Raw genomic sequence first — 62,373 nt, forward strand, 5'->3', positions numbered from 1 at the left:
TTTATAAATAACTGCATATTTGGACTGGTTATATTTTACAGGGATATGCCATCATCCTTCAAGGGGATTCATGGAAGAACTGTCTATGTGCTTGAAGCAAAGATGTCCAGGAGCTGGCGGTGGCCTACCAAAGTACAACAGGAGTTCAGATTTGTTTCAAAGTCCCTTTCACACATTGGGCAGGTCATGGTATGTGGGTTACTACAATAAAAACATGTTATGAATTTCATACATTTTAATGAAAAATATTTTGGATAACAAGATACTAGACTTAAGCGTCAGGTGGCTTAAATTGAAATAAAAATTAAAGGGTTTAGCGGAAAGGCAGCAATAAAGAGTTAAGTGTGAAAACAATTTTATACAGAATGTGTCTGAACAATGATTAGTGAAGTCTGGCATGGAGAAATTTCAAACATAACGGCGATTTACTATACTTAAATAGTCTGTAAAATGGAGGAGGCAGGCAAAAGGATCTTCTGTAATCTGAGATATTATATTATGAAAATTGCAACATGTTGAGAAACAGAAGAAACCACAAACCAGTTGTTTGAATAAACAGGAAATGGATTGGGTTCCGCTAAAAGGAGTGGCGCTGGGAGTGAGGAGAGTGGTGCGGTGTATTGATTCCTTTGATTGTATGGCCCATTAGAGAAGACAGAGAGCATACAGTGCTGCTCATCATCATCTTAAAGCTAGCAAGATGCCAGTATTTCTTCTGAAGTTTGAATTTCAGCTGTATGAGGCACTGAGTTGATATGAAATGTTTGTTTTTATGATCTGTTCTAGTGTCCCCAGTCTGGTTCAGTGGAAAAAGAGATGGGGGTTTTCTCCAAAGGACAAGTTCAAATGTCTGCTACTGTTAACACAAAGGTGTGCTCTCCAGGTAAAGTCAGTCTTACAAGGAACACAACCAAGTGTCGATGTAAGACATAAAATACTATGTATTGTCAGTATATACTAGATACTGTACAGCTTTGTAGATTGTATATATGCATATGCTTTATTGACAAGTTTGCAAAACCTTCTTACTGTGAATATGTGTTAAATATATCTTTGTGTGTGGTGACATTTTTCCAGAAAAAAAGGGTGCATATTAAGATGTTATGATTTGTTTTTGATAGGTGACACTTTATCTGTTGTTGCCAAAATCTGCAACTCCTCTTCCAAAAAAATGAAGCCCAAATTCAGTTTACAGCAGAAAACAGTGTACCGTGCCAGTGGTTCCACTAACCCCAGTGAAAAAAGTCTTTGCAAAATGGTTGGGGAGACTATCGCCGTGAATTCAGAGGAAACTGTGTCCTGCCAACTGGAGATTCCTGATGATGTCACCCACAGTCTCCATAATTGTGAATTAATCTCAGTTGAACATTTCCTCAAGGTAAGTAGCAATGAAATAGTGATGTTACATCAACTCAGTAAGATTTTTGTTTGCAACTATTGGCATTTAAGAAGTTGTAACAGATGATTCTTTTGATAGATCACATGCTTCAATGATCATGAACAACATAACAGCACCAAAGCTTATAAAACTAAAGTATAACATGATGTATACACATATAATACCAGAAATAATCATGTTTATCAGACTGCATGGTTACAGAAAGCAACACTGAGTAGCTTTTCCACCTAAAGATAGCAGCTTTGAAGTCGATCTAATAGTAACTAACTTACATTTGGGACAATGGTCTCTTTTACATTCCCACACAGCACCCTGGGAACCTGCTTTCAGCAGTATATAACTTGGCCACAGAGCTGTGGTTTTCTTGCGAAGTGTGTGTGGTTCAACAGTACTTCTTCAAACACCAGCTGCCAGCTAAAAAGAAACCAGTTCGCTCTTTTTGCTATCTCTGTACATGTCGATTTACAAGTAAGCCTTGTTAGTTTAAAACCTTACAAACCTATCTCAGCTAGCATGTAATAAATTACCCTCCTCAATTTGGCCATTAAGCCACAGCTTATAAACACAATGGCAACAGTTAATTTAAATACACCCCTACTCCACATGCAAACAGGGCTGTAGATGCTAGAACATGCTAGTTATATTTGCTTAAAATCTAGCAATATTCCTGTACCTTGCCAGTCGACATCGCTCTTTGGCCTCTCACAAATGCAAGTTGCCTATTAAGGGGAAGGCATACCAGCACTATGTGTATTTTATAATAGTGGTGTTGCCCTTCAGTGGGCGCCAAAGTGCACCGAAGAAACTTGCTACATGATGTGGTTTTAGTAGTTCCATAAATGGCAGTTTGTTTTAAATCCTCTCTGTGTCCAGGTCTGCTGTTTAAGGTTATATATTTTCCTGATTAGTTGCACACATGCTTCACTATCCTTCCTTCCCTAGTGTAGTCTGTTTGTTCCCTTCTCTCACTACCAGTTCATCTTTCCTCCTTCAGTGAGTGTTCCAACCTTAAGTCCTTTTTTAATAGTGTTTATCAGACTATTCTTTTATTTCTTGACTGAGACCTTGCCTTAAGTTTTTAGATACTTTTGCCTGTGTTTGGACTGCTTTTCTGTCTGACGAACCTTTCCTGTAAGTAAAGACTTTTTATTCAAAACACTCTTGTATTAAGTCCTTTGACTAATGGTACCAGTGTCTTTGACACTCTGATGAAGACAGATTTTACTTCTTCATTTGTTTGTGTTTCCCAGGTGTATTTGGACATCAGTTTTGCTACTGACCCAGAGGTGGTGTTCCCACTGGTCATCGTTCCTCCTAGCTTTGTCCCCCCTCAGCCTGGGGAGGCTGTGGGGCCTTACTGTGCTGCAGGGGCCCCAATTAACAATGACTTCCCTCCCCCTGCCTTCCCTATGTGACCTTATCCTGTGTCCTCAGGTTTAGGCGCTTATGCTGTAGCATAAGGTGGTTACGATGAGCACCAATGCATGCTATTATGACAATGCCAGTAACTAGTTAGTACTTCTCACTCAGCTTACAGACACGCTCAGCATGTCAGAGTGTTGTACCGTCTATATTCACGCGTCTGTGCTCATTAATACCCAGCACTAGATCCAACTCAATACGCAAACATAAGACGGATAAATAGAGTTCTGTATTAATCCTGGTGGGAAATTTTACTGTTGTAGCAGTATTGAAGAAAAGATAAAAGCAACATAATATAGCCTACAACACTTAGCAACAATTATTATGGACCCATAACATGAATAACAAGTTTTACTGTACATAAAAAATGGCTGTGATAACCTGTGGCCACATCAGGCTGCTTCATATGCTTTTCCACTGCAGCTTTGTGCAGCTTTAAACCCAGATACTGCTCCATCTCTGCTTCAACAATAGTATTTGTAAAACATTTGGTGTTACAAATGTGTAACTGTGCTCTATATTTGTACTACTGTTTAACATTTTTACAGTTATGCTCTGGATAAAAATGACCTGTCTTATTAATTTCACTGTAAGTGAGAACATTTTCAGGTTTTATTAAACTTTTTTTTCATTTGGTTCCTTGCTTTTATTGCAGATGTTTATTTAATAATTGCAATGCCCTTTAACTGAACTATTTTTTTTCTATAAGCAAGCTTTAAGTTGCTCAAGGTGCAAACCAAAGGGTATGGTTGTCAGTTGTTCTTAAATGTTTTACAGAGAGCAAGTTACTTAAAGCATTGCATGCAAAAAGGGAACTGTGTTTAATATTACTGAAATAAAACTAAATTATGTTAGAAAATACAGTTTGCATAATGCTACGTCCACTGAATGTTTATTTTGATCAAAGCCTTTCACATGCTTTGTGTTGCATCATGATACTGAAAAACATCATGTGACCATGCAGGCCCCAAAAGCTGTCCCATTCCTCACAGTAACGATTGGACAATCCTATTCAGCTCAGAACACTGTTTTCTTCTTATAACAGATTTATGCTCTTTAAATCTAATTGGTAGTCCATGGAGTTGTGGCACAGGTTGTCAACACATTTTCTTGCCTGCATACCACAGGGATAAACAGAGTAATAAAAGACAGTAAAAGAAAACAGTAAACAAATGAGAGTAGAAGTAGCAATGGGAATGAGTGGAAGCATTCAAAGCAAGTTACTCTTAACATTTAAGGGACTGATTAAATCACTGAAGCATAACAGAACATGTCTACGGAAATCCACACTTGGGTAGTTACGCATGCCCTAAGGCACACATGTCCAAACTCTGGCCTAGGGGGCAATCATGGCACCTCGGACAGATTTGAAACGACCCTCAGCTTGTTGTTCAAAATGTCCTACATGTGGCTCCGCACATTATTGGCCAATAAAGCCAGATCATTTTAAAATTTTTCCTCAGGATGGCAGGATAATCGCGCTGTTAGTCGATGTCTATCCGGTAGGAACCACGCAGGCAGAACTAATGTGTTTTCATCAACAACACACAGACAACGCACAAGCAAACGAATGGTAACCTAACAGCATATATTTTCTGCTAGGTAGCAGCCATGGCCACAGCAGAGTAGGGGTATTTAAGCAATATGCCGAAGATAATCACAGCTGTGATTAAATAGAGTAGAGTACAACAGCGCTCCCTCTCTGTGATATTGCTTTTATACAGCGGCTCAACAAGTGTCATTTAGTAGTAAACAGTAATACGACAACAGATTATGATTTGTTTACTCAGTTAATTATTTTTTGGCTCCGCCGACACAAATACTTCCGCTCCCGCTTAAAGTGACAGCTGTTGCCTAGCAACACAAAACTTTTTCCTGCAAATTAGCTTGGAACTCAGTTAGGTCTACATGTTATGCGCAGGGCAGCTGCGTAGTATCATGTACATTTATCTGTGTGTTTCCAGTGAAACAGAGTCATTTAACTGTAGTAGACTGTTGTATGTGTGTTTCTCTTGACTTACTGCAGTGTCCGCCTTTCGAACTCGCGCTGACAGACACTTCCTGAGGAAATTGTGGCCCCTGTCGCCAGTGAACGGAGAGGGCAGGTGAGGGAGGTCTTGCCAGGCCAGTGTCTGTCTAACATCCCGTGTCCATTTTGAAAGGCTCATCATCTCCGCGCCACACTTTTACAACTTAATTGTGCAGTCTTGAAGCACCGCGCGCCGTTAGCCAGCTAGCTATACTGCGGCAGCTAAGCTAGAAACAATAGTGAGGGTAAGGGCCGCTCCACAGGTCCACAGAAAAGCCTTCTCAGCGGCTTGTTTAAGTACACCGCCAACACCAATGTAACCGAGCGTACTGGTTTCGCCTAACTGGATAACTAATAAAACAATAAACGGGACGAAAGAACCTGTAGCAGCCCCATCTGCAACTGCTGCCATTTTGTTTCACTTAACCAAAACTCCCGCACAACAAGCCCCGAAAAGAGTGGAAGTTTTCCCCATTACTTTTTTCCTGCCATACGGCAACTCCAGAGGGACACACTATAGGCCTCCAGAGCGTTAACGTAGGCCCAATTAACGGTTAAGAACAACCGTAAAGCGGAGTGATACATAAAGAGTTAGAAGTCTCAGTGCTATTGTACTGTAAATCAGCACTCTGGAATACCACTCCACCAATTGCTTGATGGGAACTAACTGTTGGTTAAACGAAAATACAAATACACTTTAGTAGGCTTATCACAACTTAATGTTTTTATGATAGTGTTTTTGAGAATCAATAAAGTTTAAACTGCTGACTTCCAGACAGCAGGCATATGTTGTCAGTCATATGACTGCCATTCCACCATAAGACACAATAGGCTAGGCCTTGCATGTTACAGGGGCTGCAATAAATGCAGATCCTGCTGTTCTGGTTGCAGTAAAAACAAGATAAACTTTTTTTACTCAAATTTTTATAAATATGGTGGAGTGGGCTTTAAGCCAGTTTTTCTTAAAATTAAATTAAAATGGGCTTCCACAATACATCACCTTCCTTGTAGTATTGAAATATGTCTTGATATATTGAATCGTAACCTGTGTGGTCTAATGTATCATATCGCTAGATTTTTGCCAATAAAGAGCCCTACAGCAAAAAAAAGTCTTCAGTTGGCAGCGAATTCTTCTTCACTGAAAGGTGAAACTGTTGTGTTTGTCTCATTTGTATTTTTTTAAGTAACCCGCATGATGCTCGAAGCAGCTGACCCCTAAAATATTTTCATTTTATCTTATCCAGACCCCATTCAAAAAGTTTGGACATGCCTGCCCTTAAGAGTTATGGGGAGGAATGTATGGGTCCTCCATTCATCTATCCAGCTCAGTGATGGATGCAAAGAGGGAGGTTGCAAGAAGTTTTGTTCCCACCCACTTGCACTTGCCTCTGTTGCTGAATAGATGTTTTGTCACAGGAGACTGTCTGTGCCTGTCATCGCCATCATGGGAATAAGACTGCCGTGTGTTTATTTTCTTGTCTTCGTCATTTTACAAGGTAAAAAAGTTATATTTGTTTGAGTTAGTGAGCAGACATAACTGCACTTTGTCACGCAGTCGATCGTTTGATTTCCAAATGGCTCAAATTGAGAACACGGTGATTTAAAGGCAAAGAAAACGGATACCAACGTTAACTTTTTCCACGTTTTCTGCGTTAGCTGTAACTTAACAAATTGTTGCGATAGACAGCTATTCTTCGTATCTCAAAGTTAGTGCAAAGACACTTTCCAAGTCTAAGCTAGCGTTAGGTAACTAGCGTTACACTGTTGACGCTAATTTAAGTTAAATAACACATTTAACTCGTTTTACCTAACTTTAACTTATGTCCCCTTAATTGTTTAACCAAAATAGTGTAGTTAGCTAACGTTATCTGCTGAAAGCGGAGTTTACGCTAACGTTACATAAACAGCGTAAATTACGTTGAGAAAAATGTGTTAAGAGATAGAAAAAAGGCGTCTTTTTCTGTGTCAGTTGTATGCCGAATAGAGCTAAGTATTACAAGACACCAACTTTTTAAACCATTGAGATAATATTTTGAAACACATGTTTGCCAGGAACAATTAAATATTAAATTGCCATCTCTTTAATGGGATTTGGGTTTACATGCTCTTCTTTTGGGATGATTTTCTCATTGCCTTTAGTTCACACTCGTTTAGTATTTGACAGCTGGCATTTTACATAGCCTACTTGATAAATTACCTCCGTGTTTTTTTGCCAGTCAACATCCCTAAGGTGACTTCCCTGGTTTGCAGAATATAACATCACATACATTTTGCCAAATGATAATATACATTAAACTCTGATCTTCTGACTTGCATGATTTTCTTCCCCCAAATTTACAAAAAAATTACAAAATAGTAATTGAAATAATTTTACAACTTTTGACTTAGCTCCCTCCCCAAATAACAGCAAATAATATATATATTTATGATTAAGAGTTAAAACTCAAGCTTGGACTATGCCTTTTTTCTGTCTCCATCACAGAGGTGCCTGGCATTAAGATTCAGAACAAGCTGCTGGGTAAATGTCTGCAGGCACAGGAAGGAACTACAGGAGGAAGAGTATCTCTGGGTGAATGCAGACCATATTCAGCTTTCCAAGAATGGCATTGGCTATCACACAGCCAGGCTCTGAGAAATCACCATACTGGGGAGTGTTTAACTGCACCAGGAGAGCAGTATGAAGGTGTCCACCTGCAGCCCTGCCTCTTTCGAGCTGAAAGTGATGAGACTGATGCTGAAGTGGCAGTGGTAAATATGGGCAGAGATACAGGCAGCCAGGTATGGTCCTGTTCCAAGAGAGGTCACCTGACTTTAGTAGGGAGGGGTCTGCACCTGAGTGCCACTCAAGAATCCACTTTGATCTTCCTTTCAAGGGAACATAAGCAGGTAAGAATATTTTAGAAAGGGAACAGGAAAGGTCCTTAATCAATTAAGTTCAAAACTATCTAAACATGAGGGAGGAAATGAATTTTGTAGACCTAGTAAGAGTTAGTCTATACCTTATCTTGTGTTTCTTTGCAAGCCTGGCAGCAGGTGGCGGACACTTGACAACCAGACACTGTGCAATGGGAGAGACAACAAACACAACCACCACCAACCTCACCACAATCTGGGGAAGTCGTTGGAACGTGGAATTTTTCCAAGTGCCATCTCTAATACACACAAACAGTCTGTACCACGTAAGGACCTAAAAGTACCTCACAAGCAGTAGTTAATGCTGTCTTCCTACAGTGTGTCTTATTAAAGAAAAATACACTTCCTTAAAAAGGCAGACAGTGACTTTGCCAGTTTAACGCCCCACAAATTTACAAATTTACAAATTTACTGGCAATTCCATATGTAAATACCTGACATCACTGCTGGCCATTTTTCAGTCATATCATGAGTTTTGAGATAATATGCTGACATTCCAGACAGCTAGTGGTGTCAGGTCATGCCACTGCAATATAAATGTTTATTTGCAGAAAATGCATCATGTTATTCTTTATTATTTATTCTAATATTACTGTAGATTATTTGGAGAGAAAAAAAAGTAGATTATTGCTTTATAGTACTGCCTTTTGCAAGCACTTGCCATTTTCGAAACTCTTCTGGGTGGTAGTCATGGAACAGGCCCATGGATCTAAACATTGACATAAAAAAAAAACATTACTTTGACAAGCTATGGTGTCAGAAAATCAAACTAAGAACATGATCAAGTGAGCATTGCCATCATAAAACAAATAAATTAGGTCATCTCTCTTTCATTGAAAAGGTTGCTATTCAGCAGCTGATCTTTTTTGAGTGCACTGATAAGAAGCTTTTACAGGATGTCACTCTTCCCATTCATTGTAATGGTTAACCTTGGTCAGCCACATTTCAGAGCCTTTATAATATGAATTTTGGACAATGATTGGGATTAAAATTAAATGTGTGCAAAGTATAGCCTGAGGGCTGAAACATGTAAAAGTAGGGAAAAAACCACATATTGTTAGCTCATTAGGATAGTTTTTGTGTTTCAAAAGTCCATAAGCTATATTTAATATTTGCTGGATCTTGATGTATTCTGCTGTGGGCTGCAGATTGTATTACAACATGCCTGCTTTTAGCCTGGTGATCCAATTTAGTCAAGTGCAGTTTCTAATCAATATTTTCCACATCCTGGAATGCAGCCAGCTACTCCATGAAACAGCATCATCACAATACTGATTCATGTTGTCTTTACACGGGGCTGGGCCTGCATGAAGTGATTTCTGTCTCACTGCTAGAGATGGACAAAAACAACTATTGTTTCCTTTATCAAAAGAGAGAAGAAATTAAACCTATGATCAGTTTTGGTCATAGTTCAGTTGTTGTTAACATGTTTCTTTTTTTCTCCCACAGCCTTCCCAGTTGAAGGTATAATGACCATCAATGTCACAGAAACATACACTGGAATGGATGGGCCTCTTTCCTTCCTGAACACCACCTCTGCAGACCCCACCATGGTTTTCTTCAGTATGGACTATGGTATGTTTGGTCAACTATCATCGCATTGAATGTATCCTTTATACGTCCAGTTTTATCAGTGGAAGTGTTTGACACCACAATACTTCATGTAGACTAACATCGATGCAGTGCGCAAATCTCCCTTATTCAGTATAGATGTAGTTAGTTTTCCACCACTAGGTGGAGATGGATGATTGTAAAACTGAGCAAAGTTTATGGTGGGTGTGTTGCAATGTTTGCAAAGGAGTTTCAGTGGGCTTTTATTTTCAGCTTCAGAGTCTGACAGAAATACAAATGCTTGAACAAGAATTGTAACTTAGAAAGAGGTAAATATGAGTTCAAATGCGGGTTGTCTAAAAAGAATCATGTGTTGCTTGTGTGTGTGTGCATGTGTATAAAGGGATGGGCTGGAAGATAACCATGCTTGTGCTGAGCTCTTTGGCCCTGGTCCTGGGGACTGTGATTCTTATTCTCCAAGTGTACTCCAATAGGTTAGTGATACACACACACACACACACACATACACACAAAATACACTACAGTACATATTTTGTTTATTTGGATTTACTATGGAAAAGATAAGTGGATTAATCAAGCAGGTGACCAACATAACATAAATATATTTGCATTTTGCTCATAAAATAATCATTTATATGTTAAAATACACGAAATTTTATTAGTAACAGCTTCTGTAAAACTAGTATTTGCTATTTCTGTCTGTTTGTCATTGTAAATTAGTGACATTGAGATTTTTGTCTGAAAAAAAGCAATCTTAAGACATCACTTTAGTCTCTGATAATGTAAGATGGGCATTTGACAACATTTTGCATTTCAGAGTAGTTCATTAATTTAAACACAAGAATGTGAATTAAAGCAGACAGTGGACAAGTGCATACTGAAAAGACAACAAGTCTACCTAACCTGATTTGTATACGTTGGAGACCCACATCCATTAACCACAGCCAATAGAAATCTGTTTAAATCAACAACAACAACAACAAGTTATTTAACCTTCATTAAAAAAAAAAAAAAAAAAAAAAAGCTGGATGAAGAGACAGTGCGATGTCACCAAACCATATTAGAGGAGAAGACTTCAAAAAGCTATGGTACAAAACAAAATGTAGTAACTTTTCCACCCACTTTTTCTCTCTTGCTTTGTCAGAAGGAAGAAGGTGGTGTGTGTGCTGAAGTCGTACACACCGAGGCCAGAGGTGAGTGTTCCTGGGTCCCCGGTGCCCAGCGAAAGGGCCCCGCTGACAGAGCATGCCATGCGCCTCCCACACTCCTCCCCAACTTTACAGCGAGGAGAAATCCTCATTCAGTGGAAAGATGGCACTGTTACTCCACTGTACGAGGCCTGAAGGTTGTACTGTTAAAGTATGTTTGGACATGGGTGTGTTTGTGCAAACACACATGGTTTCCTGTGCTGAGCTATGCATGTACGTTATCTTCTGAATATCTTCTGAAAGGGAGAAAAAAAAAAAGAAAAACAGAAGCGAAATAAGGTGAAGTTTCTGTTGTCTGTTTCAGGCAGTTGGTGCCAAAATGACATTAAGCAAACTGTTGGTGTACTGAATTGTGAGTTCATGGATCAATAACGGAGTAAGTTTTCAAAAAAATATTGAGTCCAGTTGACTTCTGGTATTTGAGGTTTTGGGTTGGCTTGATAGATGAAAGGACTGTAAAATGAATGTTTAAGTATTCAGCCATTGTTTGTAGGCTTACTTTAAGTACAATTCAAGGGCTTAACAAAGTAACCAATGGCTTAGGACTTCAGTTGAATAAAAGACTTACCTTAGTTTGCCTAGGCCTAAACTATATGGAGATATGATTATCTTATCCCAGTTTGATGTCAGACATTGTTTTGTTTTGCTCAGGTGTCCCTTTACATATTTTGATTTTGAAGAACTTAAAAGGTCGGCAGTTTTTTGACACAGTGTTTATCTGTCATTTAACATTGTGCCTAATAATATATCCAGACACACCTTGGCTCTTTAGGCTCACACCCTTGATATTGGGATTAATAGTGGGACTGTACTGAATAGTTTGAGGCTTTAGTCATAACATTGCAAAGAGATTCAAAAATAAGACACGCACATCCCGTAGTGGGTGATGGATCCAAGATAAACCAAAATGTGAAAAGATAGAGGTCTGCACACTGGGGAGCTCCCCTCAAAGGATTTTATTCTGCAAAATAAGTAATGTTTCGAGTCAAAACACTTTTCCTCCATAAATCTGAGGATGAGCGTTTTGGCTCCTTTAAGGGGAGCTTTTTTTGCATGGCTTTTAATTCTGTTTGCAGATAAAGATTAGGCTACACTAATAATATTAGTATTATACTATTTGTTAAATTAGAGTTCAGTTGTGGCTGCGTAACATTGTTTCGGACTCATGTGATCCAGATATCTCCAGTAAGTCCAGAGCATTGTCAAGTACAAAAGTTAAAACAATCACCAACTCTAGTGTGGTCGAAAATAAACCCTTATTCACTGAGTTATTATGTAAATTGTGCTGTTTTCCTCTGCAGTCTCTCTGCCATTGCAGCTCATTACAATCCTGTAAAGTCGGCTGTCTGTCAGCTCAGCTGCCTGTTCCACCAGCAGAGACTGACCTCTGGGTTGTGCTGCATTTTTTATGTCATTGAAAACCAAACTAGTTGGATAAGTCAATAACCTGGTATACATAATACCGTGATATCGCCCAAGCCTGCGTAGGACCTTTCACTTTTGGAGCCTCTCACTCTTAAAAGGTCTCTGTGAAATTTGTATAACATTGTTGAAAGTGACCAAACAAGTTTTTGATTTGAGATTGTTTTGTCAAATATAATTGACTTTTTGCATTTGTATGTGGCAATCTAATAGACCACTAACATACTGTAAATGTGTTAGTTTTTTAACAAAAAAGTATTTTTATACTGTGAACTAGATAATAAATCTGAATATACATACAAGTTACTTGCACTGTTTTTATGACTACATAGTGACATGTTGTATTATTCAAAGTTTCTTCAACCCTTTTTCATAGTTTAAAGTTGTCCCGAGTTAGGGAGAAATGTAATGGTTGCTGACAAAAGCACCATTTATACTTCAGACACTTTGCACTTAACAGATATGTTAAGTTGATGATGATGATGGTGATGAGGCTTTCAGGGAACATGGCATTCCCTGTGGCATGGAAACTTCCCAGCAGGAGGAGTCTGTTTACAACAGAAAACCAAAGGCTGTTTTACTGTTTTTTGGGAGAGGCCTGGGTGTTGTTGGGTAGGTTCATTTAATCTCTCCGTCATTTTAACAATAATGAGCAGATCTGTGTTTGGACAAAACATTGCCAGAAGGAAAAAACGTTAGCGTCGTACATGTAAACCTGCGGCTTTGTCAGAAGTACATTTGAGACCAGTACCTTTGCCTCTGTTATGTGTGCTCTCAATGGACATTTTTGTACATTGGTCCTAGAGCTGACACCCCGTCTCCTCTGCTGGTAGTGTTTATACTAATGAGAGGGCACTAAGTTTAATGGACAGCGCAGCACCCTGAAAATGACATGGCATCCCACACCCTTCCAAACCACATCCACATGCCTGAAGAAAAAACCCCAGGATATTTTATTTCGTTATTTTTGCTTTTGCAAAGGAATTATTGAGATTTCACAGTTATTGAAGAAAAAAAATGCGATGATCTGCAAACATTTTTCAACACATAGTATATATTCAATTGAATACAGTCTAAAGACAAGATATTTGATGTTCAAACAGATACACTTTTTTGTTTGTTTTTTTTGTAAATATACACATGTATACACAGGTTCCAAAAAAGCTGTGACAAGGACATGTTTAGCACTGTGGTGTATCACATTTTCTTTAGAGCTGCCACACAGACATGCAGTCCTTATTTGGTTTTCCTTTATGTTTTGGCTCTGCACTCCATTACATTGAATATGAGATAAATCTATGCCTATGATTGTGAAGTACTGATTTTAGCATTACTATAACTGAGTGTTGAGTGTTTACATACATATTGGGTGAACAGTGTATGAACTATAACCCTATTGTTATCCTCTTCCACTGCACTGGAAAATACAGTGCTTATTCAACGTGATACCCTTAAAGCTGAAAGTCAGCACTTTGACCTTGTCAATAGTTGGGTTTCCCTTCAAATGTAGTGAAATTTTAAACACATTTCAGAAAATTGGCAAAAGAGAATGTGAATTCTTGTACTTTTCAATCTATTGCTGTTATGTAAGTATTGGGAGTTGGTTCTTCGACATTAGAAAAGGTGGGGCTAATTCTTCAGTCAAGTGCTACTGCAGAAGAAGGTGCAACAGGATTAGAAGAGGAACAGGAAAACAATGGATGTATAATAACAAAGACCACACATAACAATGGAAAAAGGGAGTTTTCAACAACTAATATTACAGCTGTGTGCTGTCATGTGCTTATGACAGAGTTTGTAATGGCCTATAAAGTGACGATATGTCATGATTGTGCATCATCATTCATTGAATCTGTGTCTATTGCACAAGTTGGATTTAACTTCAATTGATACACCATGTTTTCTATCTGCCAAATGGTTTTTTTTGCAAAATGTTGTTGTTTCCACACAGGTTTTATGTTTTAGGATTGTCCATCCATTTGTTGGTACATCCGTTTGTCTATATGTCCGTACATCCATACTTCTATGTGTCTATGTGGGTACATATGTACATATACGTCCATAGGTCCTATTTTCATGAAGGACTAAAGACTGCCGTTAGGGAATTTCTTAAAATTTGGCACAAACATGTACTTGGACACAAAAATGAACTGATTAGAATTTGGTGATTGAAGGTTAAAGGTCAATGTCACTGTGACCTCACAAATCATGTATTTGACCATAACTCAAGAATTCATATGCTAATTATGGCAAAATTCACAGAAATGTCTTATATCATATATATTGATAAAATGCTGACATTTTATATTGAATAGGTCAAAAGTCAGCTTCACCATGACAATGTTCAGCAAAACAGTTTTCTGGCAATTACCCAACATCATAACTCATAAATAGGAGGCGAGACATTTCGTCAGATACTGAATTGTTGACAAATCTTGGGTGCCCGCTTTGAAACTGTGCTGACCATATAGATTTACTTGACTGGTGTGTGGAGGCACACACAATAGTTTGTAATTCTATGTCATTCTAGTTTTATGTGGAAATGAAAAATTTGCATAAAAAAAGTAGTTGAAAACACACCCAATCTTTCATTTGAAATCCAGTGCGCTGGAGCCAAGACAAAAGTAAATGTGTCATTGTCCAAATACTGAGAGGCTGCACTTTATGTGCACAGACGTGTCTTCCTGCAGGTGAGGCAGAGGAGGGTGGGAGTGACACTTGTATGAATAAGAGGTGTGTGTGAGAGCACTTGCTCAGCACTCTCAACAGCTGGCAGGTCCCATATCTGGTTTCACAATCTCCCTAAAATGGTTTCTTTACATCAGTCAATTTGTAAAACCATTATAATCACCTTTTCTTTAAAAAAAAAAAAAGAAGATGTTTGTACTTGTTCCTGTTTTTTGTTATGTTTTACTTATGAGGTGATCTCCTTATTGTTTTGGGACCTATAGAAAGTGGAAAAACTCTAGTGTATAGTCCTGTTAGGAGAACACAGTTTCTCAGAGCATGGACACTTAAAGTAACCACAGTTATTGTGGTGCTCATCCCTAAACATCACAGTTATACCACATGAAACAGTCCTTGGATGAAGCAGAATTCATGGGGCCTCCTTGACCTTCACATGACCTTTCGAAAAAGTAGATTTGTTTTTCTATTTAAATGTCTATCAGCTAGTGAGCGACAGTAAAAATCCTGTTGCATTGTGAAGTGGTGTGGGTGACATTTTAGCATGAGACTGGGATGAAAGGGAAAAGACAAGAGGAAGGAACAGAGGCAACAACAAACAGATGTGTTCTAAGGACCAAAGCTTTATAAGCATCCTCTATTTCCTCCTTAGCAATGAACAATGGATACTCTCCAATTTAATCCAAATTCCACAAAGAGACATGCTAACATCTTGTTAGCATGTGTCTGTTATTTTTGTTAAAACTGTCTTCATCACAGCCATTGACTGATACTCACTGTTTTCAATGTTGTCACTTTTTATTTTTTATTTTTCTTTAAATGTAACCAGTTGCTGTCTGACTGCAACTGACTCAGTGAATGTGACAAGGAAGCAGTCCATACAACAGATTTAGTAAAAGAAATTCAATTTTTTTTTTAATTAAGACATACAAAAAGAACAAACCAACCAAACCAAAATCACAATGCAGAGTGGATGTCTGCTGGAGAAAGGGAGAGAACGAGTCAACACCTGGGCTTATAGCCGGGAAGGCCCAGGTGAGCGTAATATTGCTAACGAGCTGTTTCCAGGCTGCCTGATGAGGCTGGCCTCCAACAGCCTCCAAGACTGTTGGAGGGGCGTAACAATAAGAAGAAAAAGCAAAGTCTGCACATTAGATTAGTGCGTTTCTTTTCATTTCTAAGATCTAGACTGAGTTGTGAACAGGCTTTGTTTTGAAGTGAAAGCAGTGGGCGAATGCCTCTTTTCTACATATGGAAAGGTTTGCAGAGTTGCTTGTGGCTGAAATATGCCTGCCTGATCTGACCCTGGCAGCAGTTGCATAATGCATTCAAGAATTATTGCAGCTTATATCAAGTACTGAAAATGTGATTAATATTGATACATTTTTGTGTGCTTCATTGGACCAAAGTTCACAAAACCATTTTTGTACCATCTTCAAAGCAAGTATGGTATGGAGGATTTATTCACTGCCCTACAGGTTGTAGTTTACTGTAAATCTGGCTATCATAGTCACTCTGTTGAATTTTCCAAGAGTGATAGTAACTGGATAGGAATCCCCGAGTTCTTCAAAATCGGTGTATTAAACGTGTTGATGTAGCTGTGTCTTTTTTGGAATTCCTGCTGCTTCACAGTAAAAACTGCTGTTATCACACATGGCCTGCATATGGTACCAACTCTCCCCTTAGGTGTTTCATACTATGTTTAACAAAACAGGCCATTAGTGTCCCAGCCTGAACCAGACACTCCATACAGCCGTATGAGATACATTTTATTGCTCTGTAAAATATACAGAAAAAGTTGTTTGAACTTATCAGGGCAATTTGCTGCTTAAACAAAATCTTATTTCATTCTTTTTTATAACAGACATTGTAATAAAAAGTTAAAGACTGCTGGTGTTTCCCACATATCCATCGACTTGTTTTTCCTGTGAAAGTGTGTTATACAACCCTAAAATATAGCCAGGCCCAAAAGCTTTGATGAGACTCTGGCATGAGCAACCAGGCCTTGGGGATATAATGGAGATTTTACAGGTATACCCGGGACCAGATCCCGTGAAAAGGAATATTCCTGGTATGTGAGTTACTATATTGAGGGTATAACACAGGTTTAGCATGAAAGCATTCTGTTTTGGGAAGGAGGGGTCTTTTCTTTATAGCATGCCTTGAAGGGATCCAGGCATGCTTCTTACTGCAAGATGTTATGTTAGAAGCTTTTGTGCTTTGCATCTGTGATTCCTATGAATTTTCGTGTCTTTGTTTTTGTGGTTAACCAGAGGACCTGCTGAAACAAGCAGCGCTTTCCTGTGTCATGGCTAGTTACACCTGGTTGGCTTATTTCTGGCAAATTTTTGGCAACATTTGACATCTACAGAAATTTCTTCACCAGTAACTGCTATGCAGTAGAAATAATCGGTATGCAAATCCCATTTTGTGTGGCTAATAAGACTTTATAAATATGGCAAAGACTAGCTGCAACATCTGGAGCCAGGTGAATCTGATGGACTTAAATATGATAATTCAAGAACATAAGGGGCAGAAAATTTGCTGCAACAATATCTCACTTATGAAGCCATAATACATCAGCCCTGATCTATAGAATTCCTTTAGAGCCTCGGGCAGCATACTGTATCTTTCAAGGCAGCTCAAGATAGAAAACACATGTCCCCATAAGGCTTTGGAGTGCTGCTTGGATCAGACCTTAACTGGCAGTTTTGCATGTTTTAGTCCATTAACTGCAGATTGTGTGTACCTTACATTACTACTGACAAGCTTCCAAAGGGCATCAAGGCATTTTGTTAATTTCATTACAATGGCTTTTAGTTTCACTGCCATCACCTTGCACAAACTTGAAACTCTTATTTCATTGCGTATTGTGAGGAATGGTTTCAAATAGTCTTATGTGTTAAAAGATGCTTTGGTGTTATCAGATGACAGAAATCTGGCCTTTATTACATCATGATGAATATAATGATGTTCTGCTGCTGACTTGCTTAAAGTTGCATTAGAGGAGTCATACCACTCTCTTATCTGTGCATTATGGAGCTAGTCAGCATTCAATTAGCTTAGCCTAACATAAAGACTGGAAGCAGGGGTAAGTAGATGGCTGACTTTCTTCAGATTTTGAAAATACACCAACACGTCAGCAAGAAATATCTACAGCGCGTAGCCCTCCTTTTGCCTCCTGGCTCCACCTCCATACTTAACGCACAGACAAGAGTGTGTCGCATCTCATCTAACTTAAACAAGAGCAGTTACGTGTATTCCCCAAAACATCAATATATTTTGTTTAATGTGGCAGCATTTATAAACGCATCACATAATTTAGCTGCAGACATGATGTGGGTCTGTTTAGATGTTGGTGTGGTCCTTTCTGTCTGGGCTGCATTGCATGTTACATCTTTCATTCTCCAGTGCTGCCAGCTGCCAACCTACATATAAAGTATCAAGTTGCTCACATAATAAGATGACTAATTCCAAATTTGGACTTAAAGGAACATACAAGTAAACTGCAAACTAAAACCTGCAACAACATTTTTTAGCCACTTGGGGGCAGCGGAACCAAGCTGTGAATACAACATTGACATATTATCACCTTTGTTGGCAATTTGGAGTCATGCTTTGGCGACATAGCAAATCTAACTCTAATGGTCACTCTCCTTCTAGTTCTATTTTTGGTGTCCACCTATTCCTGAGAAAAACATCTGGCTATTTAGTTACTAAATGGTGTACTTTGTTCACCAGCTTGTTGCTTACTTTATCTGCTGTGTCATGCTGGGCAGATAGTTAGACAATTTTTTGAGCAACAATTTTGCTTGTATTAATAACTGTAAGGTAGTTTTTGGTCTGTGTTTAAGGCCTAATCGTTTACTACAAGGAATGATTTATGCTTTGATCATTTCTGTAAATCATTTCCATAAATTTAGAGGCAAACTCTTGACGATAACACAACTTGTTTTTTGATTCAGTACAATTTACTTAGTCTCCATTTGTCATCAAGATGAAAGCTGTACAAACCTGTCTGTTTCAGCAACATGCCACATGAGTGTTTCACAGTGACGACAGTTGGTAATCTCTCCCACACATGCAAATTGACCTGCTAAGACCTGTTGGAAGTAGTTGTACAAAACTATTGATTCATAATGGCCTGCCAGAATCCAAACTGCAGGAACAGATTTGCCCTTGGTCTGACTCTCCTGAAATTCCCCCGAAGAGGAAGAAGAAAAAAAAAAAGAAAAAGAAAAAGAGTAAACGTATTAAGCTGAATAAAGACCAAGCGTGGTTCCATGTGTCCATATATATATATATTTTTATATAAATGACAAATAGGCAAGAGTTTCTACCAAAATGGTCCCTTGGCATGAAGGCCTAAGCCTGATATGATTTGATTTATGCGCTGAAGGACGGAGGCCCAGTTCTGGTCTGTGGATACTGAAGTATGCCTGGAAATAAAGTGAAGCCTTGAAATAGCAGTGTAAAATACTGCTTTGCACTGCATAATGACGGAGCAGGTCTTGTTTTGGGAGCATAAAATTGTTGTTGAACAAAAAAGCTGAGTGAATGGAGCGATCACGGTGTAGTCTTGTTTCCTGCTTAACATTGCTGGTACACTCTTTCAGCTTTCAACTGTATCGTAAAAACACTGTAAGTAGTTTGAATTAAAACTTTTAAGACTGCTGAGAAGAGAATTGGGGCACATCTTATCCCCCACACCCCATCTGACCCACTGTTGGCCTGAATATTTGTTTACAGTGTGGTTTAACTCTCTATATGGATTGTGTTGTGGTGTAATCTGATTACCCCCCGCCCCCGCTCTAAAACTGAGAAGCACTACTGACAGAAAACAATAATGAACAGGAAAAAGAATGTAACACAATCCACAGTTATGCATCAATCAAAACAGAACTTTATTGTATCAATACAAAAGCATTTGCCCTCAACCTACATACAATCCACCAAGGTGCTCAAAGTCCAGCACAAGACACAAAAACAATAATAGACATAAACTAAATAACAACTATAAGAGAGATAGTTAATATTGTGCTGTACATTGTCATTATTCAACATATATCTGATATTTTCAAGCATTAAACTAAACGGCTACAATGACTCTTCTGTTAATTTTTAGTTCATACAAAGGGTAAATGTTTAAGTTTGAGAGCTGATGACATATTACAAATTTTTTTACTGGTTAAGACTTTAGCAGGACAAAGAGAGTGTCTATAAAAAGACAGCAGCTTTAACATAGCTGCTTTTAGATAGCCATGGTAATGAGAGGAATGTTGTGGGAAGGATTTTGCTTCACCACCATGTGTCAGCTCTAAACAGAGTCGACGTAGTCTACATATATGGCATCATTTCACTCACTGTACTTAAAATGTACAATATTCTTAAATATTTGGTTTTTAGGTTGGAGTTTAAAATTTTAATTTCCCCAACAATTTCCCTGATTCAAATGTTAACAGTGAAAGGTTCTGGACTGCATAGTAATTGGCAGGGAAAGATGTACATTTGATTAAATACATCCACTATGTAAAATTATATAAAAAAGTTATATAAAACTACACTGGTGTTAAGCATACAATACTGTTCAAACTGGAGACACTAAAATCCAAACGTTGATCTCCTAAAAGAATTAATGTAATTCTGTGTTTCTGAAGTTGTGTTTCTCGCCTCCACGCTCACACACAATCGTTCCTCTAAAATATAATACAATTATATGATAATGTAAAGACAGTGACCCGTTTTTCACAAACACACAACTATCTTGGGAGATTCCTCAACAGCTGTAAAGATGGTTTGGAGAAAACAGTTGTGGCTGGAAGGAAAAATGCTGGTGTGTGTCGGTATTTACAGAGTGTGCACATATGTGTGTGTGGCTCTCTAACACACTCAGTGCATTTCTTTGGAAGTGTCTTTGGGTTTGTCGTTGGCGGCGACATTGGTGAGTCTGACATTCTCCTCCTCACTGCTTTTGTTGTCACGCACTTCTCCCTCCGTGTGGAAGCCAACCATCAGCTGGTAGATTATCACACCGATGAGGGCACCAAGGAATGGGGCAAAAACGGGCACCAGGAACCAGCCCTTTCTAACCCTGAGGAGTGACAAATAAAAAAAAATGTTTTTCTTTACAAGGTCAATAGTGAGCACTATGGGAGTGTTACAAAAGAGAACTCACATAAACTATTGAGAAAGAAAATGCTTTAAAAAATGTGTGTACTTACGTGAAAACGTCGCTGCCCCACCCAGCCATGGCAGTGAACAGACGGGGACCGAGGTCTCTGGCAGGATTGACAGCATAGCCAGAGTTAAAGCCCATGGACAGTCCAATGGCCAGAACCACAAATCCCACAGTGAAGGCCTCCAGCCCTTGGGGGATGGGGTTGTTGTATGGATCCACAATAGCCAGGATACACACAATCAGCGCTGCTGTGCCGATTATCTATGTTGGAGACAGGTACATTTGAGACAAAATTATGACTTGGATACCTGAGTTGTATCATCTGTTTATGTACAGTTAAAATATAGTGTACAATTGCTGTTTCTACATTTCAAATGGGTACCTGATCAAAGAAGCCATTGACTAGGGTGAGATGTTTTCCAGGGTAGGTAGCAAAGATGCCAGCTGTGGCTTTAGGCCCAGTCACATTGAAACATCCAGGATGGTCCCACAGGGCATCTAAAGAGATACAAAAAAAACAAAATATAGCATAAATTATCTTTTGTTTAGACATGTTTAAACGACTGGCAATATTAAATGAATCAAATCAAATCAAATTTGGTTCCACGCCTGGAGTCATCTCTTACCATAGTACATGCCGAAAATGATGGCGGCACCGAAAAAAGCACCAATCGTCTGAAAGAGGAAGTACATGGGGAACTTTCTCCAGCGCTCTCTTCCGAGCAAGCACAGGGCAAAGGTCACTGCAGGGTTCAGATGGCCACCTGATAATGTACATGAGGACAGTATGTCAGTACATGTTATGGACAGTGAAAAAATACCCTGACTCCAGATTTATCAATACAAGGTACAAAACTGCTAATGTGTTCCTGCAAATTGAATTTGTCTAAGCCATAATAAAAACCTACAATGAAACCAAACAGGTCAGATATTGTAATTCTCAATAAAATACTTTGCGTACCTGATATCTGGCCACAGATCAGGATGCCAAGCATGGCAGCGAAGCCGAAGGCAAAGTTGACTGTGAGGAACATGCCATGGGAACCACCGCTCAACACCAGCTGGGCCACAGCACCACAGCCAAACATCTGGGGAGAGAGAAGAAAAGCAAGTTTACACTGGGTCCTATTAACTTCTTGTGCATGTAACAACTTGAAATTTGTTTCTGTTGTAGAGACAACAATTAATCCAGCGATGATGCTGTGGTGTTTGCTGTGTGTGATATTCAAGTGTGATTACAAAAAGCAGAAAATACAGAAAATGCATATTTTTCAGGGCTTTTGAATAATCAAGTTTTGTGCATCAACTATATTCAGTATCTTTGTGCAAAAAACATGAACACTGTACTTTGTTAGCCAACCAAGGTCAAGGTTAAACTGAGGGGTGAAATGAGGCAGTGTGATCATTATCAGTGAAACCAGTGGAACAAAGACCCCTTTAATGAGCTCTATTGTGTTTGTAATGGCACACAGGAGAACAGATACTGTATGTAGAGGTCAAGGTTGACCATGATTGGGGCAGAACTGTCGCTGCTGCTGTCCAACTGATTTATCTAGGAAGGGAAAAAAACCGAGTTCTGTTTCCACTTTGGATGAAGAAAATGAGGAAAACATATGTGTTCATGGGCAACGTGACTGATTCTGTCAAAAGAAGAAGGATTTACAGAATGTGTTGCCTTTAGATGTAGGTGCACTACTGCTAAGCAGGTGCCTTACAGTTTATTCTGCATACTGTGTGGTTATGTGTGTGTATGCCCTCTTTATATGTGTTTGGTAAAAGGAATATGTGTGGTCCATGCCGAGGCTACTGCTCTTTAAGCCCCCTGATGAGGATGATTTTCAGTCCGACCACAGGACTCAGATGTTGAGGTTAGCTTGAGGGAACCACACTCAGAGGGACTGGCGCCTGAGGGGAGTTCATCATCACTGGGCTCAGTCTAAACTCTTTTCCACCCCTGATGAAGCCAGCCATTACTGGAAAAAAAACACTACATAAATTGGCCCCATGTTAGGATTGTGCTTAGTTTTGTTTTTGGAATGGGTATGAATTTCTCCTTGATGTTATGCCACAATGGACTTGTGAGATGTGACAATAAAAACTCAAAAGCTCAGGACTTCTCACTTCACTTCAGTTTTTCTTAATGTCAGAGGCATCCGATTGCAAATGATGGTCCATTAACTGGCGCCAACTTCCTCACATTCCACTAGAAAGGTCTTATTTAAATCCGACACTGAATCTGAGAGCAGTATTATTCCTCACTCTAAAGTTCTCATATTCACCAGTGACTGTGTGTTCACTCTGATAAAGCATTCCAGCAAGTTGCTCTGTTGTTGTCATATAGTTAACTTCATGCCACCACCTCCTTAACCAGCTGGCTGATTCAGCTGGCCATGCATCCATGCAGCTACTTACAGCTTTTAGCACAGTTGGGGAACTTATTAAATGAGAAAAAACAACGCAGCAGTCAGCCAACTGCAGCACATTTGGCAATTGTTTAGGAGCTGAAGGCGAAAAAAAATCTGATGGCCTGGAACCAGTAAATCACTACCTGTGTGATCTTTTCAAATCAGGATGGAGAACCTCAGAAGCCCCCCTGCAGCAACTCAGAGCAGGGAAAAGTATTTTAAAGTGAAGCCTGAAGTGCACGTTGTGAAAGTGCAGTGAGGGGTTAACAAAACAGTTACAGTAGGATGACCGAAGACAGTGGCTGCCTATGTGGACATCTTTCCAAAGCCACTTTAGATTGACTGACCTGATACTATACATCCCACTTTTGGAGTGTGAACAACAGACATCCAGACACATTACACTGACATCAGCCCATGGCCAGAAAGTACACTAAATCATCATTATTTTCCTCAGCATGAATCGAGTCCTGAAATATTCTGTTTAAGGATCCTAACAAGTTAGGAGCTGGTGACACATGCCAAGAGTGCCAAAATCAATGCATACAAAGAGTTCAACACACCCACGCACACCCTCACGTGTCGCCTATCCTGCCAGTTCATCCTAGGTCATTCCTTGAAAGAAGCGCTCTTTGTTTAATTTGCCACTTGTGGAAAGTGTGTTAACAGACTTACATCTAGAGAGAAGATGGCAAACAAAGATAACAGCACCAGAGAGAGAGACTCTGTGTTCGATGATAGCGGAAGGAATATAATGTCAGTCAAATGCATGATGCGATACCTATTGTTCTGTAAATGATCCTCCCATTGCTGCCATCGACATGTGTCACCTGTTAAAGGACTGTGCCACACCTTTCTGTCCCATCTGTAGTCACTTGCTTATTTCACTTAATGCACTTAATTATCTGACTAACAACTGATAATAAATATTTTCAGTCCCTGGCTATTATGTAAGTAGTAGATAGTAGTTTTCCACTGCATATTGGTCTTTATACATTTTTGGTGTTTATATGAGCTGCTTGAAATTCTGAAAAAAGTCTAACAGAGGAAAATATGAATTATTTTTTTCCTACACTGACTGGATTTTTGGATTAGAATAAAATGTTTACTTCAGTTAAAAGCAGCATGCTTCTAGGCTTTCATAAATGTTGCTATTAATCACTGGAAATGAGTCTGTAAACTCAGCACAGTCACACTGCAAATGTTAAACCATTACAAGTGCCTTTAAGTTGCTCACTAAGCTGGTTGTTATACTAGTATTAACTGTAAAACTTATTTTGCATCAAATGCCAACCATCTGCCAAGAAAGGGGTGATAAAAGAATACTTTTTATAGAAGTAGCCTTTGTTTGTTTATCAGCATAGATGGCCCAATGCCTTTTGTTCATTTTACTCAATGAACAAAAGAAGTGTCTGTTTTTCTGCTTTATGTTCATTTGAACCTGAGGCAGCTTTTATGACCAGGGCATAATTGGAAGACGAGCTACTTTTTCAGATTTCCTCTTTGTGTGTTGGAATGCATCAGTCTGTGGTAAAAGGCGACTAACATAAGACTGTTTAAATGTGTGTAGTTTGTGTGTTTAGTTTCATACCTTTTACACTGAGTTAGTGTTCAGCTCTGACATTACCATGCATGTTCTCATGCACACACACACCTAACACACTGCAAAGTGATAATAGGATGTCATGAGGTCGTGTCTCCGGGATCCTGGAGCTCAGCTTCCAAGCAAATATTGTTGTGTTATCTTAAACATGTGTTGTTCCACAGAACATGAAGTCCTGATCAACCTGTCGCTTACCTGTTTGTTCTGAACTCAGTTTATCAAATGCCTTCATCTAATACAAAGAGTGTCATTTTGCTAGCCTTGAAGTCTATTAATGGCTCATAAATTGCATGTAGTTTCTGTTGCAGTCATTCATCACGCTTTAAACATTGCAATACAGAAATGATAGCGCACAAATGCTGTCATATAGAGTGTCATTGATCATATTGCAACATCAAAAGAATATTAATATTGAATGGTGCGGGTACTTAGAGAAAAGAAAACACTGAAAGGGGACAGAGTTCAACTGCTCAATATAGAGCCTTTTTTACAGTATGAACGTTGTGACCTTTTCATTTAAAACTTGGCTGCTTTGTAAAGTTATTTTGAACATATTTAGTTGAGCATGAGATCATGCAATATAAGTTAAATGCACACACACAATTGTACACACACACACACACACACACACACACACGCACGCACTTACCACAAGGATGAGGGTGCCGAGACACTCTGCCAGGGCCTGGCGAAGCAGCAGGTTGCGGATCTGGAAGAACCTGGAGAGTTTGTTTAAGTACGCCTTCTGTCTGCCCATGTTTTCTTGCTGGAGGCTGATGAGACTGTGAGAAGAAAGGCACTAATGGGTAGGTAGGTTTTTCTGAGTGGCTGTGAGGCTAGGAGGACCAGGTTGCTCTTATAGAGCCAAGATGGGCTTGGACTGGGCTGGTGCCAAGCCTGAGCTCAGCCCCACCCTCTGCACCACGCCTCCCTGCATGTCATAGTGTGAATCACATTCTGGTTTTCTCACTCTTTCTCTCCCTCTCTCTCTCTCTCTCTTTGTCTAGTCTCTGTCTCACTCTCTCTCTCTCTCTCTCTCTCTCTCTCTCTCTCTCTCACACACACACACACACACACACACACACACACACACACACACACACTTAACATTGTTAAACCAGTGACTCCTTCATTGACCTCATTCATTACTGGAACAAGATACCTCGGCCTCCTCAACACAAGCCCATCCATAACCATATACCTTGCCTGAATATTATTCAGTTATCTGCACATTAAAAGTTCAGCTAAAAAAAACTTAAAAAAAACTTCCAGATACATAATCAAAATGGTCTTGAGATCAGGCAGCTACATAAACAGAGAAAGAGTTTACTTATGATGCCTCTTTAGTGATTTTTAATGATTTTCTTTAATGATGCTTCTTAAATTTGTAAAAGGCCACTTTATAAGAAGTGTGATTATATATCTTTGCATTTTGAGATTTGTATGTATCTTGTCCTTTGATTTTGATTATTTTAAATGAAAAGCAAAATTTACCTCTTCAGTTATTTTGTACACTTTCTATGCTAATACCTGATTTATGGTGTAACCTAAGTGTTGCCTGATCTGATGGTAATCTTGTTATTATTTCAGATATATTTATTGGCTTTGTAGATGCAAAAACATACATGGCATACAACTGACAAGACCACAAATGACATCCACAAGATACGAAGAAAATAAAAACGACAAAGAAACAGAGTTTTTACATACATCACATAGATTACAGAGAGTCTGTCTCTTTATAAATTTGCAGTCACCTGTCTTAGATTAGGCACCTGACTCACATATGGGAAAACATACCTTACAGAGAGAAAGGAGAAGTGCCTGCACTGAAAGATCCTGTTTTCACTTAAAGGAGCAGTGTGCAAGATTTAGGGGGATTTAGTGGCATCTTGCAGTGAGGATCGCACATTGCTATCAGCTGAACCTGCTTAGAATCCCTTAAGTGTTCATTGTTTAGGAGGTTTTCATTGGGAGCTGAATTATTCGCAGGAGTCTCTTCATTTGCAAGACACTGGGTGATTTCAAACCGATTAAAACAGAAAACGTCACAAATCAGTGTTTCTCCTAAGATGGTTGGCACGTCCCAGACAGGCTGTTAGCCCAGCACCTGCTAAGGTGCGCTCTCGTTTTTTCTCCTACAACTTCAGATCCAGACTTTCAAGAGGTTTTTACCAGAAGCCAAATTATCCGCAGAGGTTTCTTCCTTTCCAAGAGAAATGGACCTGGTGATTTAAGCTGGTAAAAATACTGAATAAAATAGTTTCAGGTTACAGTGTTATGGATTGAAGAGTTACTCTGATGTTGTTCAGCTCATCAAAAACTCAACCAGAATCTGTTAATGTGTGCTCACCTTTTCTTCTTATCCAAACGCTGAGGAGGTTTACAGCGGGACTTAAATGATCTCTCTCCAAACCAAACAGATCTGATGGTTTAAACCTGTAAAAACACAGAAAAACGCAGTTTCATATTTAAAAAATTGTGTTTTGAGACATTACTCGTCACAGAAGGGCAGCTAACTACAGTGACCAGAAAAATGCAAAAACCCAAATGGCCATATCTAGACCCATTGTTTGGTTCGTCTGTTCTGGTCTGCTGTAGAACACAGTGCAATTTGGCAACCACTGTAGATGAAGACCCACTCTTTTTGTAGATACAGAAATACAGCACGCCACACACACACACACACACACACACACACACACAACTGTAATGCATACTTGTTTGCAGCCCTTACTGGTTCATTCTCACCCGTTCACACACATTTTTCTCTTTTCCCTCTCTGTTCCTCACCTCGTTTCCTCTGACCTGTTCTTTTGTGCCCCGTCTGAAACTTCATCACCACATATTATACCGTCTTTGTCTGATTTCAATAGAGGTGTGAGAACATTGCCAGTTTTAAAAGCCCACAGACATGCCTCTATCAGTCGGAAATCAGTGTACCATTTCTTTACTCTGTTTGGAGCTCTTTTGTTCTCTTTGGGCTATATGCCTATTTTGTTGTGACAGGGGAACACATTATCAACTTCGGCGAACTGAACATTAAACTTTTGTGCACATCTGTATAGATGTAGAAAGATGTGAGTTAGAATAAAAAAAGTATCCCTTTTGTGAAAATCTTCCATTTCATTTGCACGCAGACTGTATCTCAATGAGAGCACGGGCAGAACAATGATACAGAAAATTATAGATAAGTGACATGTTACACCACTCAAGGACCCTGTGGCAATGTGAGTCATGTCAGTCACAGCGCCGGCGTCAAACCTACATGCGTCATGAATGTTGCACAATACTCGACAAGGAGCTGTATGAGTCCAGCCCCTGTGGAGGGGGGCGGGACAGAAGAATATGACAGGTTCACAAAAATATGAGCTTGCCAACCGTGTCATACGTTGCTGACATGTTAACGGGAATTTAGGTAAAGGGATTGGATGTGAGCCAAGTTTAAAAAGTAATGTGAACATGAAACATTTTCAAAAGGTTGAACTATGGTACTTTTGAGTTGCTGTGCATGACAGGAGTGATAACTGGCTCTCCCTGAGGTTCCTCTCACCATCCAGCTGCAAGTCAGATGGACTGAAGACGGGTAATACAATTATTTCCCACGAGTATGAATGACAATGAGTCATTTTGTGTTAGACTGTCTCTAATTTGTTAACCTGCTTACTACACATTATATATCTGGGCAATAATACTGCTAAAAATAAGAGATCACAAAAAAGTTTTAGCAAAAACGCAAAAAGGCAAGCATGCAAAAAAATGGAAATGTGAATAAGAGCTGGACTTGCATCTCAACAAACTGTGTTCAGCAACAATCTGGCAGGGAATGATTGTAGAGCTGGTTTGTAGATTGATGAGTGCCACCAGGTGTGTAGGGTGAAAGAGTGTAGGCAAGGGGTGGGGGGAGAACAAAAGACAGACAAAACTGAAACGCAACAGGCACACACCAAACACACAAAAGTGACTGTAAAAAATAAATAAAAATCACACTCCGGCAGACATACAGGAGTCACCTATGGGGCCTGTTGTGACACACCAACCAAAGAGGGTACAATTAAGAAATTATCAAAACTTTACATACAAGTGTGCAAGGTTGTACTTTTAAACACTTACAGGGAAATGTGAAAAAGAGGGTTTGGGGGTCCTCTGCCAGAAAATTTTGAGCATTACACACTTTCCTGCATTCTGGGGAATTTTTTTTTCTGCAGCAATTTTTGCCTTTTCTAAATCAATTTCTACCGTAAATGTCTTATTTTGACAAAATTAACGTCCTCTGCTACTTTTATGCTTTTATTGGATATTTAAATGAAATAAACAATATAAAGATAGAAAAGATAGAAAAGATAAATGCCCCCTACAGGTTATTATAATTTACACCTACAGGTGTGCCCTTGGGCATAATAAGTTTATTTGTATGGCACTTTTGTAAAAAAAAAAAAAAAAAGTGCTTTGCACACAATTAAACAGAAAATAGATAAAAATAAATAAATTATAGCTAACATGTGAGCTACACAGAGAAAACTCAAAGCACACCAGCAAAAAAGACTACAGTTAAGTTCACAAGTTCATGTAAAAGTTGTGTTACCCTTTACAAACAGAGGTAATGGGTGATAACAGAGAAATCAGGAAAACAAAATGATACCATAGGGATTGATCCACAAAAAAGTGTGTTTTACAAGTGTGTTTTTTAGGTTAAGCACCAGCATCCATAGAAGTGGTATGCATGCATAGAAAAGATATTCTTTTTAAAATAAAAGCATTATTGTACTTACTATAATAAATAGTTTACTCTTCATCTTGTGGTGCTTATTCATTCTTAAGTTTTGCTCCAAAGCCATCTTTTGACAAATCTGTTCTGGCATATATCAGTTATTTATTTTAACCTGACCAGTGCTGCCATCTTCTACAAAGATAGGTTAAGGAGTTTGGTTGCACATGTTTTTTGTTTTTGTTTTTTGTGTGCCTTTGTCTGTGTCTGATTCAGTTTACCTCTTCAGGCTGCCAGAAGGAATCCCATATAAAAAGCTAGAGGAGCTGCATTTTTGGGCCACATGGTTTTAAACAACTCTTCCTGGAATGGTTTGGCTCCCAGACAGGACAGTAAATCGGAAAAGGGAAAAGAATGGTGGTACCCACAAACATTAAGAGAAAGCTTTAAAACCAACATGTATTTCTGTCTACTTTCTCCAATAACAAGTTTTGACAATTAAGCTTTCCTGTTTTACACACACACACACACACACACACACACGCACGCACTGTTGTTTTATGTTTTTCCTTCATAACCCTGATATCCTTAGGAAATACGCTGATCACTGTTTTTAATGTCTGTGATTGATGGCCATATGTACCATGTGTCTACCAGATGTGTCTGTCTTTCAGTCGGACTGCCAGTGTGGCAGTTGTTTTCCATCAGGTGCTGGAAGACACGACACACAGACAGGTGATGAAAGATTGATATCCCTCAGAGAGACAGTTTGGCTCACTGCCTTCGGGGCATACAGAGATTACGTTTGCAACAACTAAACACTGAAATTAAAAGACCGATCCACTTCACTGCAGGTCAAGGGTCCTTGAAGTAGCACAGGAAACTCTTCAGTTCATTGTTTCAGATTTCCCCTTTTTGATTTGTTAAGAGCCCTGTGTGTAGGATTTAGGGGGATATATTGGCACAAATGGAATATAATACAAGTCATTTATATCTAGGGGGTGGGTCCTCGTCCCCACAGATCGCCATGTACCACCTTGTAGCCCAGAACAGACACACCAAACACTAGGTCTAGATAGGGACATTTGCGTTTTGACATTTTTTGTGTTTAACACGTCAACCACCACAGTTAGAAGCCCCTCCGCGAAGAACAGTGCCAGAAAAACACAGATTTTTTTTTTAAACTGCTTTATACTGTGTTTCTGCTAAATTAAATCATGTGGTCCATTTGTTTTGGGAAAGAAGAGACCTTAGTGGATAATTTGGCTGCTAAAAACTTCCCAGCTAGAAATTTTTGGTTTTAAAAACATTGTTAGAATGTTACAGTGCAAGTTCCCATAATGTTTTCAGCAGCAATTTTTTTTTTTTAGTTCCTTCAACATTCTTTCTAAAGGTAGGGTAACATTCTCTAAAAACATCCTAAAAATGTTTGCAGATAACCCTTGTTTATTTATTTTTAAACTATAAGGTAGGAACATTATGCCCTCCCATTCTCAAAATGTCTTTAGTAGCGAGGTATTTTCTGTGTCCCCAGAATGGCATTACTTAAGTGTAGGCTAATGTGCTTTAAAAACTTTATACAAATGTTTTGTGCTAACACAAGTAGTTTCATTTTAACATCATTAAAAACATACACACACAGTTGGCTTCACCACATCGCTCTTTCCTCCACTATTAAATAGCTTTACACATTCAATGCAACATATGACAATTGTGAGGGATACTTGGAGTATACATAACACGTGTGTCATTTAAAGTAGTTAAGAACGCAAAATGATAAATATTATATTCTTGTTATAAATCTGTTGTTAATGTTAATGTTAATATTAAGGTAAACGCTCTTTTCACCAGTGTAACTTAGCTAGATGACTGTTAAGATTAGCATTTCCCGGGATAAATTCACAGCATGCAGTCTTACATTAGTTGTGTAAACAAAGAAGACAGGCCAATGAAAGTAATAACTGCTGCTGAATCGGCATTATTTTCCAATGTTTGAATGCAGTGTTTTACATCATTATCCTGTGAGAGGGACAGTGAGCATGTATGCAGGATACAAGGACTCTGACATCAAATCAGCTGTCATTAATTTCATTATTTACGCCTGTGCTTTTCCTCAAAACATCTTCTGTAAAAGAAAGCCTGGGTTTGATTTTGATGAAGTCTGGCGCTATCAAAAACATTTTAAGAAGGTTATCACTCAACATGTTTGGGATTTTTTAAAATAGAATGTTATCCTGTCCTAAAGAACATCATTCTGGGGACTAAAAGAAAAATTGCCAGCGAGCATTATTAGAACATTGCATAGTATCATTCTCAGAACATTTTTAGAACCAAAAATTGCTAGCCGGGTTTGTGATTCATAGAAAAGTGCTATATTTTAGCTGTGAACTCAATTACACACATTTAACACATCATTCTCAATGGGGTAAGTGCAGTCTTCTGTCTGTTGTTCTGTTGTTATCAGGTAAAATTGCAGGAGTGTTTTATAAAACAACAATCTATTATATGTTATGCTGCAGCAAAATGCTCTACCTTTGTTAACATATCACATCACAGAAACATCCTAAACTAAAGGAATTCTTATTATGACAAGTTTCAGCTGGTTGTCAGTCCTCACTGCTAGATGACGACACTAAATCTCCCTAAATCTGACACACTGGACCTTTGAGACAGACAGCCTTGTTAAAAAAAAGAAAAATGTGTCAATCCACTCAATGAGTCTTCGCTCAACAGTTTTTAGCAGAACAAATAGCCCCGTGATATCAGTCTAAACTGTGTGAAAGAGAAATCAGCAGTCATGTCGCATCATGACAGAACTGACTAACTGACTAACTGACTAATAACAACCACCAAATTGCAGAGTCATTGTTAGCTCCTCTCAAGATCAGGTTGGCAGCGTCTTGTAATCGATGAATCACTCCAAAAGGGATTTGTAAAACGAACGTAGACTCACATTTGTTTGCAGCCAGACAAGAACTTACAGATAATTGTATAATATATATAAGAGGCATACGATTAAACATCAGTCAAATTGGATGATTTGATTTATATCACTGTCTAAATGTTGTACTGAGTCCTGCGTGTGGTGCATTTAGCTTGTCTCTGGTACATTTCCACTTTCTCCACTTTCTCTATAATTAAGCTGGACTGTAATCAAAACAACATGCTCCTCTGTCAACAGCTGCAGACACAAACACAGACACATCCTATGACACAGCCAAATGTGTCGTAAGAAGTTTTATATGCTGTGTTGTTCACGGCTAAGCTCACAATGATGTTACAAACACACTTGCAGACCTTTGCTATGCCGCAGACCATCGTATGGATTAGCTTTTGTTTCTGCAGTTGAATTTTGATGCCTCGGACTCAATAAATTGATCTCTGCTTTTGATTGAAGTGTCACATTTCTTTGAACAAATTCATAAAAATGGTAAATGGACTGTACTTGTATAGCGCCTTTCTAGTCTTATTGACCACTCAAAGTGCTTTCACACTACATTATCACATTAACCCATTCACACACTGGTAGCCGAGGCTACCTTACAAGGTGACACCTGCTACTCAGTAATTATTCACACGCACTCACACTCCATTGACATGGCATTGGGAGCCATTTGGGGTTCAGTATCTTGCCCAAGGATACTACGACATGTTGCCCAGAGGAGCCGGGGATTGAACCGCTGACCTTCCGATTAGAGGACGATCCACGACCCGCTTTACCTCTGAGCCACAGATGCCCACAGTTAACAAATGATGCAATAATTATATATAAATTAGAAACAGTATTACCATCTTGCATTTGTCCAGACGTTTTGCACACATTTTACTTGATTACATTAGGGACTATTGTGTTAAGAACATAATGTTACAGAGACAGGAATCTCATCACTCTTCGACTACAATTTATACTCACGCTAATCACAACCCTCACCTGCATCTCAGATTTTATTGCCCTTTCAGTCACCGCTGGAAGTACAAGTGAAATCTTAGACAAGCCTCAAAGACAGCCAGAGAGAGAGAGACTATCACGCAACTCCAAACACTGAACACCTTTAAGTACTATAAACCCTCCCTGAATCCAGGTTATTATAGATTATCACACACAGGTCCACTTACAATTTATTATCAAAGGACCACTGAAGACCAGCAGTTTTACTGTTTATGAACGAAACTGTCAGCCTGTATTTACATGTCGCAGATGGCAAGGAAACGTTTTATTGTTGCATCACCTGCTTGTTGATTGTCACCAAGGTTGTGAAAGCTCACATCCACCTTTCTTACGTAGGTTAATTTAGCAGAAATGACAAGTATAGGCAGAAACTGGAAACTGTGACCTCAAAGCCTCAGTGTATCAAGTAAAATTTCAACAGTACTCCACTTCCTGGTAAATCGGTGGAGTATGTTGATCCCCAGAGCTGCGTTTTGGAAGCAGTGGAGCAATAATGTCAGTAATTTATGAAGAATCTGTTTTTTTTGTTTTTTTTCTTTAACACCAATCTCGTATTTTAAACACATTTTCAGGGACTGTAGCGCCTGTCTGAAAGCAAATTAACTGGTACTCTTAAGGATTGTGACACAGCCATTATGCTGGAGTTTTCAACTAACCAGAAATTTAGAACAGACATAAAACACTTTTATATGTTTGTCAGATTCTTGATGTTCAGTTCCATTTAATATACTTCTGCTGAAACTGATTATGCTAGTTATTATCCCCTGTCTACTGCTTTCGTGATTATTATCTTGCTTATAGTAACAATGACTTTAAAGTTTTGGCTGTGAACCTCCATCACAGTTTTCCTAAAAAAATAAGGAGTGAGACAATCCCTATGCCTGAGTTTCTTAGAAGCAGTGAATATGTGTCTGAAAGTGTCAAATACTGTCAACAGGAGACTCATGGAAACCTGAGTCCTGTTTTTAATGTCTAACAACCAGTTTCATGATTTATTGATTTACGCAAAACTGCAACTCTGAGCTGCAAGCAACTGTCCCATTGATTATTAGTTAAACGTATTTTATATGGTCAATAATGTATCAGAAAATATTCAAAAAATGACCATTACCATTCCAGGATCTTCAACTGAAGCATTCAGATTGCACCGTTTGTCCAACCTACAGTCCAAACCTAAATGTATTCAATTTACTACCAAAGAAAACAACTAATCTTCACATTTTAGAAGTTTGTTGAAAACTGACTTACACAATAAATCTACTATCAAAATTATTGCTGATATTTTTATTTTTTTATTAATCAACGAATCATTTCAGCTCTATCGTAACAGCATAACTAAACTCCAAGTTCAATTAAGATTATTTGTAAATGAATGGTCCAAGTCTGTATTATTTTGCCATCCATAATGTAATCACCAATTATATACTCATCATTTTCTTTTCACAAAGGCAAAGGAATCAAACATAAATCATAAGACTAGAGATGCATTTATTAGACATGAAACAGCTTCACCAAAACAAACATGCTACTGATCTTTAACAGCAACATTAATATTAATATTAATTAATAATATTGTGAACAAGATGTCCGAAATGCATTGATGTTGACATTGATTTGTTGATAGGTCAGGCACGAACAAAACAACAGTAATGTAATACAGTGTAATGTACCTGGTAAAAACGGTGTGTCTAAAATGACCATTTTTCAGTCCTGGCTTCCACTGATTTAATCAAGCCCTTTCCCATAATCCGGAAGTCCTCCAGTATTGCTTCGACATTGGGAACTGTACTTGCCTCCTCCCCAGCCACCTGTACACTCCGAGCAGACAGCTGCGACGTCTGAAGAAGAAAAACATCAGTTCAGAATGGTGGATGCTGATGTTGGAGTAAAAAGAGGATGGCAAAGGTGAGGGAGACACATGGTGCAACAAAGCAAGCTGTTGGCAGTCAAAAAGGCTTGTTTACATATTGATGCTTTCAGATAGAGGAAATGACTCACCTTAAAGGGCAATGGTAAGAAGGCCTTTGGCTTCCATAAAACTGCGATCACTGTTCCACCATGAGGGTCAGAGAAGAAGAGGGCCAGGTCTCCGAAGGCCTCCTGAAAATCAGTTTGGTAAGAAGATGCAGTAGAAGTCCAGGACACTAGATAACAGACTCCATTTCGTTGCCAAACTGTCCTCCACAAGCTGTTAGATTGAACAAGCTCGGTTTGATGAGCCTGGTCTAGTCATCGGCTCTTAGTCTGTCTGCTTTGACTTTTCATTAATGTTCATGTGTAGACTTGTTCATACTGTGCACAACATTAGACATGTATTGACTGCTTATCGTAGCCCACATCGCACTAATAAGGGAAGGAGTAATAAAGGAGACAGAGAGAAAGGCCCTATGGCCAGACTGCCAAAAAACGCAAGACCTTGTCTGAGAAATGTTTTTAAAGGGGCTGTATACAACATTCAGAGCATTGATATAGCAGCAAAAATCAACAACAACAATTTGCCATGTAAAAATAAAGTGGAATAATGGTGGCGTAAGTCTTTGTTGTGGTAGACAGTCTGCCAGGGGTGGTTAGTAACAGATAACAAGCAATGCACATGATTAAAAAAGTAGTTTTTCAGGAACCTGTTTCTTTTTTTTTTTAAACTATACTATACTACTACTATTCTATTCCTTACACGAGGATACTTTTGAGCCAGTAATCCACTTTTTACTTCACTACATTTGCCATTTATATCTTTCACCTCTGGCTACAGTTTTTTAAACGAAAATCTAAAAAGGACAAGAGTTATGTGATGAAGAGCTTGCTGTGCTTCCTGAAAAACAGTGTGATCTCTGCTTGTAATCAACTCTTTGACTAACATATTGAAGTTAGTCGCAGAAATGGTTGAAAAATGTGAAAATGTAGTTGGTTTTCATGTGTAATGTTCATCTTTGATGTTGTTATATGGAAAAGAGATGTGGAGAGGAAAAGGTGGAAAGTAGTAGATTGTTCATATTTAAATAGTATAGTATATATTTGTTTTATTAGCCTACCTGCTCCACCTTATTGAAAAATGTTTCATCAGGTGCTGTTTTTTTTAGTTCCTCCAACCTTAACGCTATTAGCTCTGTCAGCACTGTTTCTGTTGCTAGCACTGTTTACACCATTAGCACCGTTGGCTGGTAGCGGCCAGGCTCAGCCACGTCCATGTTTTCTGATCCTGGCTCGGACTCTGAATCGCAGATATGATTTGAATGATGCATAAGCACCTTTAACCATAAGAGTTGTGAGCAAAACAGTGTATGGAGAAGGTGAGGACCAGGGTAAATAACTGCTGAACTAAAAAAGGTTAAAGAAATGTGATCATTGTTTCTAGGAAATCTACCTGTGTTGTGAACAATGCAAGTACAGCCTAGTGCCACTGGGTATTTCTCTTTGACAGTAATTAATTTTTATGGTCAGGAAGCCGCTGGAGGCCACATAGGATATTTTCTGGGGCTGATGAGCCTTGCGCCAACTTGCATGCGCAAATCCTGCTGTACAGCTTTCCTCGCATCCTGTGTCAACAAGGCGTTAGTAACACCACACCTTCCTTTTAATCTGAAGTTTATCCCTAACAGATAAGACTCACCCTGAGCTCTGCCAAGTAGAGGGCAACGGGGTTGTAGTCGACGACAGGCAGGGGCCCTCCAGACTGGGCCACACTGCCGGTCATGAGGCCCCTGCTGAAGTTAACAGTCGGAGGGTCCACTGCTTGAGCGAGTAGGGGAACCTGCTTGGGGTTCAGGTGAATCAACACATCGTAGGCATCCAGAGGAGGGCGCATGACCACCTGCAAAAACAAATGCATCAAAACGCTGAAACATTAAATCAGAATTCCTTCAGATTGTGGACCATTTATTAAGGCAAAAGTAAATAGGAGCTTTTAAGTTTGTTTTTTTTTTTTTTTTTTACTAACCCTGACATCTTGTATTTGGCTACCGTCCATTAGCTGATGTTCCAGTAACTTCAGACTCTCCGCAGCCACCATCACCACACGCTGCAGCATCTGAAGACACACGACCAAAACAGAATACCTAATGGTTAAACATGGTAGCTTTGGACATTTCTGAGCATTCCCACTGAAAATACTGTGACATATCATATAATATATAGACCACCATTGTGGTCGAACAGCTATCAGTGAGCACTGGGATTTCCATTTCCCAGTTTCTCAGAACACATACGACATGCCCAACAATTGCAGATGCAAAAAGGCAATAACAACATGGACAACATTATGTAAAGCAATATCCAGCAATTGTTGTGTTAAAAGGAGCCGCCTAATGTATTTGTTTCAACCCATCTGATCAAAGCACACCCATATGTTTTTTGCATTAGTGCAAATATAGCTGCAACACAACACAGGTAGCATGAGGACACGCGTTAGAGTTAACTTAACGTGTGTTCTGGGCTCAACTGTATACTGGCGACGCCAACTACACACACTCTGCTGTAAATTAGTTAATCATTTATTTGTCCCATGGAATTATAGAAGGTACAACTCCAGCAAAAAGGGATCGTATCAGCTCCTTAACTTGCGCTTTGCAATTTAGTCCTTTTTTGCATTTTCTTACATTCTTGGCTGCTGCTTTTATAATTCTCCACGTTTCTGGATGGTTCTGGAAATTTATGCTTTCTGGTTGTGGAATGATTTAACTGTTCACATATTCCAACCCCAAGAAGACAGTTGTATGGTTGCTTCTCCAGAATACAGCCCCTGAATGGCGTATAGCAGTGATCCACTGCAGGAAGGGGAGGTCGTCCAGTTTGTCATTTTGACAATTTAAAATTACATAAAGCTATACCAAAAATGTACTTGAAATTCCACCGTATTGTCATTATTATACTATTATGTGCTAATTTGTAGTCTTCTATCAATTTAGGATTTTATTTAAAGGTACTTAAGCCCATTTACATCAGCATGTAACCTACAGTAATGACAGGTACCATTTCCTTCAGGTAGAACTTGTACCTCTGCTACTACTACGTTGTTTTTTTTACTGCAGTTAGGCAGATGATGCAGATTATAACCCATGTTCACTCACCAGGGAAATATAAAACTTGTACTTTGATTCAAACTAACTTGAAATCTCTATCAGGTTCAGTTATAAATCATGACATGTGCAAAACCGATTAACATTTTTGAGGTTATGAAGGTATTTTGTTGATGGAAAGGATCTTGTGTGTTCTGAGAGAAACTCCAATACTCATTCTGTTAACAGTTTCATATAATCCCAATCTGCTCCCTAGTGGTCATTCTGAGGCATTGAGAACTACAACCAAGAGAGTGAATTGGGATCATTCTTTCACCTCAGCTATTTGATTTGAGAAAACTTTTCCATTTTTTCCCTTTTTTTTCTTTAAAGAAATTTCTCCTTGAAACACAGTTTTCATGGAGATTCTGACATCCATCTGTTTTTCTTATTTGGGATTTTTTTTCGTGGAAAAGAAAAGAATGTTACAAATGCTAACACATTTGTGCAAAAATAATTGGTAGATGTGTTTTTCTTTTTCTTTTCATTTCTACAGTTGTATAATATTTTAGGATTTAAATTGCAACTATAATTTCATAATAAATATTATTTTTTAATAATTACTTTACAAAGCATTATGGTTTTTTAAAACAAATAATCACTCCACTAACACTGTTATCCAACAAATAGTGACTGATCACACCATTTATAGGCCCAAACAAGCCTTTTGCTGCTCACAGGTGCTGCAGATGGTACCTTAAAGAGGACCACATAAATCTATTTGCAGCGAATGATTAAGGCAAGCCCCCTCCATGGTCAAAATCTATTCTGTGTTTGTCAATTTCTTTTTTGGCCTCAGATTTAAGATTAAACCCTTAAAAAAACTTAATGAACTATGCAGATACAGCATTCACTTGATACCCAATAGCATTCAATGCATTGTTTTTTTGTGATATTTTATATCACTTACTGATGTTACTACACATTACAGCTTGTTTAGTGTTCACTTCCTGTAGGAGTGCCTCTGTTCCAGAGCGACTGACATTTTTTTTTTAAAATGCTTGGAGTCTCGTGTTACACACCCTCTTCAGACTTTCATTTGGGCATTCTTGATTTCTTTCAACTTTTCTTTTCAATTTCTATGTGTGCAGATGGCTCTGCAGTCTCGTGTCTTTTTATGGCGATTGGCGGGGTGTTTACCCTGTATGCTAATTAAGATTAAATGACGGGCACTTTCAATTTACGAGGACAAGGGGATTCCTCTTATATTAAAACACAGATACGAAAAATTCTGCGGTTAAGAACACAACATGAATCTGATGTAGACTTTTCTTCGGATCTTTCTCAAGAACAAATTCAAGAAAAAACTTGTAGTGGTGAATTAGGCCTCATGACGTCTGTGTAAGGACGTCACAGAGCACAAAGTTCCTGTTCTCCCCCACTGTTATAAAGGAGGATGCTGGGAGAGGCTCACTTTTAATGTTGGGTTTGTAGGGAGAGTGAGGCCGGATAACACAGGAAGCTTATCTGGGTCAGCTACGCAGCATGGGAGGCTGGTGTGTTTATCATTTCTGTACACTACTGTGTGCCACTGGACTCCTCTACAGCTACGGTCAAGTCCAAACAGAGGAATACAAATCTAAATATTTAACTTATTTCACTACGACTGAGGACAGCAATGAAAAGCAACTGGTGAGCTACACCTGATGGTCTCCCAATACTATTGTTTATTTTTTTGATAATCTGGTGGTATTCTAATGTTAAGTAAAGTAATACATAACATTTCTTTGTTTCCAGATCAATGATTTACATGGTGTTTTGGAAAGACTTCAGAACAATCATATTCCATCTCTAAGAAAAAGGCAAGGATATCTGCCTGTGGTATGTAAACCAACATCTCAGCCCATCTTTAATTATTTCAATTCCTAAAATCAGTCAGGTCAATCTGTTAAGAGCAATATGTTTGTTATCTTTTCATCTTGATTTAATTTGGTGTCATATCTTTGCAGTGTGATCCAGGAGACCAGTGTGCACTAAGGAAAGGCTCCAGGATCGGGAAACTATGTGACTGCTTTCTGCCGCGAACATGCAACTCCTTTCTGCACCGCTGTTTGTGATTCTCTCTGTGTTAAAAAAGACTTATAAGCTTGTGATCCATTTGATTTCCCAGTTCCCAAGTATTCAAATTTGTGTTTTTTCCCCTGTTACTGACCATTTGTAATATTTAATAATTCTTCAATTCAGCATTGAGAGCTGATCTATTAAATGTGTTGTTGTGTGAGTTGTGTACTTGTGTTTGTGTCCACTGACCTGTACACTAGGTGCTCGCTTAGTCCACATAGATTGTTTTCTGTCCTTAGGCGTAGCTATAAACATGACGGGCAGAGACTCCCTGGAGGCCATGAAGTCATTCTTGATCTCTGTGTAGTCGGCAGCTGCACGTGACACAGAAATGAACAATTAAACTTGGTGTTGAAACAGCGACCAATACGAGCGGGTTCTTAAAGCATGTCCGGTTTGTATATAGAACGAGGCTGGGGGGGGGATTTGTTTGTGTGTGACAGACGGAAAAGGTGTGTGTGTGCTTGCCTGCAAGCTGGTTGTTGAGGTTAACTACCAGCGGGTTGTTCCTCCAGTCAAAGGAAGAAAGCAGATGAAGGAAACGAAGGAAGCCAGCCTGTGGAGAACTGAGGAAGACACAAAGTCATTCACATGACCTACTGAACGAAAAAAAGGAAGTAACAAAAAATAATTCCACAAATGAAACTGATGAGGAGGACAGATTATTAAAATATCGAAGCGGTAGTTACCCGGGAGGAGTAAAGGGTGCAGGCTGCAGGAAAAGCGACGCCACCAGCAGGTCTGCTGTGTCCTCTGTGATGTCTTCACTGAAGAGCTGAGCCCCAAGCCAGCGTTTGGCTAGGCGACACACTGCCCCAAAACATGGGTGCTGCTGCTGGAGCCTGCCAACAACAGGATGAGATGTATAAGATGGAGCCAATATGAGGAAATGGTGCATGCAGGGTAAACCAAATAATGAAGAATCGGGAAAGAAACAAAAATATGGGGACAGAAAGGAGGTAAACTAGGACAAGGTTAAAGAAAGTGAAAACATATAAGCAAAAATAACTGCTTTATTGTTTACAACAGCAACATGCAGGGTTGAAAAGACTGGGGGAACCAGAAGGAGCCCTACATCCCTAATTCCTGACCCTACCTTTTGTTATTGTTTTAATTTTACCCGTGCAATGTGCTGGTGAGTAGAGGCTTGTGAACGGTGGCCATCTCCAGAGCCTGAGCCTCCTCGTTGTCTCTTACGACCAGCAGACCCTCTGCATTAACACTCTCCCTCAGCACCTGAGGCTCACGATGGTATGCCACCTGGATGCGGAACAGCAAACCATCCTGGATGCATAAAAAAAGGGGGTAAAAAGCATAAATGAACAGAATACTGTGATTAAAGTAAAACACTGTGCCAAACTTGCTGGGACATACCACAAACTTATAATTAGATTCCACAGAAACCACATTCCAGTTTACAGACAAGTGTGGGACCTGTACAAACTCAAAAAAATACCTTCCAGACATCTAGGTGTGTGGGGCACGGCCTGCACGTATAATTATGGTGCTTCTTCAGTAACTCTCCCAGGCGGATGTGGAAGGCAGTTCGGATGTGGCGGATGGCGAGGCGGTCATGAGGCCATTTTCCGCTCCCCTCCATGTGACAGATCACTGTAAGATCAAGGTTACCAATTTGTTCGTTAAGAGTACGAACTGCTAAATGTCTGTGACTAACCAGGTACATTACAGAAACCAAGGAAGTTATGTTTCAGTCAAAAACATTTTCTCCTGCAGACGGTAAAGAAATTAAGTTTAGATGTAGTTTGCGACATATTTAACAAGAGTTAACAGCTTCTAAAGTAGCTGCTGGTGGATGAAACGCTGACCTGTGATAGGGGTGATATAAGCAGGGCAGGGTTTGTCCTGCTTTGGTACCAATGATCTTGAAGTCTTTTCTCTGTCAAAGAAGGAAAAGTCCAGCTTCAGTGGCGAAGGGGGAAAGACCTGCAAGACACAGATTACATGTTAGAAGTGTCATAAAGTCAAATTCACAATTTACAATAACCTCAGCTATTAACAACTTTGCAAAACTTCTCTGAACTTGAGTTGTATTTGCTGTGGTGTTTAAAATAATGCAAATTACTGACATATTATGACCACTACTTACCACTGCACTAACAAGAGCAGTTCCCTGTTAAGATCTAGATGTTTTACCTGTGTGTATCTGAGCGCAGGGTGGGCTCCTTGCACTGCTGTGATTGACAGAGGCAGACCCTCCAGCCTCCAAAGTTTTCTACTCAAGTCATCGTAGGACTGAACCACCAGTAAGCTCTCCTCCTCTCCAGTACTAGACAACTGAAGAGCAAAATACATGTCAAACAAATGCTGTACATACCATGGATGTATTATAGGTACATACACATAACCATATTTATTTAGTGATGAATCAGTAACACTGACTACCACCTCTGTCGGCCTGCATCATTTTTTTGATTGAACAGCAACCAATAATATAAACATTACAACATCTCAGGAAATAAACAACATAATAGAAAAGCATTGCACAGTTAACACAAGATATACTCCAACAGGAACACAAAAAAGCACAAGTTTAATAAAAAAAGCAACAACTTTACAATGTTAAATCAAAAGAGAGCAGGATTTTCATACAATATCCATCACATAAAACATAAAAAAGACGCTATTTTATTTGTTTTCAATGAATCTCATCGACTTTATTTTGATTTTTCTAAGATTTTTTGTTTAAAAAAGAAATTAAAAAATTCAATCTTAACGATTTGACATTTACCTCACTTCCCGTTTTAATGACGTCATCCACCATCGCCCCCACATATCGCATACAGGATTCGGGGATATCTGCATGCCTGATGGACAATAAATGCATTATTTTCTGTTTAAGAAAGAAGCATCAGCAGACTGATACCTACACCCACATCACTGTCGTATTCTGTAAGGGCATATGCACAAATGACGCGGCTCGCAAATCGGCTTTTTATGACCCATTTTAGCGATGGCACTTGACGCTAACCGCTAACATTAGCTAGCTCGCTAACGTAAATAACATTTCCAGACGCTAGTTAGCTCCACGAAACAAAATGAAGCGCACGGGGAGGAGACGAAGCTCTGTGTGGGACTGCTTTGAACAAGTGGGGAACTTCGTCCGCTGCATGAAATGTGACGCTACGTTGAAGTACTGCGGCGGAGCCACCAGCTCCATGATGAACCACATGAGCAGGCACCATCCGTCCACTGCGCCCATAGACGAGGATGAGAAACCGGTGATTTGCACCGTTCAGTGCATGGAGGAGGAGAGCGCCGCTAATTCAGACGTCATGCAGGTTGCCATCATGCCACCTAATTTAAATATGACTGCCAACCCCCCTGAGCGGGACTATGGAGAGAGGAAGCGCCTGAAGCGGAGCTCTGTGTGGGACATTTTCATCAAAGTGGACGACGAGGTGCACTGCACGATGTGCGACACAAAGCTGAAATACAGGAGCAGCACCACCAGCATGATGTACCACATCAAAAACAAGCACCCGGACACCATGCCCAATGATGGGGTGTCGCTGGCAACACATGCAGAGGTGACTGAGCTCATCTCCAGGATGATAGAGAAGGACATGCTTCCCATCAGCGTGGTGACTGGTGATGGTTTTCGTGAGCTGCTTACACACACTGTGCATAATTATAAAATGCCATCTCCTGGTGATATAGCACGCCTTGTTGAGGGCCATTTTCATGAGAAGGTGGAGGAGCTTGTGCTGCAGCTGAGCAGAGTGGAGAAAGTGGCTCTCACTGCTGACTTCTGGACAGCCCTCCCATACCAGAGGTACATCACAGTTTTCTGCTCATTCATAACAGAGGACTGGCAGGGGAGGTCAGCTGTGCTGCAGACACACAAGCTATCATCAGACGGCCACCTTACTACTGACAGTGTCACAGAGCGGCTTCTCAGCACTGTGCAGTCCTGGGGTATTGCTGGGAAAGTGACGGCATGTGTTCATAACAACACACAGAACATCCTGTCGACACATGCGTGTGCCCGTGTCACCTGGGACTATGCAACTTGCTTTGCCACCACATTGCAGCTAGCAGTGAGTGATGGGCTGAGTGAGGATCTAGTCCGCATCATCGTCGCTGCAGGGAAACTAGTTAAGCACTTCAATCACAACTTGCTGGCAAGTGAGGCCTTGGAGCAGAAGCAAGTTCAGATGTGCCTGCCACAGCACAAGCTCATCCAGTCGAGCAAAGCTAGATGGGACACAATCTGTGATATGTTTGAACGGTTACTTGAACAGCGGTGGGCAATTAAAGCGGTGCTCTCTGATCGCACAATCACCAACAGACAGGAGGCCCAGATCCTTGAGATCGAAGACGATTGCTGGCAAATCATTGAGAATTTCACACCTGTGCTGGCAACGCTGAAATGGGCAACGACGGTCATATCTGCGGAAACTGAAGTGTCCATTTCAAACATCTACCCAATCACGTTCAGCCTCATTCAGACCCACCTTGTGCCAAAGGAGAATGACGTTGAGCAAGTCTCTGAGTTCAAGCTGAAAGTTCAGAAATCACTTAGAAATCACATGGAGGTAGGCAAAAAGTAATCAATTTGCGCTTTCATGCAAATATATTTGTTACCTGCTGATGCTGATTGAGTTAAATAATCTGCATTCCCTTATCATGATTCTTTAAAAATGTATTTTCACTGTTCGCAGGTTGACTCTAATGATCTCGCCTCCAAACCAGCTCTTATTGCCTCGATGCTGGACCCTCGACACAAACACCTCAGCTTCCTGACCCCAACAGGGAGGCTGGCCGCAAAGGTTAAACTGCATGAACTGGTTTCAAAATTAGATGTGATCACAACTACTGTGGGCGCAAAGGATGAACAGCAGGAGATCCTGGTCACACCTGACATCAGCCAGGTGACTATGCCCTCACAACTGAGAAGCGACACCAAAAACACTATGATGCTGCTTCTAGGTGACAACTACAGCTCATCCTATGCCACGGACTCGGAAGCTCAGGTAGATTACTACTTGAGAGACATTGCTCCCTCACTGGACATAAACCCGCTTGACTGGTGGAGGGTAAATGGACCGAGATTTCCCAAACTGGCCACTCTGGCGAGACACTATTTATGTATACCTGGAGTATCACTACCGTCTTTATTGTCCGAGGCTGGACAAACTTTTGCAACGATGCGTACAAGACTGAACCCAGAGCATGTCGACATGATGATCTTCGTTAACAGAAATGCGTAACTTGCATGACCAAACATGATGGAGAAGTGCACTGATTTCCTATACCAATTATAAGGTTACTGTAAGGTGCTAGGGGGCAAGTTAGGTATAGACATTACAGGAGAGAAGATGGGGAAGATGGCAGGTACTCTTAACTGTTGGTATGTTGTAAATGCTGGTGCGAATAAGGCTACAAAATTCTTTTTTTTTTTTCTGTCAATGAAAACTTTTCCCTCAACAGTGACTGTGAGCTGCAGTCAAATACCTAACTATAACTTACCTATAAATTAAGTTCCCATCATTAAAACACAGTGATTTGTCTCATCACCTCTCTGGATGTGACCCTCCTGGCTTTAAAAAGGGGACACTTAGCCAATGGGGACATTAAGTCAGAAATATCTGAGTAAATGTCACTGCAAATCCTTCTCATTCTGCATCAAACATCAGACATACCCAACCATCTAATAGGCTGCTAACAGTTTAACCTTTACCTTAACACAGGTATTTCATCTACAAATCAGAGTTAAACTCACCAGTAAAATTTGAAACACTGAAGAAGTAATATCACTAGTCTGTTCTTTTGTTAGCATGACAGTATATTGGATATTTGTATTATCAACACAGCAAGAAATTTGCTGACCAAACTAATTAACTGTATTATTGTGATTGTCTGTTGTGTCTGTTAATGTGCTACGCAAAGATAAAATACATACAGCTGTAGCAGGTGTGCAATGATCTGTCTGGGGACCAGTCGTTTTTGGCACATGCTCTCTCCCTCCCACAGCACAGCCTCGGTGATGGCGCCGTCCTGGAAGCGACGCAGCTCGGAGCGAGAACCCCACAACTGACGAAACTCAGCTGTCTGGCAGAAGAACACTGCTGTGGTTAATATTGAATTGTAACGCAAGCATGGTAACATATACGATAAAAAAAAGTCTACAAAACAAACAGTTTAATAAAACAAGCATAAATTCTAAATTGTCATGCAACATGTTTGTGGCTTTGGCATGCAAGACAAAAAGCCTTTTAAAAGGTGCAAAAATAAAACACTACACACACGAGCAGAAAGGAGAGACAGGTGAGGTTACCTTGGGGCTGTCTGCAGGGGGGCCTCTTTCCAAGACAGACGCTGCAAGCTCCGGCCGTAGGAGCAAACCGAAGGAGAGAGGAGGTTGAGCTTTGTGTTTTGGGGCCTCGCTCTCTACAGACCACTGTGATGAAACAAACATGATTTAAAGGGATTTAAAGATTGCACATCAGTTTAGATGTGTGTTTATTTTTGACTCACTCCTTTGTAAGACACTTTTGAACTGTGCTGATTCAGAAACATGTACATCAGTAGTAGTATTAGTGCTGATTCAACCTGGGTTTAGACTTATTGTAAAGTTAGGCACAAAGTCAGTGTGTACCTTCTGCCAAAGACAGATCTTAAGCCAGATCGAACCAAATATGCCTCACCTCAGGGTCAGGAGAAAGGGAGTGGGTGAGGAGGTGGATCCTTTGGCCCAATCCTCGTTGAAGCAGCGTCAGAATAAAAGGGAGCGCAGTGTGGACGTAATTTCCACTGTGGTCCATCAGCTCACTGAGGAGATTCAGTTTCTTACAACTGGACTGAAGCTTCACCAGCTCACATAACCTGTGTTTAAAATGAAAAACAGAAGAGCTTATAGGAAGAAAAACGGGAAGACAACGTAAAAGAATTCTGCTCTGAAATGAAAACCAACTCTTTTGATGTAAAGTGAGGTGCAGGATGTCCGGACCAGCACCCTATTTACTGCCCGACCTTTAGGACTCTGACAATGACTTTGTATGAGAGGGTGTCTAAACTGTCTTTAGCCAGAACTTGTAAAGCAGAAGTTAACACATGCCTTAGACAAATGATATGTGCTGCAGAGGAGACGCAATACAAAGCTGCATATGAAGTACATAAAAGAGGGACTGGATGGAAATAGTTTGCACTGCATTAGCTGATAAATTGAACCATACTGGAATACGTGGTCGCTTGTCCTTATCATGGGTTTGGGGGTCATGAGGAGGCTGTGGAACCCATCCATCGTGGGGTCGTCCCAGAACTGCATCGACACAGATGCCTCGTGCTGCAGCTGAGAACCAATTAAAAAATTGTCAAAAATCTATTGCTTAATCTCACCAGTGTAAAAACGATCTAGTTTGAACACACATTTTGTTTTTGCAAAACCTACCTGTTTGTAGGTACAAGCAGTCATGTCAGCACACATGTTGAGATGTCCTGAAGGGTCGACAAATACCACTTGAAAAGCATCGTGGAACTCCGCAAGAGATGGCTGCAGGGTAAAGATCGAAAATAAAGTTGATTACAATTCTAATAACACAAAATGTGTGTGAATAAACTACGTGTACAGGTTTAGATGACTCACAGCTGTAGAGTCAGGCTCTTTGGCGAGGCTTATCCCATTCACTGTCAGGTCTGTAGATGCTGAGTGTGCAAGTTGCAAGATACTTAGAACAGAGATATGTACGACTACCTTATATCACATTGTGTTTCATGTTACCATTTATTCAAATCTGCTCTGATGGATTTTAAATGTTCTTACCAAGGAAGTTTAAGGTGTTTCGGAGCAGCTGATAGGCTGTCATGGAGTTACTGATTCTGTGAGTGGTCAGCAGGTAAGCCAACAGCATTGAAGCCAGGAATCCATTAAAACAGCCAGTGCCCTGTAAGACATGAAAGAAACCCAGATGGTGATGTGATAAACTGTGTCAGAAGATTAATAAATACAAAGATAGAAGTACAACAATTAAGAGAGCCATCTCAAGCCTCCTACCTGGTCGAGCTCTCTTTGACGAAGCCAGACTTTGAGCAGAGCCACCCCATCAGCAAAAGCCGAGCACTGGGAGCTGACAGCGGAGAGGAACTGGAGGTGAGCCCTAGGCAGTAAATCCCCCAGAACAGAGCTGTTGTAATGCGGAGTGGGAGGCTCACTGCTCTCTGCAACAAACAGACAAGAAAATAAATTGGTCTTGATTAAAGTGATGTTTCAATTGTACTGCGACTGAGAAACAATATGATCCCAAATATACATATTGATAGGATAACTGTGATGCACAATATTTGTAGAACCAGCCCTATAAATGAACAATCCTACCAGACTGGGAGGTCTGCAATCCGGTGTACCACTCTGTGCGGATATTATTCCTCTGTGGATGGAATCGGCTGGGCTTGAAGAATCCAGGAGGTGGACAGGCATGAACACGTATGGTGAAGTTGCAGGATTCTTTACCTGAAAGATGAGACGCAACAAATCACATATAACCCAAAACTAAAGCTAAGTTTTAAATATTATGGTGAAAATACATGTGTTCTGGAAGTACTGAGCATGCGACATACTGCAGATGTTTTGATGTAGTTAAAAGCATTCCCCTATGGCTTTAATTCATCAGGAATTTTCAGGTTTTTTGGGGGGATTTTTCATTCACCAAAGGCATGCAGAAAAACTTTTTTCCCTCCACAGCAAGTGTTGACTAATTGACATAGAAATAATCGTTTAGGGGGTAAAGTGTTCCTTTGAAAGTTCAATACCTGGAGGGGTCAGCAGCAGAACAGGTCGGAGTCTGTTGCCATGGAGACAGGAATAACGCATGGGTCCAATGTCAGAGCAGGATGCGAGATGTTGGGCCAGGCCAGCCAGGTAGAGAGCCCTTTTCCTCGGGTATCTCTGGTTCACGACGTCCTTTGGGTGGAGGACATTCTAACAAAGCAGGGATCAGCAGCCAGAAGTTACCAGTATTTCTTAGAATCGAATGACTATTGTGTTGTCATACTGCGTTCAGTACATGACTAAGCATATTGCTCTCAATGCTGCAATTAATGTATTGACATTAAAAAGAGGAGAGTGAGTTACAGCTGGAATTGTGACAGCCAGGTCCACCATGATGCGTGGTTTGGTGCAGGTGCCCAGGGGGTAGCTGCCAACCAGATCCACAGAAGCAGGAGGTGCCATGTGGAACTTGCCCTTTGTTGTTTTGGGTACCAGGAGGAAAGGGACTTTAACTGTACCAGACAGCCATGACAGGTCACTTGCCTGAACACAGAGAGAGATTGAGTAAAAAAAATATGGTTATAGGTTTATGTGTGTGAATTTTGAGCCTAATGAATGGAATTGAGTCTCTACGCCCAATCAAGAAGTGTGTCCTACTAAGGAAGTCTTGTTCGGATCGGAAGGATCAGTATTGAGCCTGATCAACAATTTTTTTTAATAGATCAGGACTGGTTATTTTGAGCATGAGCCCCTATTTCCTACAATTACAGTAGTACATACGTCGGCCTCTGGTGACTCAGGTACACTCTGGAGCAGCTTGGTGACTGTCTGAATGAAGGAATCGATTTGCCGTTTCCTCCGCTCACTCAGGACAACCTCTTTCAGCAGCTCCTCCATCTGTTATTGGTGATAAATTATGGACATTTATTCGGAGTGTGCAAAAGGTTGTGTGGTTATTGTTTACATTAGACAACAAGAGGTCTCACCTGCATTTTGAGCAGGCTGCAGTGAAACAGGCTTTCCGCTTCTTTCAGCTGGTTGAGCTCCTCTGCTGTAGGAGGTCTGTAAAGATCACTTCTGGACAGCTTCACTGGATGATAGACCACCTCCTCCCCTCCAGCCTCCTCAGGTTTGCTCCTTTTGGCTTTAACAGGAGCATCATTTTCCTCCTGCTCGTGGCTCTCTGAGAGAATCATCTGTGAAATAACAACACGTGTATTGGCAGCAATGTTTAGAAGCTCAGTTTGATTCAACTTTTTGTTGTTTTTTTTCCCCTCCAAATTATGTTCATCAGCTTTGTTGTTCATTTTGAACAAACAGAACAAACAACAAACCCCATCCCTTCGGTCCCATATAACAAATATTTCTTGGTATGAGGATAAACTTAGACTAACATGTTATCAAATATAATTAAGCAAATAGTTATGGGTAAACGTAAAAAATAAATTAAAAAAAAGTAAATAATTATAATGAATAAACATTAATAATACATTAATTTAAATAAATAATAACAAGATAACATAAAGATATATAAATAACTACTTGTACATCAGTGCCTACATACATACCATAATACATTAAAACCAAAAATCACACAAACATAATTCCTTGACTAATTAAAAATAAGGAAAGTGCAAAACAGTTATAATCCTGTTCTCTCTTCCTACTAGTAGCCATTTTTCTCCAGCTGTGTAAATTACAAGCTTCCTTTTGGGTGATGGTGGTTGAACCCATTTGTCTAAAAGCAGGCATATACACACGGCCATTCAGAAAATGTAAGAAAGGTGTCCGCATTTCATAAAAACCATCAGTTTTGCCTGTTACTATACAAGTCGTATTTTTCTAATGCCAGGCTGCAAGACATCAGGTTTGTGACGGCCTTTCCACCTTAACGCAATTACACGTTAGGATTGTAGCAGGCAAAATTGACTGATTTACTAAAAGATCTGTAGAATATATGTGTAAGAAAGACACTTTGACTTCGACCCTGTCATTCATTTCCACTGAGAAATCAGAATAATCAGGATATAATTTAAAAACTGAGCTAACTAAATAGCATTGTGTTATCGTGCCGTTAAATCTGGCGTTTGTCCAACGTTGGATAATAAGTATTACTGACCGTAGCCCAGCTGTTACACATTTAATTTATCTTAATCAGACACTGCACAAGAAGCAAAGTTGTAGTTGCCAAATTGTAGGCGAAGCATGCATGCAACAACGTTGAACCACATTACTGTCCCGTGTGTTAACGAAGCGGTAGCCTCCAATCAGCTAAAAACACGATAAATATCGTCAGTCTTACCTCTGTGGGGTCCTCAGACACCGTCTGCTTCTTCTTCATGTCTGATCTACCTTCCGCGTGATTGTAATCCCGATATTTTGAAAGTTTTAATCAACACTGCTTTCCCATTATTGCGCTTTCACATGTGCAAAGGGTCAGTTAAACTTGCTACCGACAAAACTTTTCCCGATTGGTGTAGAAGCGGCGGAGATGAATGGTGATTGGCTCGCTGCACGTCGAGCGTCCAGCCAGTTTTCAGCATGTTAGGTTGCATGAGCACGCTCCCGTGCGATTGCTGTTGGAGAGCCACTGCAGCGTCAGGGAAAAGGCTCTTACATTTTAATGCATTTAGTGGTTAAAAAAGAAAACTCATGCAGTGACTACACTTTAATATAGTCTGTGTGTATTATACACAGTGGTTCTTCTGCTATTTACATAAATTACACATTAAATAGGCCTTTACAAACTGTAATCACTGCTTGAAATGTTATTTTGCTGCATTACAATTGTTTTTACACTGCGTCCCACATAAACTATACGTGAATAAATGTCAGATTTAGATCTCTGTCATGTGACAATGTGACACTTTTATTTTGAAGGGTAAAATGGTCTGTTGCCTAAAAAAATGCAGTTAAACCACAAAACTTGAGTGAAAAACGCGAGCATCTATATCCCATATTGATTGACTTTGACCACAACACTGGATACCAGCTCAACAAAAGTCAGGTCATAACTATGCCACTTTACTTTTATCTACTTGCACAATTCTGACAACCCCTGACCCTGTCAGTGCTCCTTGCTGTTTTGTACTTCCCTCTTTGCAGGTGTCTTGCAGGAAGAGATGGTCATCAGCTTGATCAGTTCCACCTGGGCAAGCTGGGCTTAAGTTATTAAGACTGGCCCCTCATTCTGTCTCTCTCTCTGCATCACCATATACCATTTTGGTTTGGTTGCCTTATTTGTTTTGCATTTATAAAACCATACATACATTGCACATTACAAACACCACTGATATACAGACTGCAGATTCATTTACCATCCCTTTGTTGCTAAGTTTCAAACAAAAATATTGTCTAAATTGTTGTAATCTTGTGTGATCTCCTTCTTCGTCCAGCTCACTGAGCCTGGGCTGTGACACAGTATAGTGTGACCTTTTATTAAAAGTCACAGCTGTTTACTTCCTGTCAACGCTACAGTAACATTACCTTCCCCTCCAACGTTAGCGATATAGGTGCATTTTCACTTTTATGTTAGTAAATGCTACTTTACTTTCCCCAGTTAGCTCTGCGCACACTGTAATAACCTTTCATATTTGAATATTCTGTTACTGATCATTTTGATCATCACCTCAATCACAGGGAGCTGCTCCAGCTGCAACTGGCACATTCTGCAGCACACAGCATAATTCCATACACCAATTCAATTTCAGTAACCACTATTATTGGGATATATCATTTGCCTTTTCTTGTATTTTTGTCTCATGCTATTTTGGTGTGTCTGATAATTGGATACATTACAATTTTGTCAATTTTTTGTCTATACCACAAAAAGCACGATATAAACAGAAAGCACGGGGATCTGAAAGTGTTTTAATAGATTATGAGGCCCCATCTTGTAAAATGGCCATGTGTTAACATATAGCTCATTCTGCTCTAAATACAACCACAGACATGTGCGGTCCTTAAATTGTACAAACTCTTCTAGCTCTTGGATTGAAAGAATGGGGTGACCTGAGGTGGTGGACCTGCAGTAACTTGATCCACGGAGAACAGCGGCACAGCTGCATCACTTTGTATCTGCTTCAGATTGATAGATTTTGTTAGAGGGTTACATTTCAGAGGGCTCATTTCAACTGCCTGGGGATCCAGGAGAGACACACCCTTGGCCAACTCCATCGTGTCCAGCCTCAGAGGCCCAGAGGACACAATCCTTTCCTTGCTATGTCTAGGAGAAGACAATTTCTTCAGCCAGACATCTGCCTCATTTCTCCCCTGAAACTTTACCGGCTGATCTTTGGAGCTGGTTAGTTGCTTCAGTGAGGTTACTGTCCACTCAGCTTGCTGCTTGTTAAATTTATCTAGTTTGGAAAGTCCACTTGGTTTCTTGGAGTTGGGTTTTGCGTAGTTGTTATCCACAATGTCGTACTGAGGAAAGATGCAGTGTCGAGGCAGGCAGGAGTGATCAAGCTTTGGTAAGCCTTGGTAGTTCTCACGCTGATATGATGATCCTGCTTTATGGTTATAAACAGAATGTGTCCGATCTTTACCTTCCACCTCATTATTTTTTTCTTCTGAACAGGGCTGGGGAGGCAGTAATTTGCTTGGAACAGGCTTGAAATGTACATTAACGCGGCGCTTTTTCTTTAGATCAGTTTTTGGTAGTCGGGGAGGACTAGGAACTTGAAAGCACTGGTAACTGACAGGCCTCCTGGGACTTGTTCCCTTTTCAGATTGCTTTGGAGAGCTGTTTCTTTGGGCTATAACATGACATTGCTGGTTGACTTGTGGCTCTGTTTTCACTGGAACATCAGCCCCCTGCTGGGTAGAAATAGAATTTAGATTTAGCTGAGCTGTAGAAATGGATACAGATAATCTCTGGGTTGAAATTTGAAGAGAGTACTGTAGTGCGTACCTGTCTTGAGATGGAGTGAGGTCGAGGGGGAGCATTTACAACAGGTACACATCCTTGAACCCAGGGGTCAGAAATTGCTGGCAGAGGCTCAGAGTCTTCTGTTTTAGATATTTCATCTGTTGCTTCTCCTTCATCTGGGCACAAGATTTGCTGTTCTATAGTCTGTGTGAGGTAGCTCTTGGCCCAGGATGCAGAGAAAGGTGCTATCTTAAGGACAAACACAATCAACATGATGGATGTTATATGTACAAACACTATGTGTGGTTAAAATTGGTTACAGGAAGAAAAATAGATGCACTGGTCTCTCCATGAGTGTCAATCAGTAACATTATGTTCAAATTTCAGTGAAATCAAAACAGAAAGCTTATGTGCCTTTTTAGTTTTACCTGTCTTTCAATGTACACTTTAAAACAGCCCTCCATGACCATGCTCAGCAGGTCCTCCATGATCTCCCCCACTGCCTCATCTGCATCCTCTTGGATCAACATGTCCCTCCACTGGGCTTGAGTTAAGCGACCAGGTACAATATCTTCCACTTCCAGGTCCTGTGTTGGAGGTGTAGTCACTTGGACAGACGACGCACGTCTTTGCTTGGTTGCAGAGCGGGGCATCTTGGTTTAGAGGCAGATGTGAAGCTTGATAGAAAAAACAAAACATTTTGATTGTAAGATTATATATTATGATATATGATATATAAAATGAGAGAAAAATGTCCAGAAAACTATATTTAAAATAGACATTATAATAATAATGCATTTATATTTTATGTAGTCTTTTAATTGCGTATTTAAAATTATGATACAGAAAGAAAAGGGGCTACAGCTATTTTTCTCAGGTTTCAAAGGTTTGACTTAGTAATTTTAGTGCAGTGTATGCATAACATTTTCCACTTGACGTAACGTTAGGTTACTTATTTTTGTGAGATGTAAAATCCCAACCTTCCAGTTCATATCATCATTAAACAGCATTTTAATAAAATGTCATGTTAGACATGTCGACCATATTCATAGGATATTGTTTATTTTATTTTAATTAAAACGAGTCTTATAGTCTATTAACAAGCGAGCTAAAGTTAATTTTGTCAGTTAGTTAACGTTTGATAGATACACATTACTTGGTGTAACTGTGTATACATGTATATATCATTTCACTTTAGATAAGTTCATTGTAGGTAAACGGTTAACATTCGACAGCAACACTACCGTGTACAGGCTGCTTCTTAACAATAATCAATTATATAAGATATTTAACTGTTTACAACCTTACCACACACTCCTCTTTGTGCCCTTTTTTGTGTAGTCTATGGTTGCTCAGCAACCGAGGGCGCAATGATGACGTATTACGTAGAGGCGGCGTTGTCTCTATGGCTGCGGACGACGCGGAGGTAATCCTGTTGCTAACAAGAGCTAGAAAATGCTTATTTAACATTGACTTTATAAGTAATGATCGATTGTGACAGCGTCACTGGCTGCAGGACCTATCGTTGTGTAATCTGAAGCAATATTTCATGCGATTTGTCACAGAAAAGTAACGTCGGGCTCTTTTATTTACGCTGCAATTGGCTTCTCGCTAACATACCTGGGTTAGCTTGCTGCTAATGCTAAGCACCTAGCGTTGCCAATTGCTGTCAAATGATGGACGCCCATGCGATTTCTTAATGAAGTTGCCAGTCCTATTTATCCAGACTGTAATTGCTGTTAGTGATATCTTCTTCTTTTATATTGTTACCAGATAGCCCACCGTCGTTTAAACAAACTGCGCTGCAAACAGAAGACAGCTCGATGTATCACAAAGAGAAGAGCATCCAGATCAAAAACAGCGCCTCGGCGCTGTACAACAACCTCGGCGTGCTACGCATCGCCCCCCGGCGCCTCACCTACTTCACAGTGGTCCATGCTAACGTGGTCAACATGGTCAGCGCGTCCTGGGACGGTCTCAACTATTCCCACCGTCAGCTGCAGTCCAAGGAGCCCAATGTCGTCACAAGCACATCGTTAATCATGCAGGTCAGGCCACAGAGCGACTTGAGCGCCTTGTTCTTGACATCTCCCTTTGCTGTTGTACACAGTGAGCAGCAGGTGGGACAGTGAGTCAGTGTGGTTTTTGAGGAACTTATACACGTCTCAACTCCCAACATTGACTTTGATTTGAGAATGTATGTATTCAGATCAGATAAACACTGTAGGAATCGATGGTTCTACATAGCGTCCCAGTTTTAGGGGACAGAAAATACAAACGTATCAATTGTCTTTGTGCATTTAGTATCAGTGCCCTGCTGTAATATCAAAAATTTGGGGGACTATATGAATAAAAAATGCTGCAAATCCTGCTCTGTTCCCCAATATGGATGCAAACGCCCTCAAACACTTTTAATTCAATTTAATTCAGTTTAATTCAATTCAAAACTTTATTAAGGACTCAGCTCATAGAGAAATCCATAAAACAAGATAATATCAACACAGTAAAATGAAAAGGGGATATGTTGAATGCAAGCACATAGTCACTGTTTAATTTCCAGTCCGGTGCACTTGAGTGCATCTCTAAACAAAGAAAAAAAGACCACTATATGTATACTATATCATACTGCATATGCTTTTGGCTATGACATAAAAATAAACGAAATCCTGTGTTTTCTTGTAACAGGCTGCATTTTGTCCTCTGCCTTCTCGTGATCTGCTGGTGGTGACCTCACAGAAAGGCATCCAGGTGAGTTTTTGTGTGTTTCTGCTCTTCTCTGCTGTCATTGGGAGTCACTACATTTGGGTGAGGCACTGCTACTTGTGAACTTATAGTCGGTGGCGTTTTATATTTGTGTCATGTTTTTTATATATGACCCCAAACAAATGTATTAATGTGTGTTTTTGCAGCCTTTTACTTTCATATAAATCCATTGTTTTAGATGTATGAATCTGATGGCTCCATCATGGTGTACTGGCATGCACTGGATACTCCGGAAACAGCCACAGGTAAACTTACATATAAACTATAGATTTTCTATACCTATATTTGCCTCTGTGCACACTATTTTTTCTCGCTCTTAACAACGCTTTAATTATTGTAACTGCATGTTTCTTTGTTTTATTTTAATGCACTTTGTGAAGCTGCGGTATGAAGTGTGAATTGAAGGGGCGATGAGAATCATGGGCTATTGTTTGTCCGAGGAGTATGATTGTTCTGTGGTTCAAGTCTGAGAGGTTAGGTGTAGGGGAGTGGATGATTTTGGAGGCAGTGTGTGTAATCCAGTGACAGACTGTGCTGCTGCAACAGAGCATGCGCCATAAATGTTTATTATTATTATTATTAGTAGTAATAGTTATAATTAGTAGTAGTAGTAGTAGTAGTAGTAGTAGTAGTAGTATCAGTAGTTATAGTAGTAGTAGTAGTAGTAGTATCATTATTATCATAGGCACTAAAAGATTGACCTGTTAAGTTATTTGCATGAAAACCATAAAGATAGAGATTATATGATGCAATACAATAACATATAATTTGGTGAAATATGATACAATAGAATATGACACAAGTATACTTTGCTGTTCCTGGAAATGTTTCAGTGTAGTTTAATCCATCCTCATAATGCAAACATAATTAAGAACATCAGTAGGAGGACTTGATTATTATAATGAAATGAACAATTTTCAATGAATGAATGAATCAATCAATCAATCATTTATTTGTCATCCACACCTACACTGTTGTATCCACACAATCACAAATGGCAGTGAAGACACTGTACACATGAACAAGTTGTTTCTGCTTTGTTTGGTTTGCACTTAGGGACTTCAGCTTTTATACTGAGATGATTGATCAATCAACACCACTTTCAGGTTTATAACAAAAACAAGTCACACTGTGAGGTGAAGGCAACAATAAAACTTCAGCTACAATAGGTATCAGCTGTTGGCATGTGAGAGAGGGCCTATTTACAGGTCATTCCTCTGTCCTTCCCCTCTCTGCCTGAGACTTGCTGAGTTGATTGAAGATAAGCTTCAGCTGGTTCTCCCCATGATTGCTGCATGTGGCAGGGGACATACTGATCAGCCACCACAATCCCCCGCTGGCATCTGTTTCTACAGGGCTGTTGTTCCTTGCTCTGGCTCCATCTCCTGGTGTCTGTTGATCCAAGGGGTGGTGAAACACCACATGTTCTTATTATGTTTGTGCAGTCATACATGTCACCAAATGTATTTTTATACCAAATACCCACAAAACGTATCTGTGTCTCAGCTCAGGCCGTGTTTGCTCGTGGGATATCGGCAGTGATGGAGAGTTATATATGTGTGGGTAAGTGCTAAGTGAAATATCTATACTGGTATTCAAAAGACAGGACAAAACTTAATAGGCCACCATCTCTTTCCCTTTCTTTAGGCGTTTCATCTGGTGCAATTCTAGTGTTTGATGTTCCCAGTAAAGGCAGTAATATTACCCTGTCTGAGGTCCTGGAGGAACACAAGGAGTCCATCACTGACATTGCTTCAGAGTGCTCTGGCAGCCAGGTATAACGTTTGTGTGTGTGTGTGTGTGTGTGTGTGTGTGTGTGTGTGTGTGTGTGTTTGTGTGTTTGTGCTTGTTTATTGTCTGCATTCTGCCTATGTGAACCTTTGTTGATGTGAGATATTTGCTTTACCTTTTCCAATAATGACAGACATACATAAATAAATTACGACTTTATGCAATACTTCGAGGAACTAAAACCAGTTCCATAATCCCTTCCACTCTGTTGTGGTCTCTCTCCCTTCAGGAGTGCATAGCTGATCTGGTCAGTGCAGATGATGGGGGCAATCTGTGTGTGTGGAAGTCAGGGGAGGAATTTCAGCTACTCAACAACATCCCTGGCTTTGAGTAAGACGTTGATTGCATTTTAGTTTTGTCATGTTTGGTATGCAATGTGGTCTCAAATAAAGTGACCTGCACTAAAACTCCATCATCATCACTCCTCTTCTGCTCTTACTTTCCTCTCTATCTCTCTCCCTTTTCCAAGCATTGTTGCACTTATCGACATCTACATTATGTTCTTTTCCACTGTCCTTGTTTTTTTTCTTCCTTTTCCCTCATCGCTCTAATCTGATTCCCATTATCTTTTTTCCCTTAATTTCCCGATGGCAATCATCCTCCATCTTCCTCTCTGCCCTTAGTATGAGCTGCTCATCTGTCAAGCTGTGGAAAGGTACAGTGGTGGCAGGTTACGGCACAGGCCAGATTCGTCTTTATGAGGCAGTGACGGGAATCCTGCATGCTGAGGTTAACGCCCATGCTCGCTGGATATACTCACTAGACATTGCTCCTTTTTCTGGGCTGGTAAGCTGAGTAAACGTAATGAGTCAAAGAAAAAAAATTATTTTATTTGCATTTATTATTTAAAATGGCAAACAGAAAACAATAGGAATCGATTCATACATTTTCTACTTTAGCACAATAACTACTTAAATTGTTAAGTTTATTTAGCTCAAAGCATGTTTGAGAAGTTTTTGGTTATTTTTATTACATTTTACTTATGTCATGCGTCTTGATTTTACTTCTGCTTTAGCTTTTGTCTGCTGCTGAGGACTCTCTAGTCAGGGTGTGGCACCTGACGCTGACCCCAGAGACCAACACTGTTGAGGTAACTGGTCTTAAATCAGAACACAGCACAATGTACCCTTGGGTTTAATTCATATTAGGTAAGATTATATACGACCCTGATGGCATGTTTTCCTCATTTGCTTTTAGGTTGCCCATTTGCACAATGAGTGTGTGACAGATACACAGATCTGTGGCGCCAAGTTCTGTGACGGTGATGGTTATGCCTTTGCAGTGACAGGCTATGATCTGAGTGAGATTATCCGTTACACCCAAACGTAGGACTTCGCTCTAATTGAAGCTAAGGATATGAATATGAACTTGGCAAATTTGATTGTGGAAGGATAACAAGAGGGAACACAGAAAAGAGATTATTTAATATAATCTTGTGTCATGGCATTTCTGTCTCTATGTCTACAAGGGTAAAAGGAGATTAGCATATTACAAGATAATGCAAAAGTAATGTGTTAAAGTTTCTGTAAATATTTCAAGTACAACCCTTTACATGTATGTGAATGTAGCTTTAAAAAGTAATAAAATAGTCTATTATTGTTACAAAGATAATTATTGTTTGAAGCAACTGTACCAGTAAACATTTTTGTAGAGAAAGCTCTTGTGTGTGGATTTTAATTTTGCACTTTACAAATGGACCAATAGATGGAGCCGTGGGTCAAATGTTCTTGAACAGGACACTAACAGTGTAGTGCAAAGAGATTTCAGTGGAGGACAGGGTGAAGCTGCACAAAAGGTTACTAACTGAAGACTGACTATTTCAGAAACTCCACATTGTGATTGGATATGGTTTGCAGACCACAAGACACTCATGCCAACCAGTTATTATGATCTGAAAGGGAGTTCATAAACATGTTCTTTTCATTGTATTAGCTTATTTCTTGAAGTCCTCCTTTGCATCATCTTGCTCATGTCCACAAGTCTAACATTACAGACTTTAGTTTATAGTTAGATATTTATTTTTATGTATTTTGTTTTTATTACAATTGCTTTTATAGTTTAAGACATATACATCTGAGGTAAATGTGTTTTTTTCCCCAACTGTTTCTTTGATGTCTATGATGTACTTGTTATCCATGCTTATTGGTTATGCTTCTTTTCAGTTTAAAGGCATTTCAATGTGGTAAATAGAGCAGTTTGTTGTAGTTACAGTGAACTAAACTAGAAAATTACACAAAACAACAAAAAAGGCCTTTATTAAAACAAATGACGCCTTATATCATTGACCATTTTTTCAAAATTACTTTCCAAAATTAGCGCAAAACAAAACATTACAAAAGACGAAAGAGATTTTGAATCAACGATCTGTCAAGAGGAGCTGATGAAGCTCTGTCTGAAAACAAATCTTGCCAACTCAGCTGTAAATTTTTCTCCATGACAGGTCACATGATGTTTTTTTAAGGTCAGATCAGGCAACCAGGTATCATTGTAATCTCGCCCACTTTATCGTGCAAACATCAGAAGAATCAGGTCAGCGAGGAATTGTATGCTGTTTGTCAGTTTAGGGCTAAGCGTGTGTTAAATCCCATGAGTTCTAGTCTTTTCTGGTTTGCAGTCAACACTGGTCACATAACATCAACTGACAAGACTGTTTTGAACCCACACACAAGGCAGATTATGTAACACAAATTTAGTAGGTACCAATTTAAAAGTCATGTTAATGTTGATGGCTACCTCAATTGTTACGCACAAACATGCACCACAGTGACACGAACACATTTCTTCATGGAATCAATAATTTTCAGTATGTCATGTTGTGTCATGCTTCCCAGCTGCCTCGGGTGGGGTGGCTAACTACAGTTGGCTCAGTGGAGGACTAAGCTGTCAATATGAGGTCCAAAATGATATGGACACTGAGATTACATAACTTAACTGGAACAGTGTGGAGGGAGGGCAAGGTTGGTCAAAAGTGACACATGAAATAAGCAAAGGACTGAAAGAGCAGAGGAAGTGCAAAGTGGTGTAAAAGAGCTTGTTTAAGAGCAGAGAAGGGGAATATGACATCACTTTTCACAGAAAAACATGGAGAAAAACAAGTCATTTATTCCTTGTTAACAAAGTCAATAGTTCTGTGGGACACTCTCGTCCCGTACACAGCCTCAGGGCCACTCACGCTGTGTACTGCTACAATAGTTGTCAATAGTTGGCTCTTAGGTGTTACACACAGCTGAAAACACAATGTTTGGGAGATCGGACCTCAGTATGAACTGTTCTCAGATTTGGATGGGAATCTATTTGGACTGTACACATGTGTGTTATGTACTAAGGATAATAGAGCAACATTCTCCCTACTCATATATTCCTATAGCCCCAAACCATCCTAAAATAAAAGTAAAACTCAAATTTGTGATGTCCAAGCGTATAAACTCTGGAGCTGCTCCATAGATAATGAATTGGGAAAGATGTTATACTCAGGACATTTACATGCATAGCTCGACTTCCAATCAAATTACCTCGGTGTGTTAGTTACTTTGAGAAATTCGATTTAGTCCGATTTTAGTTGGACTAACATAATAATTTGACTTTTTCTAACATCATGTAAATGCATTGACTG

The 62,373-nt window shown here is 39.7% G+C and overlaps 8 protein-coding genes across 10 annotated transcripts; 5 read left to right on the forward strand and 3 right to left on the reverse strand.

Moving 5' to 3' along the window:
• The first annotated feature begins 102 nt into the window (after positions 1 to 102).
• On the forward strand, positions 103 to 3,366 carry LOC121942882. Its single transcript, XM_042486176.1, has 4 exons — positions 103 to 189; positions 787 to 883; positions 1,122 to 1,378; positions 2,650 to 3,366. Exons 1-4 carry the CDS (start codon positions 103 to 105, stop codon positions 2,812 to 2,814), a joined length of 606 nt encoding a protein of 201 aa, XP_042342110.1. The 3' UTR covers positions 2,815 to 3,366.
• Positions 3,367 to 6,278: 2,912 nt separating this feature from the next.
• On the forward strand, positions 6,279 to 10,678 carry LOC121942883. The gene is made up of 6 exons (XM_042486177.1): positions 6,279 to 6,346; positions 7,333 to 7,736; positions 7,873 to 8,029; positions 9,213 to 9,338; positions 9,718 to 9,808; positions 10,480 to 10,678. Exons 1-6 carry the CDS (start codon positions 6,295 to 6,297, stop codon positions 10,676 to 10,678), a joined length of 1,029 nt encoding a protein of 342 aa, XP_042342111.1. The 5' UTR covers positions 6,279 to 6,294.
• Positions 10,679 to 19,530: 8,852 nt separating this feature from the next.
• LOC121943146 (aquaporin-3-like) lies at positions 19,531 to 25,677 on the reverse strand. Its single transcript, XM_042486579.1, has 6 exons — positions 25,486 to 25,677; positions 21,790 to 21,916; positions 21,455 to 21,592; positions 21,211 to 21,326; positions 20,872 to 21,089; positions 19,531 to 20,741 (listed from the first exon to the last, which is right to left on the reverse strand). The coding sequence occupies exons 1-6, from the start codon at positions 25,591 to 25,593 to the stop codon at positions 20,540 to 20,542; spliced, it is 909 nt and encodes a 302-aa protein (XP_042342513.1). The 5' UTR covers positions 25,594 to 25,677; the 3' UTR covers positions 19,531 to 20,539.
• A 9,284-nt stretch (positions 25,678 to 34,961) lies between these two features.
• On the reverse strand, positions 34,962 to 51,986 carry LOC121943129 (nucleolar protein 6-like). The gene is made up of 26 exons (XM_042486549.1): positions 51,639 to 51,986; positions 50,323 to 50,532; positions 50,117 to 50,233; positions 49,700 to 49,879; positions 49,378 to 49,546; positions 48,944 to 49,078; positions 48,623 to 48,786; positions 48,392 to 48,512; positions 48,215 to 48,273; positions 48,020 to 48,121; positions 47,805 to 47,920; positions 47,277 to 47,454; positions 46,907 to 47,029; positions 46,532 to 46,680; positions 43,358 to 43,433; positions 42,763 to 42,903; positions 42,435 to 42,552; positions 42,065 to 42,219; positions 41,729 to 41,892; positions 41,298 to 41,450; positions 41,077 to 41,174; positions 40,798 to 40,922; positions 37,431 to 37,520; positions 37,104 to 37,304; positions 35,492 to 35,593; positions 34,962 to 35,331 (listed from the first exon to the last, which is right to left on the reverse strand). The coding sequence occupies exons 1-26, from the start codon at positions 51,675 to 51,677 to the stop codon at positions 35,182 to 35,184; spliced, it is 3,435 nt and encodes a 1,144-aa protein (XP_042342483.1). The 5' UTR covers positions 51,678 to 51,986; the 3' UTR covers positions 34,962 to 35,181.
• LOC121943151 (cocaine- and amphetamine-regulated transcript protein-like) lies at positions 39,977 to 40,682 on the forward strand. The gene is made up of 3 exons (XM_042486585.1): positions 39,977 to 40,179; positions 40,285 to 40,368; positions 40,497 to 40,682. The coding sequence occupies exons 1-3, from the start codon at positions 40,033 to 40,035 to the stop codon at positions 40,602 to 40,604; spliced, it is 339 nt and encodes a 112-aa protein (XP_042342519.1). The 5' UTR covers positions 39,977 to 40,032; the 3' UTR covers positions 40,605 to 40,682.
• On the forward strand, positions 43,445 to 46,008 carry LOC121943133 (E3 SUMO-protein ligase ZBED1-like). Its single transcript, XM_042486561.1, has 2 exons — positions 43,445 to 45,164; positions 45,291 to 46,008. The coding sequence occupies exons 1-2, from the start codon at positions 43,665 to 43,667 to the stop codon at positions 45,837 to 45,839; spliced, it is 2,049 nt and encodes a 682-aa protein (XP_042342495.1). The 5' UTR covers positions 43,445 to 43,664; the 3' UTR covers positions 45,840 to 46,008.
• A 1,207-nt stretch (positions 51,987 to 53,193) lies between the features above and the next one.
• LOC121943137 lies at positions 53,194 to 56,187 on the reverse strand. 3 transcript variants are annotated; one of them, XM_042486566.1, is made up of 4 exons: positions 56,125 to 56,187; positions 54,635 to 54,883; positions 54,249 to 54,455; positions 53,194 to 54,154 (listed from the first exon to the last, which is right to left on the reverse strand). In XM_042486566.1, the coding sequence occupies exons 2-4, from the start codon at positions 54,857 to 54,859 to the stop codon at positions 53,318 to 53,320; spliced, it is 1,269 nt and encodes a 422-aa protein (XP_042342500.1). In that variant the 5' UTR covers positions 54,860 to 54,883; positions 56,125 to 56,187; the 3' UTR covers positions 53,194 to 53,317. The 3 variants fall into 3 exon arrangements, with proteins under 3 accessions (XP_042342500.1, XP_042342502.1, XP_042342501.1); XM_042486568.1 differs by lacking the exon at positions 56,125 to 56,187 and adding an exon at positions 55,515 to 55,532 and having other exon boundaries at positions 53,194 to 54,151; XM_042486567.1 differs by lacking the exon at positions 56,125 to 56,187 and adding an exon at positions 55,515 to 55,532.
• LOC121943142 (WD repeat-containing protein 54-like) lies at positions 55,609 to 60,416 on the forward strand. The gene is made up of 10 exons (XM_042486576.1): positions 55,609 to 55,632; positions 55,980 to 56,254; positions 56,892 to 56,954; positions 57,148 to 57,214; positions 58,476 to 58,532; positions 58,617 to 58,744; positions 58,990 to 59,090; positions 59,384 to 59,546; positions 59,776 to 59,850; positions 59,958 to 60,416. Exons 2-10 carry the CDS (start codon positions 56,030 to 56,032, stop codon positions 60,087 to 60,089), a joined length of 1,011 nt encoding a protein of 336 aa, XP_042342510.1. The 5' UTR covers positions 55,609 to 55,632; positions 55,980 to 56,029; the 3' UTR covers positions 60,090 to 60,416.
• The last annotated feature ends 1,957 nt before the right edge of the window (positions 60,417 to 62,373 follow it).

Source organism: Plectropomus leopardus, chromosome 5 (assembly GCF_008729295.1).
Source record: "Plectropomus leopardus isolate mb chromosome 5, YSFRI_Pleo_2.0, whole genome shotgun sequence".
Taxonomy (NCBI): domain Eukaryota; kingdom Metazoa; phylum Chordata; class Actinopteri; order Perciformes; family Serranidae; genus Plectropomus; species Plectropomus leopardus.

Excerpts from the sequence above, each read along its gene's own strand:
- LOC121943146 (XM_042486579.1), bottom strand. The coding sequence starts at position 25,593 with ATGGGCAGACAGAAGGCGTACTTAAACAAACTCTCCAGGTTCTTCCAG. Across the intron at positions 21,593-21,789 it reads GATCTGTGGCCAGATATCAG|GTGGCCATCTGAACCCTGCA; the intron begins GTACGCAAAGTA and ends GTACATTATCAG. Across the intron at positions 21,090-21,210 it reads TCAATGGCTTCTTTGATCAG|ATAATCGGCACAGCAGCGCT; the intron begins GTACCCATTTGA and ends TCTCCAACATAG.
- LOC121943142 (XM_042486576.1), top strand. The coding sequence starts at position 56,030 with ATGTATCACAAAGAGAAGAGCATCCAGATCAAAAACAGCGCCTCGGCG. Across the intron at positions 58,745-58,989 it reads CAGAGTGCTCTGGCAGCCAG|GAGTGCATAGCTGATCTGGT; the intron begins GTATAACGTTTG and ends CTCTCCCTTCAG. Across the intron at positions 59,547-59,775 it reads TTGCTCCTTTTTCTGGGCTG|CTTTTGTCTGCTGCTGAGGA; the intron begins GTAAGCTGAGTA and ends CTTCTGCTTTAG.
- LOC121943137 (XM_042486566.1), bottom strand. The coding sequence starts at position 54,859 with ATGCCCCGCTCTGCAACCAAGCAAAGACGTGCGTCGTCTGTCCAAGTG. Across the intron at positions 54,456-54,634 it reads AAGTGTACATTGAAAGACAG|ATAGCACCTTTCTCTGCATC; the intron begins GTAAAACTAAAA and ends TTTGTCCTTAAG. Across the intron at positions 54,155-54,248 it reads CTCACTCCATCTCAAGACAG|CAGGGGGCTGATGTTCCAGT; the intron begins GTACGCACTACA and ends ATTTCTACCCAG.
- LOC121943151 (XM_042486585.1), top strand. The coding sequence starts at position 40,033 with ATGGGAGGCTGGTGTGTTTATCATTTCTGTACACTACTGTGTGCCACT. Across the intron at positions 40,180-40,284 it reads ACAGCAATGAAAAGCAACTG|ATCAATGATTTACATGGTGT; the intron begins GTGAGCTACACC and ends CTTTGTTTCCAG. Across the intron at positions 40,369-40,496 it reads GGCAAGGATATCTGCCTGTG|TGTGATCCAGGAGACCAGTG; the intron begins GTATGTAAACCA and ends ATATCTTTGCAG.
- LOC121943129 (XM_042486549.1), bottom strand. The coding sequence starts at position 51,677 with ATGAAGAAGAAGCAGACGGTGTCTGAGGACCCCACAGAG. Across the intron at positions 48,122-48,214 it reads AAGAGCCTGACTCTACAGCT|CCATCTCTTGCGGAGTTCCA; the intron begins GTGAGTCATCTA and ends TTTACCCTGCAG. Across the intron at positions 37,305-37,430 it reads GCCAAATACAAGATGTCAGG|GTGGTCATGCGCCCTCCTCT; the intron begins GTTAGTAAAAAA and ends TTGTTTTTGCAG.
- LOC121942882 (XM_042486176.1), top strand. The coding sequence starts at position 103 with ATGTCCAGGAGCTGGCGGTGGCCTACCAAAGTACAACAGGAGTTCAGA. Across the intron at positions 884-1,121 it reads CACAAAGGTGTGCTCTCCAG|GTGACACTTTATCTGTTGTT; the intron begins GTAAAGTCAGTC and ends TGTTTTTGATAG. Across the intron at positions 1,379-2,649 it reads CAGTTGAACATTTCCTCAAG|GTGTATTTGGACATCAGTTT; the intron begins GTAAGTAGCAAT and ends TGTGTTTCCCAG.
- LOC121943133 (XM_042486561.1), top strand. The coding sequence starts at position 43,665 with ATGAAGCGCACGGGGAGGAGACGAAGCTCTGTGTGGGACTGCTTTGAA. Across the intron at positions 45,165-45,290 it reads CACTTAGAAATCACATGGAG|GTTGACTCTAATGATCTCGC; the intron begins GTAGGCAAAAAG and ends CACTGTTCGCAG.
- LOC121942883 (XM_042486177.1), top strand. The coding sequence starts at position 6,295 with ATGGGAATAAGACTGCCGTGTGTTTATTTTCTTGTCTTCGTCATTTTA. Across the intron at positions 8,030-9,212 it reads ACACAAACAGTCTGTACCAC|CCTTCCCAGTTGAAGGTATA; the intron begins GTAAGGACCTAA and ends TTTCTCCCACAG. Across the intron at positions 9,339-9,717 it reads TTTCTTCAGTATGGACTATG|GGATGGGCTGGAAGATAACC; the intron begins GTATGTTTGGTC and ends ATGTGTATAAAG.